This window comes from Rhipicephalus microplus, chromosome X (genome assembly GCF_043290135.1).
Source record: "Rhipicephalus microplus isolate Deutch F79 chromosome X, USDA_Rmic, whole genome shotgun sequence".
NCBI lineage: Eukaryota > Metazoa > Arthropoda > Arachnida > Ixodida > Ixodidae > Rhipicephalus > Rhipicephalus microplus.
Genome location: NC_134710.1, coordinates 82,337,233 through 82,409,321, shown reverse-complemented (window position 1 = coordinate 82,409,321; position 72,089 = coordinate 82,337,233). Strand labels below are relative to the sequence as shown.

At 46.5% G+C, this 72,089-nt stretch overlaps 2 protein-coding genes across 2 annotated transcripts; one reads left to right on the top strand and one right to left on the bottom strand.

Annotated features, from left to right (window-relative positions):
* Positions 1-18,175: 18,175 nt before the first annotated feature.
* LOC142776895 (uncharacterized) lies at positions 18,176-21,649 on the top strand. The gene is made up of 3 exons (XM_075881225.1): positions 18,176-18,744; positions 20,391-20,527; positions 21,298-21,649. Exons 1-3 carry the CDS (start codon positions 18,736-18,738, stop codon positions 21,593-21,595), a joined length of 444 nt encoding a protein of 147 aa, XP_075737340.1. The 5' UTR covers positions 18,176-18,735; the 3' UTR covers positions 21,596-21,649.
* A 5,830-nt stretch (positions 21,650-27,479) lies between these two features.
* On the bottom strand, positions 27,480-36,927 carry LOC142775636 (ubiquitin-conjugating enzyme E2Q-like protein 1). Its single transcript, XM_075877224.1, has 5 exons — positions 36,684-36,927; positions 32,918-33,237; positions 32,391-32,618; positions 28,403-28,602; positions 27,480-27,781 (listed from the first exon to the last, which is right to left on the bottom strand). Exons 1-4 carry the CDS (start codon positions 36,829-36,831, stop codon positions 28,453-28,455), a joined length of 846 nt encoding a protein of 281 aa, XP_075733339.1. The 5' UTR covers positions 36,832-36,927; the 3' UTR covers positions 27,480-27,781; positions 28,403-28,452.
* Positions 36,928-72,089: the final 35,162 nt, after the last annotated feature.

The window sequence follows — 72,089 nt, the reverse complement described above, 5'->3', positions numbered from 1 at the left end:
AAATCATGCACTGCTTGACCAGTTCGGTTGTCAGGTAGTCCTCAGCGGATGTCTTCCTCGCAGGTGCATCCAAGCTGGATGAAGACTCCGAGGTGAATGAAGACTTTTATTCTTCCTTGTTCGACAAGGATGATGATGACGCCGAAGCATCCTGGTACCGTCGGGCAGTGACGTCTCCAAGAGCGGGAATCTCAGCAACGTTCGGAGGCAGTTGAGATTCGTCTACGTGCTTTGTGGCCAGTAGCCGATGGCCGGCGTCCGTCCCGGCATCGCGAGCGATGGCGCACTTACAGCTAACGTTTTCTGGTGCATCAATCTGAAATATGGCGGCGTTTTTGGAGACGTCGCTGCAGTGTTCTCTAGACGACGGGTAGACCACGGTGGATCCCGCTTGGCGAAATCCCTCCTTTGTGCCGAATCCCTGCAAAATGCGCATGGCATAGTGCTGAAACTGTGTGGTGTGGCGCTCGTACATCCAGCGCAGGTCAATGACGTCAGGCGCTATCTCCTTGTGGTATATGGCGGTGGGGTAGAAGGTCGCGGGGTTCATATTTACGTTTGAGTGAAGCTCGTAGCAGTGCTGCTGTTCGCCGTACGAATCATCGATTTGCTTGGGCTGGGTGGAGACGCTACCGCCAGGATCAGGAGAATGAAGGAGCATGAAGGGCGAGTAGTAGGGTGTCGCGTGTTGTTGCTCACCAGGCCAGCACTGCATGCACACGGGGCCGCGCAACCGGCAGTACGTGCGTTTGCCCTCTTCGTCTGGGACGAAAGACTGCCTTGGCAAGCTACAGTTCAGACCGCGATAAACCGGGCCCTTGTAATCGATGCGCATGACGAACTCGGGGCTTCCCTTGGCCATTGAACTCTCCACGGCGTGCTTTGCGGGTGAACCGTCGCACTGAAGCGCCGTAGATTACGTGAAAAGTGACGGGTTTTTCAGCATGTACCAAAAACTAATTGTTGTAGTTGGCGTTGAAGTCATGACGCCCGTTGAAAGCGAAGTCACCACCTGGGGTGACGAGGAGGCAAGAGGAGTCGTGAGGGTGGTTGACGGTGAAGTCGCGGCTCGCGGTGACATCGAGGCCAGAAGGATCGTGAGTGTTTCAGCACCAGAACAAAGTGTGAGAAACGAAGAAGGGGACCCGGACCCGATCGTCTGGCTACGTTGAAGGTCAGGGGATCAACTGAGTGAGTCAGCGCCCTGGCTCAAGCTTGTGCCCGCCGCCCCTTTTTCCTCCTTTATTTGCAACAACGGGTATGCATGACTAAATAATGAACACTGGAATCGAGTTGTGAACTCCATGTGTTGAAGACAGCCTAATTATTGCCGTTGTCGTGTGGAAAACGGATTGTCGGCGAGACGGGTAGACAGGAAGATCAACATTAGGCTGTAGAAGCGCATAAATTAAAGCATACATCACCATCATCATCAGCCTGACTACGTCCACTGCAGGACAAAGGCCTCTCCCATGTTCCACCAGTTAACCCGGTCCTGTGCTTGCTGCTGCCAATTTATACCCGCAAACTTCTTAATCTCATCTGCCCACCTAATCTGCTGTCTCCCCCTAAGCCGCTTCCCTTCTCTGGGAATCCAGTTAGTTACCCTTAATGACCAGCGGTTATCCTGTCTACGCGCTACATGCCCGGCCTATGTCCACTCCCTCTTCTTTATTTCAACTATGATATCCTTAACCCCCGTTTGTCCCCTAATCCACTCTGCTCTCTTCTTGTCTCTAAAGGTTACACATACCATTTTTCTTTTCCTTGCTCGCTGCGTCGTCCTCAATTTAAGCTGAACCCTCTTTGTAAGTCTCCAGGTTTCTGCTCCGTAGCTAAGTACTGGCAAGATACAGCTGTAATATACGTTCCTCTTGAGGGAGAGTGGCAATCTACCTGTCATAATTTGAGAGTGCTTGCCGAATGTGCTCCACCCCATTCTTATTCTTCTAGTTACTTCCATCTCGTGGTTCGGCTCTGCGGTTATTACCTGCCCTAAGTAGACATAGTCTTTTACAATTTCAAGTGCACTATTACCTATCTCGAAGCGCTGCTCCTTTCCGAGGTTGTTGTACATTACTTTCGTTTTCTGCAGATTAATTTTAAGACCCACCTTTCTGCTCTCCTTGTCTAACTCCGTATTCATGAGTTGCAATTCGTCCCCTGAGTTACTCAGCAATGCAATGTCATCGGCGAAGCGCAGGTTACTAAGGTATTCTCCATTAACTCTTATCCCTAACTGTTCCCATTCTATGCTTCTTAGAACCTCCTGTAAGCACGCGGTAAATAGCATTGGGCAGATTGTGTCTCCCTGCCTTACACCCTTCTTGATTGGTATTCTGTTGCTTGCTTTATGAAGCACTATGGTAGCAGTTGATCCCCTATAGATTTCTTCCATAACGTTTATATATACTTCATCTACGCCCTGATACCACAGTGTCTGCATGACGGATGATATTTTTACTGAATCAAACGCCTTTTCGTAATCTATGAAGGCTATGTATAGTGGTTGGTTATACTCTGAGAATTTCTCTATTACCTGATTGATAGTATGAATGTGGTCGATTGTTGAGTAGCCTGTTTGAAATCCTGCTTGTTCCTTTGGTTGATTGAATTCTGAGGTCTTCTTTACTCTGTTAGCAATTACCTTTGTAAATAGCTTGTATACTACAGATAGCAGGATGATCGGCCTGTAATTCTTCAAGTCCTTGTCATCTCCTTTCTTATGTATTAAGATGATGTTAGCGTTCTTCCAAGACTCTGGTACTCTTCCCGTCAGGAGACACCTCGTAAACTGGGTGGCTAGTTTTTCTAACACAATCTGTCCTCCATCTTTCAGCAGATCTGACGTTACCTGATCCTCACCAGCAGCTTTGCCTCTTTGCATGCTCTCCAAAGCTTTTCTGACTTCTTCTATCATTACTGGTGGGGTGTCATCTGGGTTACTGCTAGTTCTTATAGTATTAGGGTCGTGGTTGTCTCGACTACTGTACAGATCTCTGTAAAACTCCTCCGTTATTTTAACTATCCTATCCATATTGGTAGTTATTTTGCCTTCTATGTCCCTTAGTGCATACATCCGACTTTTGCCTATCCCAAGTTTCCTCTTCACTGCTTTGACGCTTCCTCCGTTTTTCAGAGCGAGTTCAATTCTATCCATGTTATACCTTCTTACATCGCATACCTTACGTCTATTATTCAACTTGGAAAGCTCTGCTGGTTCTATTTTGTCTGTTGTACTTGACACTTTTATGATTGGACGCTTCTTAATTAGGTTCTTCGTTTCCTGGGAAAGCTTGCCAGTGTCCTGTCTAACTACCCTGCCTCCAACTTCCACTGCACACTCCGCAATGATAGTCGTCAGATTATCATTCATTGTATCTACGCTAAGGTTGGTTTCCTCACTAAGAGTCGAGTACCTTTTCTGCAGCGACACTCTGAATTCCTGTACTTTCCCTCTCAGTGCTAGCTCATTGATTGGCTTTTTGCGTATGAGTTTCTGTCGTTTTTTCTTCAAGTCTAGGTAAATTCGAGACCATACCATTCTACGGCCACTGCATCGTACCTTGCGAACCACTTCCTCATCCTCCACAATTCCTGGGAGTGCACTCATTATAAAGTCTATTTCGTTCTTATTTGCGCCATTAGGGCTCCTCCATGTCCACTTGCGATTTTCTCGTTTTCGGTAGAAGGTATTCAAAATCCGTAAATTATTGTGTTCTGCAAATTCTACTAGTAGCTCTCCTCTGGCATTTCTAGTACCGATGCCATAATCTCCTACTGCCTGGTCTCCAGCCTGCTTCTTCCCTACCTTTGAATTAAAGTCGCCCATCACTATAGTATACGGTGTTTTTACCTTACTCATTGCCGATTCCACGTCTTCATAGAAGCTTTCAACTGAAGCGTCATCATGGCTGGATTTAGGCACGTAAGCCTGTACTACCTTCATCTTGTATCTTTTATTCAGTTTAATTACGATACCTACAACCCTTTCATTAATGCTATAGTATTCTTCTATGTTGCCATCTATGTTTCGGTGAATTAGGAGCCCCACTCTCAGTTCTCTTCTGTCTGCCAAGCCCCGATAGCAAAGGACGTGCCCATTTTGTAGCATCGTATAGGCCTCATCTGTCCTCCAAACCTCACTGAGCCATGTTATATCCTATTTAACACCATCTAGCTCCTCGAATAGTACAGCTAGACTTCCCTCACTAGATAAGGTTCTAGCGTTAAACGTTGCCAAGTTCAGGTTCCAATGGCAGCCTGTCCGGATCCAGAGATTCTTAGCACCCTCTGCTGCGTTGCAGATCGGACCGCCGCCGTGGTCAGTGGCTTCGCAGCTGCTGGGGACTGAGGGCCGTGAGTTATTTGACGTATGCATGTGGGAGGTAGTGGCCAGATACTGCACCAGGGTGGCCAATCCTTCTCTGGTGAGGGAGTGCATTCCCGGCGGTGGTTACCGGGGAGGCCGCACCCCAGGCCTCTTAATGCAGTTCCATCAACAGGCGGATTTTTTTTAATCCGGTTGGAAACATATATATATAAACTTGCAAATTTTGCAAATCCGGCCCTGCGCAGCTACTACTACAGGTTGTGAGGATCGCCGCTGAAGCCAATCAGAAAGGGGTGTTTGCAGTCCTGCACACAAGTTGCCGAAAGGATACGGGCCTGGTGACAGCCGTCCAAATATACGGTTATGGTCCTCCCAACCGGGAAGTGGAGGCGCATGCATTCGCGGCGCCACAAAGGGTACAACGAGATGGCCATAATTGTTTGGGTCGAGACAGCCTCCGTGAAGAGATGGCGGTAACAACATGGATTACCATCAGCCCCCCAAATCAGCGTGGAGAGTGCGGGTCCTTTGATGCTTCCGGTAGTGTGCCGGTAGTACGAGCATGGGACACATCACGCAGCAGCAATCTCACCCCAAGGAGGAGACAACTTGGCGACGGAGGGGGAGCTTGGTGGCCACGTCCCGGTCAAAGGCGTTGACCAGGACGGGAGTGGGGGGCACCATCGAAAGTGATGCGTGTCCGGTGATTGAACAGAGAAGTTTTAAAGTCATTCCCCAATATAAGGGTGAGGGGAAAAAGGAGTCTTGATAACCAGCCCCAGTGGGTTTTTACAGGAGCGTTCGACGAGATCATCACGATGTAGGACGACATCTCCGCCTAGATCTTCATAATGTGGCGATAAATGCTTGCCTGTAAATAATGCACAATAACTTCTCTACAGTTTTCCTCATCAGCCTCCTCATGCTTGGCGTCTTGCTCCCGAGTCTCCAGTGCTGGTAACTGCAAAGTTACAACGCCTCAACAACGGATAGCAGCGGTGGAATCCTGGTCAACCACCGGTTCATCAGGGTGTACAGCAATATATGTTTTAGATTGTCGAGTGTTACATAGACATGGTACTTCAACCGCATCGCAAAAAGGAATATTAAAAAAATGGGGGACCCTTAAGGTAAAGCTTCGCTTTTAAGAGTTGAACGTGATTGCGATATTCTGTTCCTAGTGCGTACTTCAAACACTTAGTGTATGAAATTTTTTCAAACTTGCAATGCGCCCACTACGTGGTCTTAAGGTTGCAGTAGCACGTTTGCCTGTTTAAGTGGGTGAATGGCTCTAAAATATGAAGTCGTTATAATAATCTCATGCTCTGACGCCCGATGGCAATGTACGCGTGTACCACGCATTATTAGGACAATATTTGGTGTTGTATTGTGAAGGACGTATACAGGACACGTGTGTTTGTAGAGCATGAGTGTTACTTTCACTGCATTTTCAAGCAGAGAAAGTTATTTTCACTATTGACAAGCAGAGGCGTGGCTGTGTCATTGGGCTTCTGGCCACCGACGCGTGCGGATACAGGATGGCTGGCACCTAAAGAGCTGCGACAGCGCTCGCTTACGCCTAAGGTACCCCCTCTGTTACTGTACCGAAGCACTACAGGATTGTTCCGCCCACTGTCTCGATAGGTGATCCTATGAAGCATGCTGTTGTACTGCACTGCGATATTTTAGGAAGACCGTATCACATCGAAAATTTTTGTGAGCTCTTGCAAGACGCCGGTATCATCAAGGATGTGTCGGTTATTGGTGTATACCAGATGCCACACGTCTGGCTCGTCAACCTGCGGACGAATGAGACCAAAAAGAAGCTTGGGGAAGCTGGACGCTTGGTTGTCAAGGGCCAGCTGTGCATCGTTATTGACGCTAACAGATAGAAGATGCGTCTGAAGTTAACTGGGTGGCTTCGGATGTTACTAACGATAGCATTCACAGAACATTTAGTGAATATAGTAAAGCTAAATAAGCGGCTGATGTCAGGTGGAGAGTGGAAGGCTTGGAGGGTGCTGATTCCCTAACATAGTTTGTGAAGCTGTTCCTGAAAGAAAGTGTTTCGCGGGACGACATACCACATCAGAGACGTCTTGGCAGCAGCACAGCGCTTATTCTCGCGCCAGGTCGAGCACCACTGTGCCTACGCGGAAACACATGGGCCATATACGACGCAATGGTATGGTTTCAAGATGCACTGAATGTCATGCCTTTGGCCACACTCAGAAGGCATGCACTCAGAGCTACGCCAGTTTAGTGGGACGACCTGCAGTTTTAAACTGAACTCGTCCTAGATGAGGAAGAGGCCGAACAGGTGGCGGGCTCCACGACATCCTTTAATAACGAAAACGTTGACCACCATCAAGCAGCAATGGTGGTCAACCCGGGTGACGGTGTACGCCAAGAGCCGGTGACAGCAAACGCGGATGGTGTTGGCTCAGACCACCTGGGAGAGGAATCCACCAGAGAGCAGCGGGACGCTCGTAGCGTCATTCAGGTTCCAGAGGCAGTGGGCACCAAACTAGCGGTCGCTGAGGCTGCTGCAGAAAAGATGAACGCCGAGACAGCACCGCCAATGCATCGCTCTGAGGATGTACATGGTTGCTGTGCCACATGGGCAGCGTCTGAGGTAAATCGAACAACGTGGGGGCGTTGGTGCGAAGAAGAAAGCGCGTATCGGTGCTTGCATGCGTGCATAATTCCTAACAAGGAGTGATGAAAATGCTAACTTTTAGTCATCACAATGGCGTGTGAGAAAGGCGCCAATATGCATGACGAGGGCGTCTCGTCCTTGGTCTCGGCTGGTGGCAGAACTCATTGGGAAGGTTTTTGCGCGTCTGAACTGTTAATGTGCGTGGATTAATTGGCAACTAAAATGGCCAAAATCAGTGGTATCGTAATGTGACAGAAAATAAATTGTATATACGAGCAGTTCAGGAAACAAAAGTTGAACGCGTTGACAATACCGATGTCATGGCATGCTCTTTATCGGTGCAATGTAATATGGGTGTTAGTCACGCTGGGAAGTATTGCGCGAGATTTCACCGAAGTAAGACGCGTCTTACTGCACTCCCGATCTTACCCCGATCCTCGCTCTGCGCATTTTACGCGCAGCCCTTTAAGGGCTACAAATGGCACCTCTTAGAGGCAACCGGAAAAAAACGCCGCAGCAGGACGTTCTTATGGCTTCCCCGGCATCAACATCGGTGCCGACCCAGCAGCAGGAGGCACAATTCAAGCCTGCACGCTCCAAAAAGAAAACGCAGCCTCAAGAGGACAGCAGCCACCACACTGCCACCATCTCTCCGGCTTCTAGTGAAACGAAAGTGAAAACCGGCGCTTCCTCGTTTCGTGCCATGGCCGTGGCTTCCTGCAAGATTTATTCTCCCAGCAGCAACCCCTCCTCTCGCCTCTCCAACTCCACGGTTGCCGAGCAATCGGCACCCGCCCCCAGTGCGCCGTCCGTGCCTTCAAGCACATCACGGCGCACCGATTGTCCCCACTTTGTTGTCGACCTTTTTCTTTCTGACCGTGCTGTCACCACCATTTTTCGGCCGATCGCGAAGAAGGCCAACTTCCTGGCTGCATCGAGAGATCGATTTTCGCCTTTCTTTTGAAGTTCCCAGCCACCCACCAAGTGCGGGTGAATTGCCGGCGCAACCTTGTTGCGATCGACACCCACTTTACTGCCGATCTGACCGCCCTACTTCAGGTCGCAATCGGGACGATTTGCAACACCAAGGTTTGGGCCGAAGAACTCGACCTGAACACCTGGGTTTGCGTGGTTTTTAGAGTGGATCCAATGATCCCGTTCAGTGACCTTGCCGACAACATTGCGTCACCTGTGCCACTAGTGCCCGGTGACAGCAGAGGCAACTGCCTCACCCTCACCTTCGCGGGGAACACCGTCCCTTCGGATATATTGCTCTACAAACAAAGGCGCCCTGTTCGGCCCCGCCAGTCCCGGCCCCTGCAGTGCTTCCGTTGTGGCCACTTCGGGTACGCAGCCACCACCTGCTCGCGAGATGAACGGTGCCTGCGATACGGCTTCAAGCATGCCCCAGGATCATGTGCGGCACACCCTCACTGCATAAACTGTCGTGGGAAGCATCCCGCAACCGAGCAGCGCTGCCCGTCTTGGCAATTCCAGTGCAGAACCGCTGTCATAATGGCTTCAAATGATGGCACCGTGACTCACCGCCAAGCCCTGGAACACGCTAGGACGACCCCCGGCAGCTGCGCTACCATCATCAAGGTACGCTCCTTCCGAAATGCGCTCCCCGGTACCGGCGGCACAACCTTGGAGGCCACCCCTGTTCCCCCAAAGAGTGCGCCCGTCGTCCCCACTTCAATGACGGTGACCTCGCCCTCATCCACATCGCAGTCAGCCCCTGCGGCCGTCACAACGCGTTCGACGGCGACGCAGACACCGTGCGTCTTTGCGCGGTGTGTGCGTCGCCTTCTCTTGCTTTTTACCAATAGTCTTTCTTGGGGACCTTCGACGCAAAAATTTCTGTCTGTCTGTCTGTCTGTCTGTCTGTCTGTCTGTCTGTCTGTCTGTCTGTCTGTCTGTCTGTCTGTCTGTCTGTCTGTCTGTCTGTCCAATCTTAACGGCACCAAGTACTTGAAACGGCCAAACCCATCCGCAGCGCCCATAAATGTTGCTCAAGATATAGCGTTCATGCTTGTGCAATTGTCAATTTGTCAATTACAAAGCAATTATTGCGCATGTCTGGGGCACTATAACAACACGTATAAATTCTGCATGTGCGTCTTTCACTAGAAAAGGCATACATAGGTAATTTTAAGGACCGTAGCGCTTATCACGCTGCGCTGACCATGCAACACTTGCACGAAAAGGCGAGTGTTTCCAACGCTTTGCTAAGACGAGATGGTGGTGGCACCTATCCGTCACCTTGCGTTCTACACAAACGCGTGGCTCTGAGACGGGCGCGCACACCCGTTTCAGAGCCACGCGCTTCGTTTTCCAAAAAAACTGCCAGATGGTGCTCACGTGTCACGTGTGACGTGACTTCATGCGCTCATTCGCCACCGCTGCACGCTCGAGGCACTCTAACGCAGCGCCTCCAGAATACCATTCACCGATTTTTTACCAATTTTCTTGCGCAGAACATCAAATAAATGTTTTTTTCACTCTCTCCACACGCAAGATTATCGTCGTTCGATGAAATTTGCAGATTAACATGCAGATACAGGACCAATTTTTTATTCGTTTTCTTACCTTTGTCTTTTATTCCCACTGCCCCATCCCCTGGGCTTACCTGTTGAGGCGTCATCGTAATGATAGACAGTTACGGGCGGCACTTTTCCCTTCCTTTTGATTTGCATAGTCACATAATGCTGTTGGTTTGCCCGAAGTGTGTCTGCTTATAATTAGTAACTGTATGGGAATTATTGCACAGTCGGTTATAGGCTGTGATTCGGGCCACGTCGCGATCTTTCGACTCACTGGAAGTTAAAGGCGAGTAGTCTGTCTGTATTCCCCAACAGATGGGGTGCAACGCCTACATTTTTTCTGCCAAGTGTAGGTTATTACTGCATCACTGACCGCAGTGTTATCATCCTCCGAAATTTAGATTGCGTTTGTTCGGTTCGAGACAAAACAGATAATACGCCTTATTGAGAGACGCGTATGATTAAGTTCGCAGACATCATAAATGATTACGCTCTTGAAAATGTTGGGTAGTGTAATTCCAGTGGTCACGCTGTCCAATTCACGCTTTTTTCCAGGAATCCAGTAATGCTCGCTTAGATTGCGCCTATGTGTCACTTGATATTGTACCGCTGTGCACTGATTATTCTGTACATTGTCATTCACAGACCATTATTTGGTAATGTTTATAATAGGCAGCAGAAATGGAACAAAAAAAAAGTCTGATTGTGATTTACGAAATGTGAATAACAAGCGTTTCAAAAAATAGTATTGGAAGGTATGTCACTATAAAGATGGAGAAATGTTGAAAACGTTTAAAAAATTCAAATGAAAGGAATAGAGATGTGCTGAATTTATAAGCATGAAGGACGCAATAAAGCAGCTCTTGCGTTTGAACTTGAGGGCTCTTCTCAAAGAAGGGAGCGAAATCCCGGGCGAATTCAGGCAAGATATTCGTGTGTAGAAAAAAAAATTGGAGCTTTTGGATAATAAAAAGCTTCATGAGGCAATAATTAGGGCCCGAGCGGAAAAAATGGTAACTGCTGAGACGCCCACGAAACGCGCTCCGGGCATGAAAAAGAGTTACATGGAACATAATTCAATAACAAAAATTGTGTAGAACGGCGCGGTATATATAGCAAACGCTAAAAAGGACATCGAGAGCACTTCTCACAAGCACTAGAGCAAGCTATATTTTATAGGCGCTGTAGATCGGGATCACTTCACGAGTGAATTCTTGGCGTTGATGCTGCAGTTAGAAGATGAAACTAAAGAGAGATTGAAACTCGCAATCTCGATAAGAGAAGTAGAGAGAGAAATTGGCAAACTAAACTGCAGGAAATGCTCTGGTCCGGATGGCTCAAGTCCTTGTTTTTACAAGTAGTTTAAGCAGGAATGATCTCCCATTTCGGCGTATCTCTTTAATGAAACTTTGGAATTACAATCACTCCATCTATTATTTCCGTCCTCCCGAACTATTCTGATACCTAAAACAGATGATTAAAAAACTTCTACAGGTCTCGGCTTATCGGCTGATCAGTCTGACCAACGTAAACTACAAGATTCAGATGAAGATGACGGCTAGTAGGTGTCAGAGCGTAAAGAAAGAAATAGTAGGCCCGCATCAACCACGTGGAATACTAGGCAAGGAGCATCTTTACGAACATTCATACAGCGATATGCGTATTAGAATGTACTGATATCATGGGCTCTGCGGGCTCCATGCTTTAAGATTTACCAGAGTCTGGTCCACCAGACAAAACTTTAGTGAAAATTTGCAGTTACAAACAAACAAAAGTCTTCATTCCTTATCTATTATGCTCCACGTGATTTTTTCCCACTACACTCTCAGTCAGGTGCCGGATAACAAACGGCATATGGGCGGCGCGCTCCTGCGTACTGACTATAATCATGTCTATAGGGAGCCCAGCAATAAAAAAAAATTGGGCCCGTATCTGCATGTAATCTGGAAATGTCATCGAAAGACGATAGTCTTGCGTCTGGAGAGATTGAACAAAACGTTTATTTGATGTTCTGCGTAAGAAAATCGGTGAATGGTATTCTGGAGGCGCTGCGTTAGAGTGCCTCGAGCGTGCAGTGGAGGCGAACGAGCGCACCAAGTCATGTCACACGTGAGACATGAGTGCTCTCTGGCAGATATCTTAGAAAACAAAACGTGCGGCTTTGAGACGGGCGTGCGCGCCCGTCTCAGAAACGACAAGGTGTAAAACGCAAGGCGACGGGTAGGTGCCACCACCGTGTCGTCTTGGCAAAGCGTTGGAAACGCTTCCCTTTTCGTGCAAGCGTTACATGGTCAGTGCCGCGTGATAAACGCTACGTTCCTTAGAATAACTTATATGTGTCTTTTTTAGTAAAAGACGCACATACAGAATATATACGTGTTGTTATGGTGGCTCAGATATGCGCGATAATTGCTTTTTAATTGACAATCGCACAAGTATAAACGTTAAATCTTGAGCAACATTGGTGGGCGTTGCGTATAGGGTCGGCCGTTTGGGATAGCCACTAGTGCTATTTGAAGTGCCCGGTACCGTTAAGGGTGGACAAACAGACAAATGGACAGATAGACGGACCAAACTTTTTGCGTCAAAAGTTCCAAGAAAGACTATCGTCTTTAAAAATACCCGTGACAGCCGCGTGGCGCAGAAGTAACGCATACAGCTAATAAAAGCAGGCGCCCCCCTGCCGCCGCCACGCCAGCTGGACACCCGGTGCCGGCATTACGTTCACCGTCGCCTGCATGCCGTGGCATTTGTGCGTCACCGTTTCGTCCCGCTGTCTTGTGATGGTCGTTTTTCTACAAGATGGTCTGGGACGGAAACATTTTTCGTTGCCTTACGGCCCGCTTTATCAAGATATCATATATTTCTCTGCATTTGGGCAAACACTCGGATGTGTAGTCCCATTGCTACTCTTTATATTTCAATAAAGGGTAAAACCTTCCGTTTATCAGTTGTCAAGGTATGACATTCTGCCATGCCCTTAATAAAAAAGTACTAGTGCACGGGACAACTTACTGAAACACTGTCCTATGTATGCTGATGCTCATGATCTACGAAACAAGTTGAACTGATGATTTTAGGAAAGCATGGCAAAAATGAAACAAACCAAAGGCAGTGAGACAGAGAAAGATAATGAAGATCGATCAGTTGATGATTGATCAGCGGTTGCGTAATTTGATGATCAACATGAAGTACAGAAGTCAGAAGTCAGGTGCAGAAGTCAGCAGGAGAGCGTATGTCACCGACATTTGCCCACTCCTTTAATATTAAGTGCAGTTCTCATATTCCAGCCTGGATTTGTAACAGTGAGCCACGACCAAGACAACCAGTGTACTGCTGTGGAAATAATGTACCGGCTATAAAAATCCCCATTTTCTAAAAAGCAACTGCATGCAGTAACAATAAAGATCTCGAGGTCGGTTCTGTACCATTTTTTGAACACAACTGCACAGGGATGTTCGCAAAAGAGATGTGCAGATGCGTTATTTATTTGGAGGGAGACCGACCTGTCCGTCGCTAATTTGTGTACGTCATACTTGACCTTGGCGCGCGTTTCAGCATTCACTCGAAGAGCGGTGTGATGCTGAATAAAGGTAAGAGTGGCCACTCCCCCAAATAAGGTCAGTTAAAGACTGAAAATGAGTAAAAACTACTCTATATAGCGAAATAATGCGCATAAATTCTAATTGCAGCAATAAGTAATCGTCAAAATGCTAAAAAGGCGCTGCTGCCCCAGCGTACAACTCGCAGCAGTTCGCGCAAACGAAATGCAAATGTTAGAGTAGGCACGCTAAAATACCCATGCAACATTTACGTGCGAAAGCGCTTTGTCTTCAAACAGCTGAGAATAGGCTGCTGTCACTGACATGCGTGTACCTCCCGACACAAATTTCTCACAGCACACGCACGTGCGAGAAACATACGCAGGTTTCGACAGCCGAACACAGCCTCGTCTGCGAATTTCGGTGAGCGTAACACCCGCGGTTCACTGGGAAGCACTAAAACGACGCACAAACACGCGTTAATCGTTCTTGCGGAACGGCGCACCACAAACCGAAGTCGGAGCCGAAAGCGCTCACCGTGGTTGTCTCGAGTTCATGAAGCCCTACAAACTATTCGCTGATAAAATGCATGCATATGGCACAAAAACAAGTCAAGGTTCCGCCGACGGTTTGCGAAAAGCCTTTTGGTAGATATATACCACCGGAAAAAGACTCGTCTTCATGCAGTGGCGCTGTGGTGCAATGGATAAAACATCTGCTTCGCGTGCATGCGGTCGAAAGTTTGATTCTAGGGCTGTGTGTGATTTGCATGTAAATCTCGCAGGTATACGTGATCGTCATACTAATATCTGCCACATTATATGCGAGAACCCGCTCTTAAAAGCGTAAAATAATGCTTCTTTTTTCGGCAACCGCATCAGGGCCGGGCCGCCTATGGAAATTTCACGTCTAACCACAGTCCGTATCTTGACAGGAAAAAGTTTACCAGAAATCTCGGCTAATCTTTGTCCCGGCTATTCTGAAGACCACTTCGAATCGGGCCGGTCATCTGAAACACGGCTACGGAGCCGCATAGAAGCGGCGATAATTTGACTTGATTTCCTGCCTGCAGGAAAGGTGTAGTCTGCAGGTGTAGTCTAGCCAGGATTTGACTAAGAGTGTAGCAGCCATGACGGGTAGCGTGGAACAGTCTTTTTCTGCCTGTTAGCGTCACGTAATACGTGATCTTATTACGAGATGGCAGCTGACGTCAGGTAGCCCTGAGTGACAGAGTTATTCAACCATACGAGTTGCGAAACTCTCCATAGGCTCCATGTATCAAAATCCGAACACAACATTGGCTGAGATGGCGGAAGAGAGTTGGTTGTAGCGCCATCTTTTGACAACAGAACTAACTACAAAACGCAATATTTTGTGTTTTTGCGTTTAGCAAGATGGTGAGCGCCGCCGCATTCTGCCAAACATCATGGCAGCGCCTAGAATTTGTTCTTAGGTGAGCTGGTGCCTAAGGGTTCTGAACATGTTACTTTGTCGCAGTGGTGGAGACGTGATAAAGGACAGAGGAGCTGCTTGTTCTCTTGATGTTGTGTCCTTTTTCATGTTTTCCGCATTGCGCTAGAAGTAACGTGGCTATAAGCGGCATGTTTGTGTGGTAGGCAAACAGCTAGCACAGCGTAATGGATGGTGCAGCGAAGTCAGTATAGTTTATCAGATTCATGTAGCGAGCCCACCAATTTACATTTCGGCAAAATAGTGAGCGACAAGGCGTGATGCAAGTGGGATGCAGTGTTGATCCGGGTGGATCAAATCTGTGAGTCTATCGACGGCAGCGATGACGTTGCCCGAGCAGCAAACGCCGGTGCCGTTGGAAAGACTCCACGAACATAGCACCGGAAGAGAAAAGAACGCTTGCAGTGCTAGTTGCAATTAAATAGCAATGTTAAAGTTCCCACTTTCTTGTCATCGGGCTTTCATAATTATATGGTATCCCAGCTGGCGTCGCATTAATTTCGCGATTAGTGGAATTCAACCTCTGCGTGCAAGACAAAGCGGCCAATTCGCGGTAAGTACTGATCGGCGCTGATCAGTACTGTTGTGCTTTGGTTTGCACTCTACCGTATCTGTGTCTTGTTTGTGCGGCCATCATTCCCGTCGTGTTAGTGAGACACATCGTGAACCGCAGAGTGGAACAGTTAAAAGTATTCGTCAAACTTCCCGTGAGCAATCGATCTCAAGCGCACATTTTCAAACGAGCAAGCGTGGAGTAATAGAAATAATCAGGGCGCAGCGTTAAAACCATGGTAGCACGAAATTGCAAGCACCACCTTCGACGAAATAAACCTTGACGCTTTGGCCCGGCTTTGATTACGCCTTTGCAGAGCGAAAACAGCTGGCAGCGGCGGCGGGCGCCCCGCAGGCCATTTATTGAGGCGACAACGCCAGTGTTGCGTGTGGCGTTGAGCTGCCTAAAAAAAAAAAAAAGCGCACGCACAAGTGGCGATGCAGTGTTTTGTATTGTCGCTCCCAGATGGCGCGACGATCGGCTCACTCCCACTAGGTCGGCCAATGGCGTGTCCGGGTTTCGGAACGCAGTTTCGGAACTCATATGATTGAATAACACTACTGAGTGACGCTCCCTAGTTAAAATGCACATATATACCCTATAATGCGGACGGTGGGATGAGCGCCACCACAGCTAAGTGGTAGAACATCGGGCGCGTTATTCGGGGATCACAGGTTCGGATCCTGCCGGTGGCAAATGATCTTTTCGTGCACTTAACTTTCTTCACATTTACATTACAATTAATTATAATAACATGACCTATACTTTACTTATTGTCAGTTAGTTCGCAATATTGTGTCTAAGAAAAAAAACGAGCCCTTAAATTTACACTTCCTAAAAATTACTTGGGCATACAGTACTGGGGAACGTGTTGGTCTGCTGCTGATCTCGCGAAAAAAAAGATGGTGGTGGCGCGCTCTAGTGCGACGGACGTGCGTATAGTGAGAAAGAACGTCTCTGCAAATGGGAAGACCCACCTTGTATTGGTCGCCACTCTACGCCCGGGGAAAATTTCACGACAACACGCGCGCGTTCCTGCGGTGAGGGATGACCAGGTGTCCGTAGTGTGTGCGAAAAGTAGCGCTCAATTCAGTATGCGGAATGGGGTTCAGAATTCGGTGTGCTTGTCCTGGCAGAAAAGCTCCGTGGCGTAGCCAAGAGGGGGGGGGTTCAACCCCTCCCCCAAAATGTTTCCTTCAACCTTCGCCCCCCAGCCACGTACTGAACCTATTATTTTTTTGTCGCTTCGCGCTGACATGATTTAGAAATAAGCGCTGCTACTATCACAATATCATTGCTGGGCGCTTTTACAATAAATAATGTCTGCATACAGAAAAACTTGTCGCGGTGTTTCTCAAGGCTTAGCGTTCTGTGAGATTTTGGGCAGGAATGTCGGCCGCGAGTGTTTTAAGTTGGCTCGGCAACGGGACTATGAATGGTCAAGCGGTGGTAATACTTGTACCCGCGGGAACAGATCTCATCAGAGTCGATCACTACGAAAATTTTCAATAGGAAGATGTTCGTTTTAATGGAAATAGTCAGCCGCAGTACCATGATCTGATAGGCCACGTTCAAACATAGTACAATGTGACTCTTCGTACGTGTGATGAGATATACTCAAGCCAAAGAATAACATTTATATTTAACCTTCTCACGTTCTGCTAGCATCTAAGCACACTCACTCACTCACTCATTCACTCACTCATTCACTCACTCACTCACACACACACACACACAAACACACACACACACACAAACACACACACACACACGCACACAAGCACACATACACACACACGCACACAAGCACACACGCACAAACACCCACAAACACACACATGCACGCACACACGCACACACACACGCACACAAGCACACACACGCACAAACACCCACACACACAAACACATGCACGCGCACACGCACACACACCCACACACACGCACACACACTCGCACACGAAGTAAGCATTGCGTCAAGTCATGACTTTTGAACTATGCCATGACACAATAATGTCTCATTTGTATATACTGTGCTTTGTCATTTTTTGGTAAGTGTATTAACGGTGGTCACGTGGTTGGTTGGTCACGTTGTTAAAGTACGGCATGCTGCGAACCACTTTGTATAGAAGACAAATTAACTCAAGTCTAGCTCAGCTCGTTGAACACCGTTTCATAGTAAACAGTCGTACACACTTATGATAGGTCAAGACGTACGCTTTGCAGCGATGCTGTTAGCTGACCAGATGCGGAGCGCCAGTACATTACCAAAGACAAAATCATGATGTCATACAGTGTTACGCACAACTTCAAGTACATGCCACTTCTCCTTGTTATCTATGCATGAGGACTTAAGTGATAAGTTCACTCACGCGCGTTTGAGACTATGCAAAGAAGGCAAAGATGAATACCGACCACCACTGCCAAGAGCCTGAAAATTTTTATACTTTTTTTGCCTACGTGCCGTCGTTTTACTCGCCATAGAAAAAAACATATATAAAAGTTGTTCATAAACTCAAAAACTACTTTTAGTTCTCAAAACATTTTTTTCCTTGGGTCATGTTCTCTAGCATTAGGTAACACTAATATCTGGTCACACATAGGCCAATTTCTAGTTCACACAAGAAGAATTCCGTGTTAAATGTTATTCCCTATCAAATTTCTCTACTTCCCGATTCTTATCATTAGTTTATTGGCTTAGATGTTATTGAATATACATTACTTGTCATGGTGTTTAGTTACTTTATGTATTATGTGAATAGAGTCCAGGCATTCGTAAATTTTTGTTTATTCTTGTGGTGATCAATTTCTTTCTAAACCCTTATTTCTTTCAATATTAAAATGTTGCGTTATATTAACCACTGGTTTCATGGCCGATCCTTCGTGGTGGGTAGGAGACATAAATCAAGGAAGCAAGCAAGTTCGTAAAATATATTTTTGGCTTATTCCTCTTAGTGGGTATGAGTCATGTCAGAGGTCTCATCCTTTTCATTATCACCATCCCCACTACGTGTTCACGTGAGCGTGTCTGCAGAAGACGGCACACACTGTAGCAGTCGGACTCGCAGATTCTTATCTCTGCCCAGCCGTCTTCACTAAGGCACCTGTAGGGATCAAGCAACGAGGCCGCCCCTTCATGCGCAATACGCTGTGAAGCGTGCGGACGTCACCAGCCAAGGGCTGCGTCCATGATTTGGGCCCAGTGTTCCTTTGGCAGCAGTGCATCTACTGTCCAAGACAAGCCCAACTGTAACGTCTGCAACAATATAGCGATCACCGCTTCAAACTCTCCTTCGCACCTCAAAACCTGAGCAGGTTCAATGACACTGGTGACCTCACAGTTCCTCCGAAAGACGACGTCACAGTGACAACGTTCCCTCACGTCCAGGCATTGGGACCGTCGCGGTGGCAGCCGTTGCCGAGTGGTCGGCGGCTCTGCCGACAGCAGTGCTGCGCGGAGGCGCGAGCGGCTAGGGACGCGTGGAGGAGGTCGCTGAACACCCAGCGACAGCGGATCCGACGGCTGGACGATGCTTATCGCATTGCCGAAAGGGCGCGCAACGCGTAGCGCCAGCGACGGCTCAGGGCCAATCCTGAATACAGGGAACGTGAACGGTACAGGAGCCGCTTCGGGGGATGCGGAAGGTAACTCTTTTTGTCGCCTTTTACAGTTAATCATCAATTGGTAACCATGCGAAGTTAGCCATTTTTCCGACTGTGCTGCAGACGGAAGGGTGCGCTATGTCTGTATTACCCTCAGACATGCAGTATAATGTGGAAAACAGAGAAAATACCAGAGCCCGTTTTATCGAAAGTGGTGGAACGCTGATATTGTTTGCTAAGAAATATTGCAGTATATTTTGAAGTCGGGCACGTATTAGCAGAGCCGGCTGGTCAATCGCAAGGAAAAGTTACCTACGAAAGCGTGTCCAAATACTGCCTCTGCATATTGTAAAATGTGGTAGCTCAAAGGGCCGTCTGAGATAAATAAATGTCAAAATCAACCAATAAATTAGTAAATGAAAGAAATCAACAAGTTTATTAGCCTCTAATCAAAGTGTTATGGTGTCACTTTGGCTTTTGTATCAGAACCATTAACCTTGCACCGAGGAGTGTGTTTTCATATGTGTAAGACTCATTGTCTCCAAATAAACGGGGTTCATCACCTGACTTCCATAAATGTATCTCTTCATCAGCCTATAGGGGCTGACGTCTCGGTGAGCACCGGTCAGTGTCGGTGCCCGAAAGAGCCACGCTGACATTGAAGCCCCTGGAAAATGTTAGGACTAGACGAATGGGATACGTAAAAAATCACACCACTACTTCTCTTCGGAAGTATACGAGTGGCTGTGTCTTTAGTTCCGATTTTTGTAATATATTTGATCTGACAGAGAACATTGATTCGAGGACTCAAAGAAGTCGGACTACTTAGAGCATAGCCACTGATGCGGTAATTTGAAGGTTATCGAGGCACATCTCACTTTATAACGAAGTAGTTACAAAAGAGCGTGCCTGCATGTCCCCCTTTTTGTGCTTTTTAATATCCCGTTCTCGCCTTCGATTTAGTGCTCACGAGTACACCAGAGCAGCTCTCTACAGTTGTCCAGAAAAAGCAAAATAATTTCTGCACGCTATCCATTCCCTTTTTCGGATAGCTTCCACCACTTCGTAGAGCTAGTAAGCTAGACATTGAACTATACAAAAGACTATGTTACACTTTCCTCAAGACCGTTACTTCAACTATTATCGATTCCCATATGTCTTCTAATTGTATAGGCATCAGGCCGCCACGTATGTATCATCTTGAAAAAAATAATTTGGCAGACCATGCAGTCCTTTATTCATGATTTATTAAACCTACTGTTGCTGTTAACTGCGGATAACCAAGGCTATTTGACATTAGCCAGCAGTATATTATAGGCAGTACCACATTACATTACGCAGTTGCAGCCAAAGTTAGCGAGAGCTACTAGCATGCGAGTAAATGCAGCGCACTGCTAATGAAGGCCTTTTCTCGACACAAGTTTGAATTGTCAAAAATCACTGTCGACGTTGTGAACCAGCACAAGTTAAGAAATTGGTTGGAAAAGGCCCATGAAGAAGACAATGTGAATGCATGTCTTAATGCGAAGAAAACACCGCCCACTTATTTCTGCACTTAATTATGATCATCGCAAAGAGAAGGCGACGACAATGCCTACAGAGACTGTGCTATTGCTCCTGCGTACCGAAGTCAACTCGTGCAAGCCGTGCACGTCTACGGCATGTTATTTTTTCGGTACATCCTATAGAATGCCCTGGAACGTGACAGACTTCAGTTTGGTTCCATTGAGGAGCTCACCTGGCTGCGCGACTGCTTCGACAAAGAGGAATGGGCCCTCCTGGAGAGCCTGTGGCCCAAACCCATACGGAGCGTCGGACGGCCGCGGTAAGGTCCGATCGATTTATCAGAGTACGTGGCCTCAGGTTCTACTCCCTTTGCTGAAAATCTTACTTCGATGAAAATAGCATGTGGAGACGTTCTTGCATATAATTAATTACAAAAGCAGAGCTGTTATAAGGTGTGTTGCCGAGAGCTGGGAAGGGACGGCTTGTCCGTACCCGCGTCGGTTACTAAGGCCTCTGTTTAAACATGTACTACAAGCCCCGCCGCGGTGGTCTAGTGGCTAAGGTACTCGGCTGCTGACCCGCAGGGCGCGGGTTCGAATCCCGGCTGCGGCGGCTGCATTTCCGATGGAGGCGGAAATGTTGTAGGCCCGTGTGCTCAGATTTGGGTGCACGTTAAAGAACCCCAGGTGGTCTAAATTTCCGGAGCCCTCCACTACGGCGTCTCTCATAATCATATAGTGGTTTTGGGACGTTAAACCCCACATATCAATCAATCAATCAACATGTACTACAAATATAACATGTACTATAAACCCGTCAGAGTAAGCACCAAATTTAGGTCCCATCAGATGTCCGTCATGACTGTGGACGCTGCCAAGATTAGACGAATGGACAAGCAGGAAAAACACAGGTTGATAGCACGTGAATGGTCCTGAAGAATCATCTATTTCCCAAAGCAGCTTAACTACAGGTTAATATTGACGCTAATAAACTGATGATTCCATATCGTGACGAGCTTCATAAACAAATCGTGACCTTGGTACGTAAAAGGTTATATTTTCAATTTTCTAGTGTCATTTTCCTCCGCAGTATTGGCACGGGAGTCCAGGGAAATACTGCTACAAGCTGGGTTGAAGCCGTCGAGCCCGCCACTCGGTCACTTTCACTGGAGCCCAACGAACAGCGGTCCAGCAGCGGCTGGCTGAGGACACCACTGATCACCGGTCACCCACTGTCGGACGACGAGAAACGTTCTCTGCTCCTGCTGTCCGTACCGAACGCCGTTCCGAGAGCCCTTTCCACGGTCACCTTGGAAGGTCTCTTGAGCGGAGCACTGCCGTTACGCGTTCCGCCTGAAGGCGGCAGCCAAGTAGCCGGTGACGAGTGATGAAGGGCAGAATGGGTGAATAAATGTGACAGTCGCATCGAGAGCGATTGTCAGCGCACCGTTTGAATCGGTTAACGCATGCGTGCACACACACAGACAGACAGCCACGCGTACGCTGCATGCTCCTAACGCTATAGCGTTCAAGAGCTTGCTTCGAAGAAATGAGGGTGGTTGTGAGGGAAAAAAAGGTGCTGATCATACCCTAAAAATAAAAAAGATGAAAATCAGATAATCAAAACCTTCCGGTCGAGTGAAAGTGAAACCAAGACTTTTGGTGTGGTAGGCGGGTGTCCCATTTTAGAGGCAAGCTATTGCTTGAAAGTGCCACCAAAAATGCGCTCGATAGATGGCACGTAGCGGGACGTGTCTTGATAAGTATAGTGTTGCATGACAGACGCGTAGAATCGCACCAGATGTCAAAGCATGTGGATTCTGCAGAGAGTGGCTGTTTAAAAGGTTCACCCAACGCGAGAAATTGGGTGAAGCTTGCACTTACACCAGCGCAAGGCTTAGAACAGGAAAACTGGGCGATTCTGATAACTAGTCTGGTTGCATGGTATACTTTATGATACAGCCTGTTGCGCGGTAACAACCTAATGCGTGGTATTTGCATGCAAAACTCTATTGGCTCTTACACCTGGTTCACACTGAAGCATCCGATTTCTACAGCAACTGAAGTGCTCCTGCCGCCGAAACGCCGAGTCGTTCACACTGGACGCGCCCTTCGCCGCCGAATATGTTATCTACGATGGGGCGAACGCGGGAATAATGCGCTCTTACCCGGTGTTTGCTGCAGCTCGCAAATGCCACTAGGCTATACAGTGGTCTCGTCTTCGATTATTCTCGTAGTACGCAGGAAGCAAGAAGAAGCAGTACGGCTTACTTTGCTGGCAAGTCGCTGTCTTGTAATGCATGAAGAGCAGAAAAAAAACGGCAGCCTATCCACGGGGTAAATGATGGCGAGTGGGGCGAAGCAATTGTCCGTCCATTCGTTCTTGCTTGCATCCGTCCATGCGTCCGTCTGTATGACCGTCAATGCGTCCATCCGCCCGTCCATGCGTGCGTCTGTTCGTGCGTCCACACATCCATCCATGCATCCGCCCCTGCATTCGTCCATGCATCCGCCCCAGCGTCCGTGCATGCGTCCCTCTGTCCATGCAGCCATCCGTGCGTCCGTCCATGCATCTATCTGTGTGTCCTTTCGTCCACCTAGTCAACACTCCAAGTACCACCATCTCGCATCTTTTCATCATATAATCCGCCCATAGAAGCACCGCCATTCAGCGGACATTCCAAGGGCTAACCGAGAGGTGCAAAAAGCACACTTTTTTACGGCTTGCGCTTCTTGCCTACTTCCCGCCCTCAACCAAATCATGGTATATACTAGTTCACTGTATTCATGGCACTGCAGCCAAACGCTCTCTAAACCTTTCTAAAACCAAGGAGGCTACGCCCAGCAAGTATAACCTAGCAAACATTTCTTGTCCGAGAGTGCTCATTAGACATGCCAATGGCTGCTAATTGGGAATGAGGGACAGCAGAATTAGGCTTTTAGTTAACGCGCATGCTGCGAATTTTTTATTGTTAAAAAACGCACAGGAAAAATCTCCCACCGGCACCACCTTGTAGGTAAATGCGTAAGACTGATTACTCACTATATACGACTACGAGGAGGAACGAATGGGTGCCGCTTTAAGAAGCTTCACCCCTAAAATCCGCCGATGCCAGTGGCGATGGTGGGCTCATCTTGCTTTGCAAGATCACGGCAAGCTCGGTCACGTCTTACACGAAATGAGGGTCAAACTCCCGTTCCAAGAAACAATCCAAGAAACACCATCTCGCATATTTTCATAATATATGCGTCCGCCTGTGTGACCGTCCGTGCGCCCATCCACCCGTCCGTGCGTCCGCACGTCCATTCGTGCGTCCGTCCCTGCGTTGATCCATGCATCCGCCCCTGAGTCCGCCCATTCGTCCATTCGTCCGTGCAGCCATGCGTGCGTCCGTCCATGCATCGGTCTTTGTGTCTGTTCGTCCACGTAGTCAACACTTCAAGTACCATCATCTCGCATCTTTTCATCATATAATCCGCCTATAGAAGCACCGCCATTCAGCCTACATTCCAAGGACTAAGCGAGAGGTGCAACAGGCACACTTTCTTACGGCTTGCGCTTCTTGTCTACTTTCCGCCTTTAACCAGTTCATAGTACATACTAGCTCACTGTATTTATGGCACTGCAGCCCAACGCTCTCTAAACCTTTCTACAACCAAGGAGGCTACGCCCAGCGAGTATAACCTAGCAACCCTTTCTTGTCCGATAGTCCTCAATGGGCATGCCAATGGCTGCTAATTGGGAATGAGAGACAGCAGAATTCGGCTTTTACTTAACGCGCATGCTGCAAATTTTTTATTGTTAAACAACGCACAGGAGAAATCTCCCACCGGCACCACCTTGCAGGTCAAAGCGTAAGACTGATTACGCACTATATATGACTACGAGGAGGAATGAATGGGTGCCGCTTTAAGAAGCTTCACCCCTAAAATCCGCCGATGCCGATGGTGGGTTCGTCTTGCTTTGCAAGACCACGGCAAGCTTGGCCACGTCTTACACGAAATGAGGGTCAAACTCCCGTTCATTACAACATTCAGTTATGTGCACTTTGACATGACAGGTGAGTCTTGGCCGCCAATTTTCAAAATTCCTTGACTAGCACTCCTATTAGTCCGTGGCAACTGATTCGGTGGCAGACGCCGCAAAAGACGGTCCGAGAGCAAATGGCGTGAAGAAGGCCATTTTGGTGGATCCAGCCGCCACCGAATCAAATACGGTGCACTTTTGATGGCTGCAATACTTAGTGTGAACGCGCCTACTCATTATATTGTTGTTGTTGTTGTGTTTGTTGTTCATCTATTGATCGTGGCGCATACCCACTATGGGGGATATGCCAAGAATGAAGTGGTTTTAAAAATTATTGTTCATATTTAGAACAATGAAGATATAATAGAAAGATTACCGACACCCTAGGAAAGTGTGGTGCTTAAGGTATTGTACACAACTATTTTAATAAAGAAACGAATTGATTCTTAGAATAGAGCAATAATCTGCTTTTTATACAAATATAACTTTGTAGATATGTTAGGATATTGAAACAGGTTAGCCAGTCTATTAGTTTGATGAATACATTTCCAGACGGCCGCGTATACTGCCGCAATAGAGAACCATGAAATGGGAGCTCCAAAATACAAAATGACAGGCACAGATAAGTCCATACCAATACCACTTAAAGGTATTTCTAAAAGGGTTTTTCGTAATTTGTTAAACCAGCTTCAGGTAAAAAAAAAATGGTCTATCGTTTCCAGTTCATCACAGAATGCGCATAGTGGCGAAGGTGCCTGATCAGACCTGTGTTTATAGAAATTTATATTTAGACTGAAATTTATATTTCGGGTCGGGGTAAAATCTTATCATATTCCTTGATAACATTCAGATTTGAGCTATTAGTTGGAATAATTTCTGAAATGTTCGCCTATAGAGTTCCCACTTTTTTGTACAAAAATATTTGTGGAGTGTTGAACTTGGCCCTATGAGCGAGAATGATAGAATCTGGTTCACTTATAAAGGCATATTCTGATCTTTGTACCAGTAAGCTATATAATTTTATAAATGTTCGCACAGTTTGTATGCGAAAACTACATAGCAACATTGGAAGGCTAGCTTCCTGGTAAATGATATTATTAGCTATAATCTTTGGGCGCCCCAGATACGAGCGCAGTGGTTCTCGCTCCAAGAGAACCAGTGGCGTAGTTTTATTAGCAGCACCACCCGAAAATAACATACTTCCGAATTCTAATATTGGGAGCATGTATATCTCATATAAAATTACCATGGTGTACCTACGTGCACCATATTTTAGAGTAATACTTCTGCGCATAAGCCTAACGCCCGTTGTACCTAAGCTGCTATGTACTCCATATATATAGTGGCTCCAGTTAAGCTTTCCATTATAGATGATGCCCAAATATTTTGAGAGAGTCTGCTTGCGGAATGGGCTTCTGCTTTTATGCATTAGGGGCGGAAATTGAGCCTGCAAGTTGAAATGGATGGAGTGCATCTTCCTAACGTTCAGTGACATCGAAATCGACTATAGCCATCTTTTCAATGCATTCATATCTATTTGTGGTTTTTGTTGTAGTCCCAAATGTGAATGTCCGCCGCAAACAACAAAATTATTATCTGCATAAATATAGACAAAAAATCCTGATAAGTAGAAATGGAGCTGATTATTAAATTAAATCGTAGGGAAACAAGAACTGCTCCTTGAGGAACTACACGATACGGGTTGAAATTTGAAAAAGAGCAGCGATCTTTAACACCATAAAATTCTCTTGAGTATAGGAATTTGATATCCAGGCAGTCATATATTGAGGCAAGTTTAAACTATGCAGCCTGCTCAGTAAACTATAATCCTGAACGCTGTCATTGCTTTAGCAATGTCAAGTGTCACAATCGCAGCGTATTGCCTTTTTTCCCCCTCGAAAGCTGTACGCGGCTCTCTAGGTCTACATGTGCACACCATATGACGCAATAAGCGCGAAAGTCTATTTGATTTGGTTTTAATATTGAAATGTCTTCCGTACGGCTGGCTATTCTGCTATACAGAATCTTATGAGTTTTAATAAGTTTGAACTCAGAGATATAGGTCTATGCTACCTATGTTATATCCTGAAATCGGAACTATCTTTGTAGTCTTCCAGTCATATATATATATATATATATATATATATATATATATATATATAGATATAGATATATATATATATATTATATATATATCTAACAGACAATAATAGGAAGTATAGGGGAGGTTATTACACCGTACTGTAAGGTAAATGTCAAGAAAGAAAAGTGGAAGAAAAAATAATTGGCCGTGGGCAGAAACCGAACCTGCGACCTTAGAATAACGCGTTCGGTGCTTTACCACTGAGCTACAACGGCGGCTATCCTCCCAGCCATTTTATTGGGCATATATGTGAATTTAAACGTGGGAGTGTCAGTCAGCGCCATCTGTGGCCATGGCGGGGAGTGTGGCACACACTTTTATGAGCCTGTGTGGCGTCACGTAGCATGTGAACTAATTACGAGCTGGCAGCTGACCAATAGTCCCTCGTATACAACTTAAAGCACCAAGTTTACCACAACGAGATCCTCGTTAATAAATAAGGGAAAGAAGTGTATACTTAAAGGAATGTTTTTTCGTGTTTTGACACAATTTGAATGAAATCTAACAGACAAGAATGCCAAGGAAAGTATAGGGGAGGTTATTAGACTGAATTGTAAGGTAAATGTGAAGAAAGAAAGGTGGGTTAAAAGATCACTTTTCTGGCTATGAGGATAGCCGCCGTGGTACCTCAGTGGTAGAACATCGAATGCGTTATTCGAAGGTCGCAGTTTCGGTTCCTGCCCATGATTGATTCCCTCACTTGGATTGCCTGTCGGTACGTTCTAAATGATACATTTTCACAGTCTCAGTAAACCAAAAAATGTGCTTAGAGCTACAATGACAAAGGACAAGGCCTGATAGTCAAGGAAAAAAAAAGAAACCCGCGTTTCTATGTGTTACACCTGAAAAAGGAAAGCGAGAGTTAGAGCGATCGCTCACGGTGTTAAAACGCCTTCACTGATGTAGTATAAATGTTGAGCTAAAGATAGTAGCGACAGCTGCGATGGTCCTACAGTCTTCACCACTCTGGCTCACCCCATTGAATGGCCACCGCGCAACCACAGCTGTCCAGAATATACAAACGGGTGGTGACAGGCTATGCGTCGAACACGCCAGTGATAAACTCGTGCTACTCAAGCAAAAGACGGGCATAGAAGAAAACAACATTCTGCGCTGTTTCGCACAAAAGTAGGACAAGCAAACACACTCTTTTTAACAATGCAAAGTGAAGACGCGGCATCCCTGACGAGTGGCCAGGGATTGCTGAATGGAAAAAAAAAAGAAAATGGCAAACAACTTCTTGTTGGCGATGTCTGAGGGGCCGGAGATCGCTGGATGAAAAAAAAAAGGGCAAAGAACTTCTTGTTGGCAATTTCTGAGTGGCCAGAGATCACTGGATGAAAAAAAAGGAAGGACAAACAACTTCTCGTTGGCGATGTCTTAGCAGCACCCATCGTCATCCACCTGTAAGAAGCGAAAAGAGCGAAACGTCCCGTGAGTTCGGTACGCTTCAATTGGCTAAAAATGAGCGCCACACCATAATCTTTCATCCACGGCGTTCAAGACACATCAAACATCATTGGAGTGGAAATGCTGGAATAATCTGGTAACATGGCAACATATACGGAATATTTCGCAACATTATACACGCAGTGCAGATTCATAAGTCAGTAAAGACATTACGACATTACGAAGGCAGGATTGAAACTTAGGACTTCGCATACCACAACTCGAATATATAGCCCCTGAAAAAAAAAGGCGGGAGCCTCAAAAGGCAGAATTGCACACCCGTAATATACTATAGCAATATGTATGAAAGGGAGGCATGATGGTAAAAGGTCGAACCAGCACCAGCTAGGTGCCACCCTCACTGCTGTGACCCCTGCAGCCTTACGCGATTTAGTGCAAGTAGCGCTTTTTCTCTCTTCAAAATGCCGCCTGTATCTCGCGAAAACAGCATCGTGGTGCGATTGCTAACGTTATGTTAGACTGCATAGGTGGCTAGCCATGGTGTAAGCATTAAGGCATACGGTATAAAATATAAAAAAGGCCAAGCTAAAGGTAGGCTTTAGCAATAGTGCCCACCTGCAAACCCGTGCTTGGGTGAGCTCCGGGCCGAGGAGCCCTTTTCCAGCTCAGCCGTCGGCCAACGAGGGCGTCACCCAGCCGTACTTGTCGTGAGTCTTGACAAGGCTGCGGAAAGACGACTCGGCCAGCTTCCTGTTGAACTGTTTGCCTGGCTTGGTGGCGATACGGGCCTCGCCCTTGGACAGCAACGCAGTCACCTGCAACATATTGATCGGCACACGTTACAGTATCTCTGTAAAGAGTGTTTCGTTATTTACTAACGCGGATGCTGGGCGGCTTCCAGTTAGTTGAGACGGCGTAGCTGTAGTAGCATTGGCGGGGAACAAAAGAGTAGTGCGCATATTTTCAACACTTCTCCCTCTATGACTGGCCACATATTTATTAATAAATATTAGTCTAAGCTACACAGAACATCATGTGAGTTAGTCCTTAACTTTAGGCCCGTACCTTTTACCTAGAAACAGAAAAAAAGAGTTTACATACAGTGGCACAACCTAAAAGGCAACCTTTCTGCTTCTGTGTTAGAGAAGAGTTACAGAAGTTATCAGACGTTTCTTGGGTGCTGCTGTTATCGCAATCATGAAACCAACAGAAAAAGCGAATACAGAACTTCCATCCAGATAAGAGCTAGCGACTCATTTATACAAGACACCGCAGAAACACCTATGCTCGACATTTTGAGTGTTTTTGTAAATTTTTAATTCGTTTATGTAGTTGTCTTTTTAACTACCGAATATATCAAGTATAGTGTCGCGGGGAAAAAGAGCAATTTACGAGCAAGAGCAACTTCGGGAACATATGAGAAGCTTTTTTTTCGAAATGGACCAAATAAAGAGGAAAACTAGCTCAAAGGAGGTTGTATTGGTAGATACATACTATAAACTTTCCTGTACAGGATTCATGCTGGTTTACATGACAAAAATTTAAGAGTTTTCAAGAATATTTAAGGCTATGTGTGTGAATTTTTAAAGACCAGATTGCTTGTTAGAAACCAATTGCCTTCAGGAGAGGATGGAGGCTTGAAATAAGTAGAATTCATCTAAATAGAGTAACATCGCTCGAGTAAACATCGAAAACATGGCTCCGATAACATTTGCTTGCTAGACAACTTTCAATGATAGTTTATTAGAGTCCGACGCCACTTCGCGGATATGTGGGGGATTTTTGGAAAGTTTTTCACAAAGATCGATAAGTTAGTGGGGTTTAACGTCCCAAAACCACAATATGATTATGAGAGACGCCGAAGTGGAGGGCTCCGAAAATTTCGACCATGCACCTGGGGTTCTTTAACGTGCAGCCAAATCTGAGCACACTGGCCTGCAGCATTTCACCTCCATCGGAGATGCAGCCGCCCCCGCAAGAATTCGATCCCGCGACCTGCGGGTCAGCAGCCAAGTACCTTAGCCCCTAGACCATCGCGGCGGGGCCGAAGATTGAGCGCGTTGTTTTCTCCCGGCGTTTCTCGTTTTTGCGGTATAATTCGTGACGCCAGCAGTTTGTTCACGCGATGTCAGGATGAAATAAGCTCTCGATTGGTCGATATAGATATCTGCTGTGAATTGTATATACCCTGCTTTCCATGCAGTCTGAAGCCCATTTCGTCTTGTCTCGCGTGTCTATCACGCGCGATAAGTCGATTTCACCTCATGTGCTGTGTTTGCGACTGCGCAAGCAGAGAGTTAACAGCGTGTTGTTCAAAAGCGCAAAATAAATCCTGACTATCTCCAGGCTTGGGGCCGACATTTCACGCGTTTTTGAGAGGAAAAAGGTGGTGAGGAGGAGATAGCCCCTGCAGGAAGGGTAGTGAAGGCAGAAATAATACCACTTTCTCGCCTTTGAACTCAGTGTGGTTTAGATGCCCTTCAACGCGACCCTGTTACTTCTACTTAGTTTTCTAATTTCATCGCCTGAAGTGAGAAACCAAACAAAAACCGCACGTGTCAAGGCATTCTGCTGGCATCATTGCAATATACGGCAGCACATAGACGCATCTCTCTCTCTCTCCCTCTCTCTCTCTCACACACCCACACACACACACACCCACACACACACACACACACACACACACACACACACACACACACACACACACACACGCACGCACACACACACATGCACACAAATAAGAGGAAGAGACAAGCTTACGATCTAGCTGGCAGATGAGCAGCGTAGGCAACGCAAAAAGCCCGCACGCGCGTTCTCTGCGGCGGACGCCACCCAAAAGTGCTTCCCGCATGAAGCGCCCTGAAATAAAGCACTAAGTATCCATCAAGTGCCGTTGATTCATGCGACATCCCCCCCGATTTGGCGTATCTGTCTGTAGGCTATCTCGAGCGCTTTTCGCCTCCTAATAAGTCATTGTCTGTTGTCATTCAGTTTTGACATTTAGGTTGACATACTATGAACATGCAGATGGAAGGATTATGTCTGTGTCACACGGTCACCACTAAACTCCGCTAATTTAGGTAGCACTGACAGTTGTGAAAGCTGGTAAGTGTTCATTATTAGGAATCAGTGCAGTGAAATGACATGTACGCAACGCTGTCTTTGTGTCTTCTTCATCGTCAGTGTTGAGCGTCCTTTCGTGGCGCAGTTTGTAATCATGATTCATTTAACTCCATACTCCATGCTAGGGAGTTCAACAGAGATCGAGTCGAGACCAAGTCACAGGGCAAGCTTGCGAGTGTCGGGCGGAAGCCGCAAGCGGTCCATTAGTCGCTTCTTTGCGTATATGCTGCAACATTCTCAGACGTTCAAATGACTATGGAAACAAATTCACCGAAAACTAAATAAAAAGAAAGTGTAGCATGCAATTGTTTTTAATTTTTTATTTATTTAATTTGACTATTGCACGAGACAGACGTGAATACGTATCACAGTAGTCTCTTTGTTTAATGCTATACTCAATTTAGCGCACTAAACGTCGCTTTCGATCCCACCGTTATACGGATGAGGAACGCGAGCACCAGAGTACGTCCACCTTGAGCGACGCTCTTGCGCAAGAGAAGTTTTTCAAATTCGAGTTTTAATCGCCAGTTAATATTTATTCTTTTGAAATTCACAAAATTTTGCCCTCCACGCTACAGATGTATGTGAGACAGATTTATTAAAGTAAAAGTTCGCTGCATCTCCACAAGTGAATGATGATGAGTGGGCGAAGCAGTGGGATCTATCAGTGTTACGGCAAATCAGCCATGACAACGACCACTGACGCATGTAAATGAGTGACAAAGTTCTGTAGAGTTATAGAAAATGTTTGGGACAGGCAAGGGAAACATTAAAGCGACTGCGAGTGGGAGCCGAAGGAGTTTCCCGGGCGCTAGGCAAGCTCTACAGCTATATACCAATTTTATTGGTGAAAAGTGGCGTGTCGTGTTGAGTTGAACATTTCGTTTTGCATTGATTATTACTGATTTGTGGTCTGTGAAATGTAGAGTCAATGGGTTCTTCTATTGAATATAGCTAGAAGTTGACAAAGACGAGGTCTGTGCACGTTCGCCGGTGATTGTTGGTTGTTTCCAGTCACACGAAATGCGTCGTAGGGTGTATCGAGACATATTATATACTGCACAAGCCAATCGGCGTTGTCCTTGAGTCACTGCATCTTGCGCCCTTAAGTACAAGTTCACTTGGCTTTATTGTCGTTTTGCCACTGCTTTGTGTGCCTTACGTTCGTTTTCATGCATGGCAAAAGAGAATGTTGCATGGAGTTCATTACCATCGTCTACTTTGCATGTGCTAACGAAGTAATTCTTCAACGTCATCAGCGCCATCGTGTATCGTGGGCACCTTGTACAGGCTGTGCATGTGCAGACGCGCGCATTCTGTATCGTCAACAGCGTCTTGGCATATAATGGGTTCAACGGTCAAGCCTAGACCCAAAGTGCTTTGGCTCTAAAAAAAACATGACAACTACTAGCTACTTGCCTTCCCGATCGACCGAAGCAAACAAGCGAGCAATCTATTCCACAATGACAGTTCTAACCTGCATGAGGATGGCTTCCACCGTGTACGCAGACGTCCATCCCCGTGGAGTGAGCAGCTCCATGCAGATGGCCCCGCCCTCCATGACGAAGCCGCGCTCGATGTGCGGTGCCAGCACACGCACGAACGGGGGAGCGAATGGGAAGTTATCCGGGAAGGAGACGCTCAGCTGGACGCAAGACACGCCGGACTCCTGCATGTCGTGCCACAGCGGGCTCTCTGGATCCACCTGTGCACAAAGCGATTGTGTCTGAAACCGATCCAGCCCGTCTACGCGTTACACTGATGCCAAGATAGACGTTCCCGGAAACGTCAACTCTTTGTGAATTTCTATTTGAAGGATATATTTCCCCAATTTGTAGATGTCACTCGCGTAAAGAACAGGGCGATACTGCATGATCATTGAAAAAAGAAATTAACCTTAAATACGGTGTCCCTGTAGGAGTAAGTATATGCGATCGTGACGCTTTTAAGCATAACTTGACAAGATGATCAGTTTTGCCGTTCCTGAGGGTGTGCGTGGCTAACCTGGTAAAGGCACACATGCCACTCGTAGAGGTTGTCCTCGACCAGGTCTACGGTGAAGGAAGGCGTCTGGCCACGGGTCTGCTGTCGTCGGATCTCCTGCAGTTCGCGCATGAGCCGGCGTGCGCACACAGCCGCCTGCTGCGAGCAGGGCGCCACCCGGTTGCGAGGGCTGCGCGTCGTGCGGGACGAGGGCACGGCCACCTCAGCCACGTCCGCTGTCGAGTCAACGCCTCCACAGCCGAGGGCGGCAGGACTTCCCGGTGCAAGAAGTGATGCGCCTTCAGCCGCTGACTTCCGGGCGGCCTTGTCCTGTTCGCGCTCTGAACAGAAGCCGGAATCTGCTTTTAATGGGTGGCATATAGTTAGTGTACGTTAGGCTATACTCGCACATGTGCAGTGGTGTCAGTTTGCCTTGCTTGACAACACAGCGCCAGCAGCGCGAAGCCTTTTCTTCCTCAAAACCAATCCACAGCATCTTTCTACGGCGTCAGCGATCACAAAGTCCGCCATATAATATATATGCATACACACGCACACACCATAGCATTAGAACGCCGTCAGTTAGAACGACGCTGGAAAGTTGAATGAAGAAAGAAAATTAAGATGCGGTGGCTTTCTGTGCTAAGAAATTATAAGGAACGCATATCCATGTACGTGTCGGTGTGTACTTGCAAAGTGACTGCACCTAAGCATATTAATGTCGAGACCTCAGAATTTAGAAGCAAGAAAGGCGTTTCCGGAATGACATACAAGATTGAGAAAACTCGAAACAGCTATACACGGATTTGAAGCGGACCTGATAAATGTACTGTGCAAACACAATACGCAAGAAAAAAAAGTATCTAAAGTTAATGGTTCAAGTTCACGCGGTGTCTTTTTCAGGTTATATTACACGCAGCAATAAAAAAAAATAGTTTGCCATTCTTGGATACCGTAATTGAGCCGTAATCGCACTACTTAAATAACCAGCATTCTTTTTCGTATTGCTTCATTTCTCAAAAGAAAAAAAATAGATATGCTTGTACAGCAATGAAAAAATATCTTATTCGTCAGGATCGAGGCTGCATGAAAATATAAACTTCCGGCTTTTTTTTAGTGTAAAGCGATTGCCGGGAATCCTTCCAAGTTTGTTCTTTCTATATTTGAAGCCCTTTAATATCAAATTTTGCAAGCAATGCTCAACGCTTTCATTCGGCTCTCAATTCACATCGCGACTTGAGTTCTTTACCGGAAATCGAAAGCCAAGAGTGCATGGTGTGGTAGAGCTTCATCGTGGTTAGCTCAGGGATGTGAATGGTACTTTGCAATGCTTACAGGGCAGCACGACTGAATTGTGTACTGCTGCACCTGCCATCACTCTCCGACAAGTCTAATAGCAAAGCTTTCTCGGGAGCCCCTTCCCTCTCACATAATGTAAATCTGATAGCGTTGCAACGGCCCGCTCTCCTGTCACAGTTTGCCACGGTCTGCTCGGGACTGAGACCACCCCAAAAGGCTCTTCTCTCCCGTCCGCCTGAGATCCTGCTTGATCGATACACTGCGGGTTCTAACTTGGGTCGTCTGGCCGTCAGTGATGCCTCCATTACCGCATTCAATTACCAGCGAAGAGAAAAAGTACAAGGGCTGAAGTTTTACTTTATATTATTTGTTGGAGTTTTACGTCTCAAGACCACAATAGGATTATGAGAGACGTCGTACTGGAAGGATCCGAAACGTTCGGCCACCTGGGATTGTTTCACGTGCGCCTAAATCACAGCACACGGGTCTCAAGCATTTTCTCCTCCATCAAAACTGTAGCCGCCCTGCCGGGACTTGATCCCGTGACCTGAGGGTCAGCAGTTGAAGATAACAACCACTAAGTTACCCACAGATGATAATATTTACATTTATAAACCTCAAAACGATTCTAACAACTCATGTTTAAAGTAGCATCGAGTACCTATAAAGTCCATTTTGCGAACCATTTAAGGAAACGTGTAAGAATCAATGCAATGTCATCGGCGAAGCGCAGGTGACATTGCATTGCTGAGTAACTCAGGGGACGAATTGCAACTCATGATTACGGAGTTACACAAGGAGAGCAGAAAAGTGGGTCTTAAAATCAATCTGCAGAAAACGAAAGTAATGTACAACAACCTCGGAAAGGAGCAGCGCTTCGAGATAGGTAATAGTGCACTTGAAGTTGTAAAAGACTATGTCCACTTAGGGCAGGTAATAACCGCGGAGCCTAACCACGAAATTGAAGTAACTAGAAGAATAAGAATGGGGTGGGGCACATTCGGCAAGCACTCTCAAATTATGACAGGTAGATTGCCATTATCCCTTAAGAGCAAGGTATATAACTGCTGTATCTTGCCGGTACTTGGCTACGGAGCAGAAACCTGGAGACTCACAAGGAAGGTTCAGCTTAAATTGAGGACGACGCAGCGAGCAATGGAAAGAAAAATGGTAGGTGCCACCTTAAGAGACAAGAAGAGAGCTGAGTCGATTAGGCGACAAACGGGGGTTAAGGATATCATAGTTGAAATAAAGAAGAGGAAATGGACATGGGCCGGGCATGTAGCGCGTAGACAGGATAACCGCTGGTCATTAAGGGTAACTAACTGGATTCCCAGAGAAGGAAAGCGGGTTAGGGGGAGACTGAAGGTTAGGTGGGCAGATGAAATCAAGAAGTTTGCGGGTATAAATTGGCAGAAGCAAGCACAGGACCGGGTTAACTGGCGGAACTTGGGAGAGGCCATTGTCCTGCAGTGGGCGTAGTCAGGTTGATGATGATGATGATGATGATGATGATGATGATGTAAGAATCAAGTTCGCCATGCCATCTAGATGAAAGTGCACTACTGTGGTGCGATTTGCGGCTTAGAGAGATGTACGACCATGTGATGTGGGTTTCTTCAGTGGTCCCCTTCTAGCCGCCGCATGTATACCTGAAGCTTGAAGCGTATAAACCTTCGTCGATCCAAAACTCTGTGAAGAAGTGTCACAATGCCCACTGTATGTTTGGCTGGGAGATTTTTTAGTGAAAATGCTATTTTGCAATGTCACCGATAATCCGAACCACCACATAGGAACAAGTTTACCACTTGCAATGGGATACTTCCGTACTAAATAAATAGGAAAATAAAATAAAGCTTATTACTGAGCATTGTAAGTATACAAATCGCGTTCAGCGAAGACAAAACTTGAGAATTTCTTACTCGAGCTTAATATGAAGGGATAATCTGCAGAGGAGCTGGGACTCATCGCAATGTCTGACTGAAAGCTGTCAAGTTTTTTTCTTCACACAAATTTTAACGTATATGTAGCGTAGAGCGCTATGCCAGCTGATGATGTCGAATTGCTTGCTTCCTAATCCTGATTAATTTTAATTTCGTAATGATACATTATGTGCCTTCAAGGAATAATTAACAAAATAAACGCAGTTTAGAAGCAAGTAGATTGACTACTTGAACACTGAGACCAATTTCGCATGTAAGTTCATGTCTTCATCTGGCCGAAAGGCTCTCACATAGTTGATTAAAAAATCTGCTTGGTTTATCGTCCCCTTATACCACTTCAAGCAGTTTTCACAAGAGACACAACATGGATTGAGGATAAAAAATGGCATAACAGGGTAACTACAATATGCTCGTTAGAGCTCCACGCGCTTCAGCACCAGTATCCATGACGAAGCGCAGGCCCACACTTACACATAAGTGTAAAGCCGCGTTGACAATAGGCGCACTGCATCGGTGCTATTCCACGGAATTGATCGACAGCATACCGAAGGAAGCATTTCCTGCGCAGAGCCTGAGCAGGCGGCTGCCTCGCTCGGCGCTCTCTTTCTTCTTCTTAGGTTCATTTTGGATGGCACCCGTGCTTAGCCGGTGGCGCTCTCCGCGGAACAGCTTGCGAAGCGCAGCTGCTGCCATGGATGTTGGCTTGATTGCACTGGCGTCCCGGCTTTTCAGCTTCAGGCGCCTACTGAAGCGCCAGCGCAGCGAACGATGCACCGTCACCGCAGCATCGCCCTGCAACGAGAGAGAAGAGCCGCGTGTGAACGCCGAGAACAACAGCAGAAAGTCGTTCCTGCGTAATTGCTGGCGCTCAACACGATCGGTGCGCACATCGCGAACAGCTAAACGCGGAGTCTTCAGCTGCGGAATCCAGCTGGTTGAGGACTCTCGAGTGCCGAGTACCGGCTCCCAGCACAACGCTTTTCTTTGGTAAGCGCTATTGGCCGGCCACCTTTGCTAAGGATGTGCCCAACATGGGAACTGGCTGATTTCATGACTATTATTATATTTTGTCTTACGAACAATTCAGTCGTTCGTCGTGTCTACGATTACTGGCCCGAACCACCAACTTTAATTCGAATATATATATAGCGTATACGAATGCTCGAGGTTACGAAGTGTGCTATAGCATGCAGATTCTTCACGCCTTTTTCTCACAATCATAAAAACGCGTTGCGGGGTTTTCGGCTTACACGTGGATTTTCTGAGAAACAGTTGGTTATATTGGGATGCCCGTGCATATGTTTTGGGAACGAGATGATGGCCAAAACCAGGCGGACTTTTGCTAGCTCTAGGCACTCTACCCTTGCTGAAATGAACTGCACCGCTAACAACAGCGAGAGAGGGAGGGAGTGCATGGTGTAGATGGACTAAGACGGGAGACATTCGAACAATGAATGCCCCTCAAGAATGATTCGAAGAAAGATCTTCAGCTCTCAAACCCAGTTGTAATAATTACGTGCAACAAAGTTATGGTGTCATCTAGAAACCTCCACGTCATCGAATTGTTTACAACAAACCCTTTTATAACGCGCAAAGCGCCTCGTGCGATATGACCATATATGGGCGCCACAGATGTAGATAATATGTGGCGAGCCATGTGTACTTTAACTGAAACGGAGAAATAAGCACTTTTTTTGCTACTGACAGTAAGGTCGGTCTTGCTCCAAAATTTTTTTTTTGCCAGTTGTTCCGGAACTCTTCATAACTTAAAGCTATATATCGGCAAAAATCTATATAGTCCACTGTCATGCATGGGTATTCAAAGGTAAAGTTTGTATTTGCTCTTGTGAATTGAAACATTTCATTTGGGCTTGAACTCGTAAAAGAAGTTTAAAACAATTCGAAAGTATTGTACAACAGTGTTTTTATATAATTAAAATATTTTTTGATTTTGCGGCACCGTCCTTCGTTGCTTGGGTGTAATGACGATGATTATACGTGAAGAGTGAGTCGACCGTCCTGGCAAAAGCCGCACTATTCTGGAGTGTCGAATGCGTTTTGTGTTTTTGGTATTTACCGAAGACGCTGAATAGCGCTGCAGCTCTTCGCCATGCAGATGAAAACCATCATGACCTCAATTTGGTTATAACCATACTGTAACCATAACAGCATTGAACATGTGCACACAGATGCGCACTAGCAAGATGCGTGACACACCAGGGTTTTGTCGTATACATGCGATATTGTCGGTATTTTCTCGATATAAAGTGTGCGTATTTGCATCGGTATAGGATAAAACATTGAACGAAGTGATCGATTAAGCCGTTTGGCCTAAAGTGGATGAGTCGAACAAGCATTATTTTTTATAAAGGTAAGAATCAGACTTATGGCTCACCTTTGTGCACGTCAGCAAATACAACATTGCTATACAGGGTGTCCCATGTAACTTTAGCGAGAGTTAAAAATATGCCGGCAGACGTCATTACGACGCGACCAATTGCTTGTTGCTTATCGTTGCCTGGAGTTGAATTGTTTTAATGCGAGAGCGAATATAAGGACACTCTCGGCTGAATTTTGCCGCCGGCATCGGTGTCATGCACTCTCTCTCTCTCTCTCTCTCTCTCTCTATATATATATATATATATATATATATATATATATATATATATATATATATATACGTATCTGTATATATAAAAACACAAGAAAGAAAAAAATACAGAAGAATACACTCATGCGCGCGGAATCGAACCTGGGACCTCTGCGTCGTGGAAGCCAAACCTTAACCACTGAGCTACCTCGGAGCGTTTTTTTTTTATTGCCTGAGCTACCTCGGGGCACATCTTTCACAAATCAAACGGCAATCTACTCGTATCTACCACTTACCGCTGCTTACGAGCGTGTCAAGGGGGGGATTGTGTTTTCAGCATTACCATCAAGATGCCGCAATCAGCGCGCGTGGCCGAATCGCGCGGCAGCGCCCGCTCTAATCTCTTTCGCGTGCTTCGCCCGGCTTAGAGAAGGGGAGCGACACTACCTCACGGGCACATATCTCGCGCCGTCGAGGAGGGGAAGGTCGTACGCATTGGCCGGCCTCGGGATTTACCTGGAACGATTCTGCTGTAGTTACCAGGTGCACAAAGGTCACTGCAATCATTGCAGTCTCCGTTTGCGAAAAGTGCGCAGTATAGCATATTTTCTGAGCGCATCAACAAGTTCACTGAAGAACTGCCCCAACGGCATATCAAGTCTGACCTGTATAAGTATAGCCCACGACGGCACCGCATGATATGGGGCAACGTAAGAAGTCCCGTCATAAAACTGAGAAGGAAAAAGGAAAATACTGCGCTGCCAGCGACCTATGCATGCAAAGATGCAATCAGGGTGCGCTTGGATGTGAAATGCATACAGACGCCAGTAGTTTCGCAAAAGTGAGGACTGCATAGCGGGTTCCCTGTTCTGCTATAACGTCACAGAGCAGATTACATGGCAAGAGCACACGTGACATTCATGTCTAGCTGTCTGCACAAAAAAGAGCAACTGCCGTATTTCTTTCCGATAGTCGGTTCAGGTACCGAATCAGTCAGACGCCTACCGCGGTTGACAAAACACCAGCACGGCATTTTGTGAACAGCTTCTGCTGTTATTACTGCAAGTATGTCACATAACTCGTAATAATTATGTCTCTATTCGTATTCCGGTATCAACCACTGAAGCAGTTATTTTAACAGCCTTCATAACACATTCTGCGTGATTTATGGTATGGCCTTAAAGTCCATTTAAATGCCGCAATTTCGCCTGTGTAGCAGTCTCTTGCTGTGGAAGTCTGCGTCTGCTGCGTGTGGGCACTGCATAAGTGTAAGGACGCCGACGCCGTAAGTGAAGTTATGCAGCGTGAGCACCGAGAAGTGGAGAAACAGTGGGCATATCATTTTACTATAGAGATATATAGCGCGGCCAGATTAGCTTGGTTATCAACGTGTGGCGGCGACATGAAAAAGAGGCGAGAGGGCCAATTGATTCTTACAGCACCGTGTTTCCACACGCTTTATGTTTCGAGTCACGTTGAGTTTCTGACAGAGACACAGCATGAATAGTTCACCCTCAAACCACCAGTGCTGCTAATTCATTATGCTTGTGATGGCGAGTGTTCGCGGTCATCAAGTGATATCTTGCCACTTTGTCCTGCCCAGGCGTGGCATCCTGGTGGTTTATATATTTATCTGGCCAATATTGCCTGCGATTTATTAAACCGATAAACTGCGATCCTCACGCCGTGGAGTTGGCAGCATTGGTATGGCGGTGGGGATGAAATAACACCTGCGTACTTTGATTTAGGTGCATGTCAAATGAAAGTGTGGTGCGTCTTTTAACCATATACTAGACGTGGTGCCATGGTACAGCTCTGAATTTATTATCTGTCACAAAAGAGCGGAAAGTTGAGTGAATTAGATCAGTAACATGTCACTGAACTTTTTTTTTTAGCGCGAAGGGGCGAAGACAAGGAAAACGACAGCACGAGTGCTCGACCTGTCTTTTTGTCTGAAATCACGCCTAGTATAGTTACCTTGATATAATTGATAGTAATCTACCCATCTACCTAAATAGCTACATTTCAATGTACCAACATTCTCGCTCCAGTTCCACAGTTTGGCGCCGTATGTAAGCACATCGCAGTAAGCACGTGACCAGGTATATGATACATTACGTTGCTCCTTGACTGGCCCTCGTTTACTTCGATTTGATTTGATTTGTAGGGTTTAACGTCCCAAAACCACCATATGGTTATGAGCAACGCCATAGTGGAGGGCTCCAAAAATTTCGATCACCTGGGGTTCTTTAACGTGCACCCAAATCTGAGCACACGGGCCTACGACATTTCCGCCTCCATCGGAAATGCCTCGTTTACTTCGAGACTCGTTTGGATTGACTTGCACCGACATCCTGGCCAGTATGATGCCTTCTTGTCGATTATCCGGGCACTTTATGCTCATGTAGCAAGCTGTGAGAGTATTTCTCCTATTTCTGCGTGATTCAATATAATATAGTCTGGCCACATAAAGTTGACACTATTGGCTTCAGCACTTTAAACGCTGTGATTACGTTTGCGTAGGAAAATTAGCACTCCAGAGTGATGCATCCTCACCTTATTTTGATAACGTCCATCAGACAAACTCAAATGCACGTTATAGAGCCGTAAAGAGCATGTAACCTACAAATAGGGTATGTCTGAATGCCTCTCCCTCTTGTTCAAACAGATAACTTAGCCATGAATATGCCGATCACCATTTGCGCACGTAACGCTATAGCATTAACCGATTTCTTGAACAGCTCACTCCGCCCTCTTCTCAGAACGAATAAATTTAAGACGTGAATGAAGGGTCCCACTGGCTGCCTTGCGGCCTCAATAAAAGCCAAGAAGGACAAGTCTTAATGGTACTTCGGCAGTGGAAGCAGAACGTCGGCAATGTGGAAGCTGGTACGTCATTGTAGTGCTTTACAATAAGCCCTAAATTTCCTGCAATTTAAATTGGAATGCAAGCACACTCAAAGAAAAGCCAGCTGGATTCATAAGGCTTAGGCCACGTGCTATACTTGCCTGACCATGATCGTCTCTGTACACGGCTGGGCCCTCAGCCTGAGCACCCGACTCCAGCTGTTCGATGTGCAGCGTTTTGTCTGGACCGCCATGGTCAGACTCCGGCAGGTCGGCGCGCTGCGTTTCTTCTAAAACAACTTCGTCAGACTCCGATTCACCTGGACTGCCGTCGTCAGACTCCGATTCACCTGGACCTCCATCGTCAGATTCTGACCGTTCAGTGCGCAGCGTTTCGTCTGGACCAGCATGGTCACGCTCCAGTGATCCGGCACGCATCGTTTTGTTTGTACCTCTGTTTCCAGGTTCCAGTTGTTCTGTGAGCAGCGGTTCATCTGGACTGCGCGGCCCCGACTCCGGCTGTTTGGTGCACGGCAGTCTGAGCGGTGATTCGTGGGGACTGCCGTGGTCCGAGTCCTCCATAATTTTCAGGTCTTCCCGTGCGTTTCTGTCGCCGGCGCCGCTTCTTTGAGCAATTTCTAGATCTGGAGCTTCGAAACGACGCATGTCTGCTTCGGTGGTGCTCACCTCCTTCCAATCGTGAGCCATCCGTGACACGAACGTTGGTTGTCACAGGCACACCTCTGACTGAGAGCTGGAGACCACGTCGGCGTTCCCTCTGGCGCGTGAGCACGCGCCTACGTGCTTTCCGTACACACGAAGCTCGGTAATTGGTTGCGTGCACCCCCTACCGACTTGTTTGTTTGTTTGCAGCCAAGAATCTATGGCTCATACCCACTTTGGGGGTTCACCAAGAGAATATATAGTCTCATATGGACGATAACTGCACCTTTGCTTACAACAACAACAAGAAAGGGAAAACGCTGTAGAAAAAAACAGCATATTAAAAAACAAAAAAAAAACAGGGCTTGCAACAAACTTGTCCTTTTCTCCTCTCAAAGATATTGCACATATACAGTTATCCACTGTTGTGAAACGCTGAGTCAAACCACGGAGCCATGAGCAAGCTGTCAGTGCGCATGAGTCAAGTTTATTCTATTTGCACTGGTGTGTGCACTCAACGCTCTTGGTTTTCTTAATCTATGCTGGATCGGTTACGTCTCTATGCTTTTATGACTGTAGATATGCTGGTAGCGATGATGATGATGATGACGTCGTATTGATGGCATTCACCCACAAAGGAGATGACCTATAAACCTGGTGGCAGGATGCTTAAAAGAAAGGTCCGTGAAAAAAAATCAAGCTGGGAATATAGTTTAAAAAATAAATAATCGAATGAATGAAAATGCTTAGTGAACAAGCGATCAGGCTATCTGAGCTTCCCGAAAGAACAGATAGGACCACGAATATGCTACACCCTTATAAACATAAACTCGTTCTCTTTTGCTAAGTAGCGATAGTTGAACACACATCACTGGTTGACATAGTTTCGAACCTAAATATAATCCCGATTTTGCATGCTCGTCAGTGAGTATAAAGAATAACCATTCGATTTAGCAGGTATGGGCGCACTGTGAGAAGAAGATCACAATAACTCAATTACAGCCTTCACTTTCTTTTACAGCAAAAGCTCTTATGAGATGCGAACACAGGTCAGGTGTGGCGTCGTAGCTGTACACCACCGCCGCCTATGTGCTTAACTAATATAGCAAGAAATATGAAAAAAAAACTCAGTAATTGAAGAAGAATTCGCCAGATCTCCATACCTGAGAATCGTCGTTATGCGTAGCATGCGGAGGGAAGGTGACCGTGTTGCAATTTTTCGATTGAGCGACACGTCATGAAATGACGCTTAATACATGTACAAATGTCACGCACAGACATATGTTGAAGGGTGGCAGATGTTTATTCGTTATAACCAGTTGTTTGCACTTGCGCAACGATGCCAAATGGAACATGCGTATTAGCAACAGGAGAACCTTATATGAAGCGCTGATGCTCGCGATGATGCAGGCCCTGGACACTGCTACATAAATGAACTTCAGCGCATGGCAATTAACCATAATTGACGTTGATTGGTTGATTGGTTTGTGAAGTTTTACGTCCCGAAACCACCATATAATTATAACAGACGCCGTAGTGGAGGGCTCCGGAAATTTCGACCACCTGGGGTTCTTTAACGTGCACCCAAATCTGAGCACACGGGCCTACAACATTTTCGCCTCCATCGGAAATGCAGCTGCCGCTGCAGGGATTCGATCCCGCAACCTGCGGGCGAGCAGCCGAGTACCTTAGCCTTTAGACCACCACGGTGGAGCCACAATTGACGTTAACCTGACGTCACGGCTATATCAAAGGAGTACACGTAATAAAATTGCGTAGGAAGCACTGCAACCACTATTGATGTTTCATGAAGATTAGCGTCTATTTAAAAGTATAGCTCCGAGACCTGGCGTAGCTTTGTGGTGAAATTCTTCATTGCCATGCAGAATGCTCTGGTTCAATTCCAGCTGGGACCTTGAAATTTATTAATAACAATAATAATTTACTATTTCTCATCAATGGTTTGATGAAGGACAGCTGCAGGTAAAAGCTGCTCTCCGAAAGAGGCATTCAACGGGTCGATGCTACCGATGTCAGGTATTTTTAACGCTCGCGGATTAATATTGTGTTCTCATTGTGCGTTCTAGATGTGTGTTCTTGTTGTTCCTTGGTAGATGCTAAGCGCCAATCATCTGTGGCACATACCTACTGTTGCGGCCGGGGTTTGCGGCACAGTAGATCCGAGAATAAGATGTCGAGGCTGGAGGACGCTATAACAACGTGTCTATTTGAAGATGGACGTGTTTGTCGAAGCATTGTACCCAGCATGAGATATGGGGCAGTAGGAGTATACTAACAAAATTTGTTGGCAATAAACCTCAGCCATTGCCACTTTCCTATTACATATGCTTTACTGACCACGCCAAGCTACCTAAATTTTCGCACTGCGCTTGCCGTTGTTCGACAGCTGTTCTATCCTCAGGTACGGACAAATAAAACAAAAAGCATATAAGAAGCTCATTTTTTCTGATCTTCGAGGGCTTACTCAATTTGCGCGACTTCGAATTTTAATTGTAGGGCTCCTGTTCCGTATTTGGGCTACATTGACTATATGAAGCAACCTGCGTGTTCTAAAGTGAACAATGCCTCTACGTGCAACTGTGTCTTGAATCGCCCTGTAGAAGTGTTGGCGTACAATGGGAGAATAGCCTTTAGGTAAGCTCCATATTGATTGTATAATGCTGGCCTTTTGCTAAATCGGTAACTTCAGAACGGTAACAGACTTCGTGGTTTTCATCACACAGCTGTCCTTCACCGCTCTTCACAGTGTCAGTGAAAATTATCTCGGCTGTAGATAATCCTGAAACACTGTAAACAAAACTCAGAGGATCCATTCTGCATTCACCTTACACATCTAAGACGAAAACCACGCTTTTTTCCTCCTCTGTCAATGTATAAACGAGCAGGGACCTCAAGCCGTCAACTGACGTGCCACTGCTAAGCGCCGACTCAATTTTCTTCTCTTCAGATTGCGCGCTCCCCAGTATTGCTAACCGCCCGAATAAGGTCGCTACAACGTCATCATGGGTTGGTACGTAACATGACGATATCTGGTGAGGCCTTTACGTGATTTGTTTTTTTTTATCACTCGCCCGCGACGCCACTGGATAGTCACCGCTGGTGGTAAAATTTCGCTTTTGAGGAGGTATGTAAGACTTTGGCTATAACAGTCGTTAACAACGATTTATTTGCCTGTGTGGACATCTTGCGGACAGCACGTGAAGCGCCTGATAAAGTTCTAGTTGAATGTAGCGCAGTTAAAATGAAGGACCGTAGGTATAGCTGCATATCGGCACCAAAAAAAAATGGCATTAACGTTTTATTGGTCCAACCCCATTAATGTCGCTTGGAGGCGCGAACAAGGGAAAATAAAAGTGCTCATTATAACAAAAACGCAAAAGATGCGCTGCTGCACGGCGTTCCTTCGTCTGCTGTAATTGCACTGCGTATACACCCAGCACCAATAAGCCCTGAACACTTATCTGCGCAAAGTGGCCAACTGTTTGAAGAATCATTATGATATGCGCCGAAGTCAGTTTTTGATTGGCGCTTTGGCTGAGGGTACTGGTCGATGTCGTCATACGCGCCGGACTACGGAAGCTTATCGATGCCGAAGAGCACCAGCCACCTTCTTCAAAGCCGCGCGATTGTTCACTTGTCAATTGAGAGAATGTGGCTCTTGTGTTCCCGTTATCACTCGATTGTGTATTCTTTAACAGTGGATCGCACTTGCACGTTGATGCCACTATGAACCATGGCGCATCCGGTCGAAAAAAAAAAGTAGCATCTGTATTTCTATAGGTGCCTTCTTTTCCTCCTGTCTTTTACGTGCGCTACAAGTCTCATGAAGCTTCAAAAACGTTCGCGCAGCCCTAACAGTCGTCTTTCGTATGATGGTTTTCGTTCTTCTGGCGTCGGCGTACTTACCGACCAACTGTTATAACCAGACGACACGTTTATTCGCAGCCCGACTACCGCATCGCTGACCCGCTGTGCATTTTTTTTTGTTTTCAGTGCTGGTGCTCCTATCGACGATCATGATTCTACGCGAAGCCCTGACCAAGCTGAGGGAAGGCAAGCCGAGCAGTATCAAATTCCGCCCAGGGTGCACATGGTGCACAACCATCGCATCTGGGCCCTTTCCATGGACAAAATCACACTCTTCGCGCAAATTGTCATCCGTGAGTATATATAGCACACGTGAGTTCCTCGGGCAACCTGCGTGGCGCGATTCACTACAGAGATGTTTGCAACCTGAAAATGTGAACGAGCTCCACTGTCTCCTCCTCTGTCTCTTCCTATTTACATGTACACACACACGCACCCACGCAGACGCGCGCGCATAGCAAGCTTTTTGTGCATCTCACCTACATCACCTGCATGCTCTCATCATCATCATACATTTGGGTATGAATTCTAATCTTTGCCATGTGACACCATCATTGTGGGTGAAGTGTGCCTGTTCTGTGCATTGCACTCAGGCTAGATAAGCATTTTTTCCAGCTAAAACATGTGCCCACACCATAGGTCAGCATAACTTGTGGAACTCACTAAGGCTCATTCATGAAATATATCAGTCTGTTCAATTTGCCTGCACCACGTGAACCAGTTCACGATGTCCTGCGCCTTGCCATTCGTTTTAGCCGTGCAGCATTGACGACCTCTGAACCCTGCCATTCATTTCTAAAGGTGCAGAAGAGGTACAGCGCTGGTTCATGATTTTCCCGCCCCTCCCACACTGACAGTGCCGGCTTGGTGCAGCCGCGCGTGCAGCTGAGCAGACTACGCAACACTTTGGTGTAGGCACCGTACCTGCCTCCACTAACACGATGCGTTTTTTGCAAAGAAGTTTGTGTCTTATAAACTGTATGCATAATCATTTCGCCATCGGTCAGTGTTAGCTTAACGGTGTTAACTAAGCGAACAGAAATAAGGCCTGCATCAGCACATCGTCATTAGTTTTGGGTGTTGCACTGTGCCCGCACCACTGAACTTGCGCTTCACAATTTCTGAACTTTGCATGAACAGCCGTGAACCGGTTTCAATTGGTGCAGGTAAATCAAATGGACCTTGTATTTTGAACTTTGGACTCATTTTACTCAGACTCAAAAAATTTTTCTGAGCTGAACTCACTCAAACTCTCGTTCACACATACTTATTTATTTAACAATACTGTAAGCCTTTGTACAGGCCCATACAGGTTCTTAAGCCGGACTCACTCAGACTCAAACTCACCGAAACATTACTCAACCGCACACACTCAGCCGCACGTCTGGACCTGAGTCTGAGTGAGTACTACTGAGTCAACTCATGAGTTCATCAGCCTAAAATTAGCTTCTTTGATTGTGGTGTTAATGCTCTTTAACAGCAATATCTGACGTAATCGGTGCTCTTCTTGGTGCCGCTTCACACAGCATCTTCGAAAACGAGTTCCAAGTGCTTCCAAACCAGTAAAGTCATTTTTTGGGAGGAGATGATAAGGTATAATAGTCAAGAAATTCGCTGGAAGACTTAGTTAGGGACTGTCAAGACGCCCCCTTGTATAGTTCACACATCTAATTAATAAATATTGAAACGGTGTATGAACAACACTGCTTTGGAATACCTGTGAATAGATGTGAGTATAAATGTGAATCTAGGTAAGGCTGAGTAATGCTGAAAATGTCTAGGTGGAACCTCAAGTTGGCAAAAGAAAGTGGAACTCACTCAAGAAATATATTTTGCGCTTTAAACTCACTCGGACTCAGACTCTCCAAAATTTTGCTTAGCCAAACCCGCTCGGACTCACATTCACTAAAACTTTCTTCAAACAAACTCTCTCGGACTTCGACTCACAAAAATATTGCTTATCCAGACTCAGACTCATAATGTGAGGTTGAGTGAGTCCGTGCGAGTTGGCCAATGAGTGAGTTCGGTGACCTATTGCCCACACTCTCTCCTCTATTTAAAATACTGGTAACAGATGCAAATTTACACTTGTCTTTAACCTTGAAACTTACCATAAATGTAACTGCTCCCTATAATTTATTAAAAAGCAAATAGCGAACTCAAATTCAATAGAAAATTATTAGCCAAGGCTATTTATATTTTTAGATTTACCCACGAAAAATGTTCTCACAACATCCACGACTTTTCTATGCCTTTATAACTATGGACAGCTTTCAACTTTATTGCATTGTCTGCCAGGCCCCACAGGTACTCATGAGGGACAATTCAAGTGCTGAGAAGGCCACCCTGCAGCAGACATGGCCGTCAGCAAGGCAGCTTTTGTGCCTTTTTTATGTGGCACAAGCGGAGTGGCGCTGGCTGACGACATCTCACAACTCTGTCGACAAAGACCAGAGGAGACGATTCATGCCTGTTTTCCAGCTGGCGAGTTTTTTTTGCAATCTAGTAGTAACTCTAGCTCTAAGATACGAGGTGCATTTGTTGCATCTGCACTTAGTGAACAAATTCACAATGGTCTGTTATTCTGGCATTCGTTTCGTGTTTCCAACATGATGGCGCTGGCGTTGCAGCATAGGTGTATAAAAGCACAGCTGTCATGCAAGGCTAGTTCATGAATTACCTTCACTTCCTCGTGATATCATTTGGAGTGTATGGCGCACAAGATGCCCTAATCTGCAGATGACAACGCTGACAGCATTTCTGTTCATTTTAATCACATTTAAATAGTACACCTGTAAACGTCTGGTGGGTTCAAATGATTTCAAATGCCATAAAATTAGGCTTGTACAAATATTCAAATGCTTCGAATATTCAAACGAATAATGCAGTAATCAAATTTGCTTTGAATCGAAGTTGAATTGTTGAAAATTTTAAATTATTCGAAACGAACAACTAGGTTCATATTAGTCCACATGTAACACTTTGTAAAGGTGGTTTTACGGCAGTGGAGGGATGCTAAACCATGAAAGCACTTACCCAAGCATATTAGACCACATGTAAAAGTGGTTTCACTGCAGTGAATTGGTGCTAAACAGTCAAAACACGTAATCAAGAGAAATTCGCACTGCAGCAAAGCCCCACTTCAAGGTTTCAATAAAGAATTACCCTGACATCGATTCTGCTTTTTTTGTTTTCCGTTGAAAAGCTCGTTAGACAGACTTATATGCTCTAAGTAAAAAAAATTGAAACGCAGCATATTTTCCTGGCTATTACTTGGAATGTACCAAAAGTCGAATGCTGTACAATTCAAAGTTGTTGCCACTTTCTTTGATGAAAAAAAAAAAAGGCCTTTGCATAGGCTCTTGCTTCAATTTTTAAAGATCTGTGCAAGTTTGTTTGGCCATGACAAATATGCCCCTTTTTGTTTATAATATGCAATATGTATACTATTACAATTCAATTAGAAATTATTCGACTAAAATCTTTATTAGCTTCGAATTCACTTAGAGCCAAAAATTTCCTATTCGCACAAGCGTAAAGAAAATGTCAGCAGCATCAACTTTTATGGACCACCGCTTGGCAATTCATAGAGCAGAACGCGGCAATCAATTTCCAGATTACAGCGCTGCGCACCGTGCACAGCCTCCATTTCGAAAAACAATTCCCCCGCTCCTATCCTACACCTGACCAATCCTCCTTTCATGCGCAGTGACACAAATTCGCCGATCGGCGACTTGACGAAGCACGCAGCTCATCGATTGGGTTAAACCTGTCACGACGGCAGGCTAAGCTTTTTACTCCTTTTGAAAGAGAAGGGTGGCGAGACCGCGCGAAAATTTGAAACTAGCTGAAACCAATGTTCTAACCGTTGTGAATTCCTTAATAAAGCATTCGCGAAATCCTTAAGGCAGCATGTTCACGGAGCAAAGGTCACATATTTTTTATTTTTGGTCTTTGGGGGTTGTTTACTGGCCCTTTGAACTCGGCCAAGCATGTGCAGATCACAAAGTGACTTCAATGCAGACCATGAAGCAGGCTAATGAATCTGCATTATGGTGCAGTTTAAAAAAAAGGAAAACATGCAAATACGAGCACCTCATTAAAAAATTTCCTGCTATCTACAGGTCATGTATGCAGACACAGCAGAAAAACTTGAAGCTGCCACTGCCGAACTGAAGGCCCTACAACACGAGGCCTTCGTGTCTAGAGTTCTGACACTCTTGCGCCGACAAGAAGAGGGGGTGCAGCTCTACCGTTTGGACGTGTTGACAAGGGGTCACAACAGCAACAATTTTGCCGAGGCGACCATACGCGTGCTCAAAGACATTATACTGAACAGAGTCGAAGCATTTAACGCAGTCGCACTCGTAGGCTCGGTGGCTCTGGTGTGGGAGAAATACTTTGAAAGCCATATCCTCCGCCATGCCTACAGCCGTGTTCCAGCCCATCAACTGCTGTGCAAGCGGCTGCTGTCGAGAATGCCAAAAGACGCAGCCGAGGCCATCCAAGTGGTAGGCCAGGGACAGTACATTGTGCCTAGTGCCACCCACCCCAGCTCCAGTTATGAAGTCTCTGCCGACATAGGATTATGCACGTGTCTTTTTGGTAAGCAAGGTGCATTTTTTAAGCACCAGGCTTTGGTGCAGAAAAAGTATGGAGGACTGTTTCCAAATGCTCCGGCACTGAGTACTGACGACCGCTACCAACTGGGACAGCTGGCCCTGGGCGAAAAGTGTCCCCCCAGGATATTTTTCGAACCCTTGCAGGAGGAGGAGCCCAGCAGTAGTGCCAGAACCATGGAAGGTACCTGTAGGACCGCGGTAAGAATTCGTAGCGCGGCAATTTTTGTGTGCTTTTATTTGCTTTGCGGCGTAAGCTTGGGACGGCATGTCAGCCGCGGGCAGCCAGCGTTGCTCGAGTGACAAGCGGTCGAAGCGCGACTAACCGGTTTTGCCGCGAGCGCAGACACATGGCGCCAGCATACTACACTGCTTTGTTCAACGCCAGAGATGGTCGAACGTTTCCAGTTACTACTAACTCAAGGAAAAGGGAACCAACTGGGGCAACGAAAGGGGTGAGATTATAAACGTCGATGTGACGGCCCCCTAATTGCCTCTCGGAACGGGCAGTCGGCGCATCAACGGGCCTCTTCCGAGACCCCGCGCACCGCGGTGACTCCTCGCATCGGTTCGGCATATGGCCCGGCCACGTACTGTTTGCGCGCATGCAGAATCGGCGGCGCGCGTTGCGAAAACTCTGAAGTCACCGACGACCTTTTCTGCCGGACCGGCTTTGGTCCAGTAACTCTCAGAAGCGGGCTCGCGACACGGGAAATGGTGACGGCCGCCCGTGCGACGCCTGGGTTGCCTATTGTTGAATCGGGCATGTCTTCGACTGCGTTCCCGTTTATCTGGGCAAAGGAACTCGTAAGCAGAAATATGCGCGGTCAGCGAGCGGTTCCTCGTACGGCGCACAGAGGCAAGAGGGTTATAGCCCCGTCGTCGAGAAATTGACGTGGTAGAGGGAAATCGCCCTACGGCCGCAATACCGAGTACGGCCAGCTCTGTCAAGATAATTGTGCGCCGCGAAGCTGGCCCTGGCCTCTATGCTTTTTCTAGTTTTGTTTTATTTACGTTGTGGTTGTTGTGTTGTTTGGGGAGAGTGCATGAGTCGCACGTGCACGAAGGCGGGATCCTCGTGGCGTTTTTTTTAATCTACCCAATGTACTGTCCAATCAAAGGACAAGCAAGTGATTATGTGCCGAGAGTGTGGTAAGGGCGGAGCGCCAGGAAGGGATAAGAAGAGGCCCCGTGGCTCCGCCGAGTGTTCTGAACCGAGCTTGCGGTGTGGAGGCACCATCGGCTCCGCCGGACCCCGTAGGGTCGCCCTACAGAAGTCGGTTCATTTCCAAGTTGTTTTTCTTTTCTTTTTTTTGTAACATTGGTGTCCATTGTTTTGTAAAATCTGTAAATACAAGTTTTTCTCAGCCATCTAAAACTTCTTCAGCGTTGCTTCTGCTTCATCGTCAAGCGACCAGCAGGCCAATAGCCGCTATTGGGATTGCGGCGTACATTTCTTCTCCCACTTTGCTACACCACCGCGGGTGGTGCGCCTCGGGCACCGAGTGGGGAGAAGTGGCTTCTTCTACATCGAGAAGAGAACCTGATTTTACTGTACCAGTGCCCAGCAGGAGGAGCCAGACGAACTCCAACCAATGCAAGGCACCAGCACGCAAGAGGTCACACACGTCGCACCTGTACCGTCAATGCCTCATGCGGCCCAACTTGCCCAGGTAGGACAAGCCCCTTGAAAGGGCCCTGAAATACTTTTGAATTAAACATAGGGAATGCTACTGAACAGTAGTCAAGGCTTCTTTTATTCCTGTAAGCTTATTATTGTGCTCCACCGCACTAACGAATTTACAATTTCATATTGATGGATGTCATCATTCCGAGGGCGATTTCATGATTTCAACACTAGCGGTGTCGTATTGTTCCATGTTTGGGACTACAGGTCACCAATTGTTGGTATTAGCAGCACTTCCACTAGCAGAATAGTCAAAACAGGAGACAGGAAAACCTTAACTTAAACTGACTCCTCAGCTTGAATTTTATTCCCGAGCAGTTGTCTGCAGTTAGAGAGGAGCAAAATAATTGTGCAGTTTTGTTGGTGTGCTGTACACGTGAAGTATATTTCTTTCACCACTTTTCGTGCAGGCCCAAGAACATGCATATGAGTTCCTGGAGGTCCAGTTGCGGCGTGTGCATTCTATCAATGCACACAATCCAGCTTACCTTGATATCGTGTAGGGCCTTGGAGAGGAGTTTGCTCGTGTTCAGTACAGCAGCGATGGGACAGGACTGATGCTGGCACTCTAGGCTACCACTGCAGCAAGACGTCACCGGGCCCGTCACATAAGGGTGCAAACGACCAGCACTGCTAGGCATAGGCCAGGGCTCACAAGGGGGTCCAAGAGGGTCCCTACAGGGCGCCTAGCAGTTGAGCCAGCTGCCAAGAAAGCAAAGAAGAGGCCCCATTCTTTGAGCCACAACATAGAGAAAAATGTGCCTGGTGCAAGGCTGCACTGAATGGCAGCTGCCTCCCACCAACTGGGCGCACGACAGTTCTAGGCACAGAACCAACTTAGTTTCAAACATAATTTCTAGCAATTTATGTGGCGAAACGATGATATGATTGTGAAGCACACCGCAGTGGGCGACTGACGATATGTGGGGTTTGACGTCCCAAAACCCCCATATGATTATGAGAGACGCCGTAGTGGAGGGCTCCGGAAATGTCGACCACCTGGGGTTCTTTAACGGGCTCCCAAATCTGGGCACACTGGCCTACACCATTTCCGCCTCCATCGAAAATGTAATCACCGCAGCCGGGATTCAATCCCACGGCCTGCGGGTCAGCAGCCAAATATTTTAGCCACTAGACCACCGCGACGGGGCCCACAGTGGGTACTTCGGATAAAATTAGGCCATGCGGGATTCTTTAAAGTGCACCTAAATCTAAGTGAAGGAGTAGCTCACCGCCACCGCCTGCACTTGATGCTTCATCTTTCATTGAACCAAAGCGAGAACAACTTCTCGCATTAGCTGTAGTATCACAACCTTACAATTGGTCCCTTTAGCCACAGGCATATGCATTTGGCTCTGCACTACTACCTCAGTATCATGCATACAGCCTTGTCAAAGCTGATGTTAAAGAATGGTGCCCACTAATTCCACTAGTCCCTTGGATCCACCAGGTGTGGCCCTTACAAGTCACAATCAGATACTCATCAATGTTGTGCAGTAACATTGTGCTATTCCACCATGAGTGACTTTTGTTTCGCCTTACCGTCAGGAGTTACGAGGTCTTCAATTGTGTTTTTTTGAGGGACGAGGGGTTAATGTCCTAAAACCACGACACTGACAGTATTGTTACGTACCGCTTACCTAGAAAACGAAGAAGTGAGAAGACTAGGTGTTGCCTGTCCTGGCCATCGTGGTTGTTTTTACCCGCAATACTGTTACTGTGAATATTGTAAATACACTCGTTTTCTGTCATCTCTCCGTAACATCTTTGGTGGAGGTGCTGGGCACATCAGGAGCACACATGGGAACTTCGCAGCGGGCGTATTCTTGGACAGTCCATCATGCCGGCAGACAATTCTGCTGATCCAGCCCTCGCTATGCCGAATGCACCCAGTCACGTCGTGACCCACCTCCGAGACCCAATCTCTTCTGCGGGACTGATAACGGTCACGTGGAGAAGTGGCTGGCCAACTAAAAGTGCAGCAGCGAGACCAATCGCTGGGATTCGACTTTGATGCTTGCAAACGTCAGGGGTAGGGCCAGTATGTGGTTCGACACACACGAAAAGAATGTAAACGTACGTAACAAAAAAAGACGTATGTAAACAAAAAAATGAAACACCTTTTCGGAAAGCCCGTTGCACGCCAACATAAAGAACTCTCATGCCGTGCCCGAGCCTCAACGGAGTCGTACATTGTTTACGCACAAGATGTCTTAGTCTTGTGCAACATATACGTCGTAACACGAGGCAGCTGGCTGTTCGCCTTTATTTTATTTGGCTGAAATCCAATGTTGCCTATGGACACCAATGATGCCTCCTTCAACATGCCCACCCACTGAACATGCTCAATAAGCTAAAGTCCATGCCGACAATACACGTCAACTTGTGTGCGTTCGGCTAACCGACTCGCAAACGGGCCAACAATTTCGTTACGAGAGCAGTCATACAAACACCCACTTTTCTCCAGGATTCCTGTGCTGCGGTCTCCAGCACGCTGCATTGGGCTTTTTACAAAGCTACTGTTCCCGCCCTCCAAACCGTACCCTGTGCACCGCCAAGTGACCGACGTGAGATAAGAAATTGAATTGTCTTTGTCCTTCTCGACTCAACCCCGTACCAACATCGTTTACGTTGTACGTCTGAAGCCATGTCATACACCGGGCTGCCGCAACGCACATGTATAATAACCACCACTATACAGTCTTTCTCTGACTGCACCGAGGCAGTGCCTTCACCGCCGGAGGGTAACGTTATGTGCCGCTCACATAGAGGGGACGAAAAAGTGAAGGACTGGGTGGTGCCTGCTCTCGCTATCTTAGTTGTTTTTACCCGCATTACTGTGACTGTAAATATTGTAAATATACCTGTTTTCTGTCATCTACCAGTAACAATATCTTTTATGAAACACCCGTTGGGGCACATACCTATTTTTGGAGAAGGTTTTTGGGCTATTATTTTATTTCGGGCCTTACAAGGTTTTACAGCGAATCACTGAAGTACCCTATGAGGTTCTCCCAGAAGGCACCTCAAGAAACTGCTATCAGCTTCCAGAAAGTGTAGTCGCGCGCGTTTCTAGACTTTAACCGTACTTTTCTTCTTCCGACTCGTCTAATTAGCAACATTACAGTGTATTGACAACTTAGCATGGTTTCTTTTATTTCACCCTCTTCATTTTGTTTCCTGTTTATTCTTATTTGATACCTTGCTTGATAGCGGTCGATTGAGCTATTTTGTGTTATGACACGCCGTCCCATTGTATAGCGCACTCATCCTTTTTCTTTCATTCCAATGTGCTGCATCGAGACTGCCACCACAGCCGGGATTTCAATGACGCAACCTGCAGGTCGCCACTAGATGTGGTGGGTTGGTCCTCAGTGCTGTCGGTCCACATCACTCAATGTATAAAACGGTACCAGAAGACCACTTGTCACCACCAAGTTCTCTGCAATGCACACTTATGCGTTAACCCGGCAAACTACCTGTACTGTCAGCAATGGTATGCCCTTCTGTGAACAACACATCATCCAGCGCACCATTATATGATGGCCAACTACCGAGCCCACATTTTTAGTACCGATGTGCCACTTGCATTTTCAATTTTAGCTCAAAACAACAGCGCCCTACTCTAGTCTCAAGATGGCTGGGCCTAAGTTTTGTATAGTGCTTTCTGGTCAACAGAAAGTCAAATTGATATTGCCTGTGTATGCATCATGCTTCATCTGTGTACTTTACACATATTGGCATGACAGCATCGTGTCGACAGTGTCCATTTAATATGCGTGCCTGCCATGCCGCTTCCACTAAAATACTAACAAAGACTTCGTGCTTTTTGAATCAATACTTCTTTGCAGACTAGTTGGTTTCATACTTCAAAACTCTGCTTGCAGTGCAAGCTGAAGGAAAAACGAGAAGGGGGACAGGAAAGAGTACGCTCTTTTCTGTCTCCCTTCTCATTTTTCCTTCAGCTTGCACTGCAAGCAGAGTTCATTTTGCTTTTCAAAGTTATTACAATGTCTGTTCATACATGAACTCACCAATGTATACATTCACGTACGTCTATGCTTGACGCATAAATTGTTATCTTTGTTGTGCCATACTCCTGTAAATACCTTCAGTGTTCTCTCATGGGACAGTTTTCATGTTAATAAATTGTTATCTTATGTATTGCATATTTATTTTTGCATGGGTATAGTGGTTACAACAGCTAGTAGCTGTGATTTTAGTAAGCTTCGCCCTAATACATTCTTTTATTGAAGAAGCCTCTCAAAAGAGACATCATGCAGAGTAGAGCCACATGGAGTGCACTCGACAGTTTCATAGAGAAGGGCGGCAGATTATTTTCAGATCACATAATACACAGGGGGCAAAAAAAAAAAAGTGAAACCACAAACGGGCGAGGATAGTGCGAGTCTAACTTGCCTTCACCTGAACACGGGGCCGTATTGCAGTGAAGCCATAAAAAGAAAAACATCCGCGATGAGCTTTTTAATAAGTTTAATTCTCTTGTCTTAAATTAGTTCGACTAAAGACAATGTCTTGAGGCTGCATGCTTTCCTTTCAGCCTTTCAGCTTCGACAGTGTGGTAGTGACGCACGACAAAGTTTGCGCGCAGGCTTTCAAGGATTTTACGATCGCACGCATGTATCACCACTACAATTCTGTCCTTGTTGCCCGGGCACAGTTCGTAGCCTTATTTAAAACGACAGTATCAGAAATGCACTTTCAATAACCGCATGCTGAGAATCAACAAAAACTCACCAAGTGGAGTGCAGTAATCTCTGGTGTGGCGTTTTTCGCAGCAGGCCTAGGTGTATCAGGCGTAGTCAGTCGACTCGGCTTCAATGCATCTTGAACGTTGCGGCTTTGCGACTCGGCAGTGAAAGTTGGGGCACACACTTTATTCATGAGTATCCAACTCGGCGTAGGGCGTTCGTTCAGTGCGAGGTGGGCGCACACGCTTCTTTCGCGAGTATCCTACTCGGCGCAGGGCTTCCTTCCGAGCACTTGGCAACAGGCGTAGTGGCGACTCGGCTTCATTGCGTCCTGAATGGCGCGGCTTTTCGGCAGTGAGAGGTGGGGGCACACGCTTTATTCACGAGTATCTAACTTAGCGCAGCGCGTTCAGCCAGACGAGCCGCACACGATTACTTCGCGAGCATCCGATTGCAGGGCCATATGCCTTGGGAGGGCTTCCTTCCCGCGAGCGCGACCCCGCGCTAGCTGCAGCAGCAGCCTCCGGCAACACTATGCGAAAGTGCTGGGAGCGACAGCGCGATGACACAGTTAGGCCGGCGGAAATGCATAGCCTCCAAGAGCGCTGAGCCGCGGTGCATTGTGGGGGGCTTTATCCGCTCGCCTTTGTACACTCGCGTCCCGTGGTGGGAGCGGTCCGCCATGTCCTACGGCACAGATCTGAGGACTTTCTATAATAAAGTTTTCGAGAACCTAATTGACTAAATAGCTGTTAATTAGCAGAGGCAAGAGGTTCTAGACATTTATTCATTTGTTTATTTATTTATTTATTAATATTGTATTTATTTGTTTACTTATTTATTTACATATTTATTTATTTATTTATTTATTTAAAGTACCTTGGAGGTCTCTTCTGAGGCATTGTATAAGGGGCCAGTACAAAAATTGAACATCAGCAGCACTTTCAGAACAAAATATGGCGCAATATATTTTTTATTATATGAAACGAACGCCTTGTTCTTTAACCTCATTGCAACGTTATTTGCACGACACCTTCGATCATCGACCCAGGCGTGCCAGTTGGCCTACCGCGTCATGGAGCCAAACGTTCTTCTGCAGAGATGCTTATACGTACGCTCGTCTCCTTGGCATGTGCGGTGTGGTCGCTTCTGCGCACACTGCATATCCGCCTAGTCTACAGCGTGCATATAGTTACCCGCACCTTTCTATCCGTGTCTTTATGTCTTACCCTTAGAACGGTGGGGAGTACCAGATTAGAGACACGCAGCTCTACTCCCGAATCTGCTCTTTATTATTCTATTCAAGGCGCTCTTCCTCTTAAACGCGCCTTTTATATTGCATCAGTCCCGACCTAAAGATGTGTGCGATTCGGCACAGATTCGCACAAAACACAGCTAACACCTTCCCTGTGTAAGGGCGAAAGGCGTGCACACGCTCCTGGTTAACACTTCATTTACGTGTTCTGGCGATAAAGTCATGTATTTGGAAGGCTGATGCTCCCATATAAAAATACTTCATTGTGAAGAGGCGACAGCAATAACTACACCTAACATGTCTCGCCATCGAAGTACACAGACTATCAACGATTTTCCTACGTGAAATCACATCTGAAGTGAGCAGTTGCTCGGGTCATAAATGGATTTTGGTGGAAATAAATAGCAAATATGTTGCGTCCCCAATCTCAAGGGCTCTCTACGCAATCGGCACTCCATTCACGAAGTGTCTCTGAATGCACATGCATAGGCAATAACTCAGTGTTTTGGGGGAGAATAAATGGTTCCTCTTCCGGACACAACACGTGCTTTAAAAGCCGTAGTCTTAGCCCAAATTGCATATATCTAGGTCTGCGATCACCCACAGCCAATGTTTCGCCTTCAAATGTGGATACACACACCCGCAAATTATTGCAACGCTCGAGTATAAATTTCGTACTAGCCCTTTTGGTAATTCGCCCACTTTATTAAATTTCATTTCTTTTACTTGTATACAGACACTTTTCTCATCACATACTAATATCAGTTGAACCTACCATCATGTGTTGAATACCTGTGCATACATTTTTTTCGCGTGGTTTGGAGACGTATATATCAAGAGGGCACTAAAAGTGTTTTTAATTTTACGTCACCACATTTCGTCGGAGTCACCGCTGCTGAAACCAAACCCGAGTTCCCGGTCTATAGTAGGCCGCGAGTTGGTGTTATCCACTTTATGTGCTTGACGCAGTGACCAAGCTGTAGGGTACAGTTTCCCGGGTGGAGCGGTCTAGCTTCATAAGATGGGACGGAGTTGATTAGGTCGATCCCTGATTTCAAAACGTGAAGAATACAGGGGGGCAATACCAGTAAATGTGGAGTGAAGTGAGGTATTTCCCACGCTTGCTCGCCACATTCTTTGTCAGTGAAGCGTTGCACACAGTCAGTGATTGAGTGCAGCGTCATCTCTTGTGTTTGTTTTTGAAGAATATTGTAGATAGATTGTGTTATTTTTGTCTTCCTTGGGACGATAACAATGTTGTTGGAGATAGTCGACCATTATACTTCCAATAGTCACCTCATAGGACTTTCTTGGTTTTATGAGATGCCGATCTAAGTCATGACTTTATTCATAGCCCTTTATCTTCTGGGGACTTGGTATATACACCAATACAGCTCGCGTAAAAAAAGGACGTTTGTTATAGTATTTGGTCTTTTTTTTTTCAAGTAAGCTGCAATGCCGCAGTGAGAGTCATTGTGGTATATTCATCGCTAAGCCTAGGGGAACATCAATAGCGCGATGGTTGTGCTAGTTCGCTTGTTTGTCAGTCGTGTGATCATATTTTAAGCTTGGCAAAATGGAAATGTTTCAGGGCATATTCCGGGAGTTAATCAGTTTTTTTACATTGGCACGCAATGCCCTTTGATTTTCGGTATGAATGAAACTATAAAGTCAGTCTCGTGCATGGGCAACTTTTCAGATGGCTTGCATCCCCGCATCTATTGGCGATAAGGCTGATTTGTAACTTCAATTGTCATGCTTTCCTGGTTTCACGACTGCGGCATTACTACTATTCGAACTATGAGCAGCGTCAGAGTTTTGTTTGTGTTATATTTAGACGTGGCCGAGTAATCACCGAGAACTTGTCCTTGCAATAGGTGAATGTTCATGTCGGTATTCTTGAGATGGGCGAGGCGTTGATGTTCGGAGTCCCATATTTTCCCATAGTGGTGAGGCTGGCTTGATATCAAACATCTGTTCAACCTCATACCCCAAGCATCGCAGGAAGGTGCAAGTGTAGGTAGACGACACATGTGCTAAAATCACGAGTCCTAATAAACATTCACTGCACGAAGATACCCAAGAGAAACAACAAAAAGGAGAATCGGTTACGTTTAGTGTCATCTGCCAAGCAACAGTGTAGTGGAAAACATTGCGCGACGTACTATCAACAGCAAATGTTTGCGGTACGTTGTATCCACCACAAATGCACATTTCTATAATATCAATGCTTTTGCTTGTGATCAAGCTGGTGCCGTAATGCTCAGATTTCGGTCACGTTAAAAATCCCCAGGTGGTATAAATTTCCAGAGCCCTCCTCTACGGTGTTTCTCATATATATGGTGCTTTTGGGACGTTGATCCCATATATCAGTCAATCAATCGAAATCAACCTTGTGACTGTATAGGTCGGAATGCCAAGTGCAGTATGGAACATTTATATTGAAATTACATTCACAGGCAAAGCAAGAATTCAACTTTATCGAACATATCACGTTCCGCAAACTTTTACGGATGATAGTGCAAACAGTTGGCGAGCATCTTGGTTTGAAAACGGCGCGATCAATTTGGTTACATAACTACGTAAGAGTGATATAATGGGGCCATGAATCTCAGCTTGTCCGGACAAAATTATTTCATACACTGTCAGTGCCATTTTAGCTTTGCTTACGAAGACACTGAAAGTACGAAAATCGAAACCCTCAAGGCAATTAAAAGCAAGCTTGGACTGGTATATGCACCCGGCGGTTATAAAAAGAAAGACGCGTTCAGAAATTTGAGCCGTACACCGTGTGTTCAAGAAAATTTTGAGCAGCACCAGCAGGAGGAATTTCTGGTTGCACTTTTGTTGGTGTCGCAATCATGCGATCTGCACGTGCAGTAACAATGTGACCTTATCAACTTGTTACGCGTCATCTATATATTGCCTGCCGTTCATTTACTGAGCATTGTAACATCATTTATTGAGCGCTTCGTGAAATGAATTCTTTTAAATCAACTCCCTCTCACTCAAGTTACACATTAATAAAGTGCAGTGAGTTAGTTCTAGTTGTTATCAAAACTCCCTCACTGTTCTAAAAATGGTAGTTGAGACTCTTGATTTTTTCAGTGGTTGTCACTATATTTGTGGCCTGGAATGACACTGCGCTCTCTGCCGACCCTGTTATATGGGGCACTTATCATAGCGAGGACCTCATCGGTGGCTGGCTTTGAAAAACGCGGCACGCAGTACAAAGCTCACTCGTGTGACCTGAATCAAAATTACAGTCAAGTATTCTACAACGAAGCCATGCCAGTGATTGACACAGCTATTGAATTTTTATTCATATCTGGGGTTCAACGTCCCAAAACCACCTTATAATTATGACAGACGCCGTAGTGGAGGGCTCCGCAAGTTTCTACTGACTGGGGTTCTTTAACGTGAACCCAAATCTCAGCACACGGTCCTACAGCATTTTTGGCTCCATCGAAAATGTAGCCTCCGCAGCGGGGATTCGATCCCTCAACCAGCGGGTTAGTAGCCGAGTACCTTAGCCACTTTAGACTTCCACGACGGGGCATTGAGACCGCCATGAAAAAAACACTATATACGCCTGTCATGTCGAGAAAGCAGTTGCGTTAACACATGCTGTCTGTGGTGCGTCGCTAAGGCGTACAATAACAGCAGGCGTCATGCCGAGTGGATCGTGTAAAAAAAGTGGGCGGTCAAGAGCTGCAAACCCACTTGAAAGTTCTGAACTATAGTTTATGATCGTTATAAGCCACAACGTGGACAAAGACGGTGTACTTGCAAACGTGGCGTGAGGAACAAAAACTGACGCGGCCTCTGAATATCCTATGATAGTAATTAGGATTAGGATGATGATGTCTTGCGTCTTCGGGTATTGATAGGCGTAAGAGACGCTGTAACTTTTTCTTCGTACGATAGTGGAAGCAGACAGCGAGGATGGAGAGATCTCTTCCTCTGACGTCACTGCACGCATTATTTTTGTAAAAGAATGTATATTCGTAAATGCGGAAAAGAGAAATTAAGGAAGTAGGATGATACTTAAGGACAGGAGGGCATGCCGTGTGGAAAGTCCTCTTTCCAGTTCGTCCTACTGGCAGGTTCAAGAACAACAAAAACAAAAGCAAATGTGCAGATAGACAGAAGGCGGAAGAATAGCAACGATTTTCAAGGCTATCGCGACAAAGAAGAACGGGCAGGCATGCAACATAAAGTGCTTGTGGCTAGCTATAGCCAAATATTTTCCTATTTTTTACGCGGCACCTCGGCCCTGAAACGCGAAACCAGTCAAACAGGCTGTGCAAACATTCTACGAGCGAAAACAGACTTTAAAAGACCTCCAGCCGGCATACGCAGAGCGTTTTCGGCCTGCGGAGAGTGCGATCGATTTCTTGAACTAAGGCTCGTGATCTCGACTCTCTAATCATTTGTTTAATATCGTCTGTCGCGGGATTCTTTTTTGGTTTGTTTGTCTTCTAAACCCCTAAGTTGTTTGTAAGTGTGTGTGTGTGTGTGTGTGTGTGAAGGTGGTAAGGATCAAAATTAAGCAAGCCATGCGACTTGCGGTAATTTCTGCATCTAAACTTCCAGTACAGTTGCTAACTTAGTCCACCGCCATGCAGTGTGTAACTTAGTGCGCTGTCACCGAATCTGCTGTTGGAAGCTGCGAGCACAAAGTGCTATAAAAAAATCCAAAAAACAGCACCACAACCACAAGGTGGATATGTTTCTCTCTCTTTTTTTTGCAACTTTTTAGATGGTGTAATTATTCCTTCTAAACAACACTAATAGACCAATCATGCAGTTTCTCGTTAATTTTTTTTGATGGACACTCCTATTAAATACACAGGAGCATTGGAGTGCATAATTTATGGTCCGAAAAGGCGTTGCGTTTTTTTGAGCACTTCTCAATGAAGAAGGTTCATTTATTCGGAAAATACTGTCAATCCCGTGATGGAATTATTACAGGAGGGGTGTCGCTTTGTGCATTGTGAAAACAAGCAATACACAGACTGAAAATACATGTTGCAAGCGCTTGAAATTTGAAGTGAATATCTCAAACATAGTGCAAAATTCGCCATAGTGCATGATAGGCAAAGAGTCTTTATGAATATAAACATCAAAAGAATTGCTGGGGCAAGCAAAAACAAATACAAAACGTAATTGTACAGACAGAGTTAAAACTTGCGACATCATCTATTCAGGAAATCACGGCTAAATAAAAGTCAGCACACTTTCACTCACTCGATTAACAAATTTATCAGCTGTCGGCTGTGTCAACACGGTGGGGTGCAGAGAATACCAAGCACGTATGGCTCGCGGAAAAAAAGAGTGGCCAAAAACATTGTTCTTGAAGGGATACTCATCAAGTGTGTGAAAATGTTTAATGTTTATTTCGTGTTTGGCGCTTACTGTTAACCTTAACATAATTACCCGGAATAAATAATGCAGTACTGTTTGTGAATCTGTAAAATGCAATGAATCATACACAAAGCCCTGAACACATCACGAGGCATAATGAACACATCAACGAGGCATTTTCAGCAGCTCCAGCGATGAACCGCGGTAGACCGCCCCTACTGCGTTCGATGACTAGTCCTCAGGGTGGGCAGATCCGCTCTTATCAAAAGAGCAGTAGGTGAGTCGATACGCCTATAACGGTTATAGACGAAACGGACTGCTTTACGTTGTATTCTTTCAAGCGCGAATACATGTTGTTTGTGAAGGGGAGATGTACTTAATTGCTGACAAACGACCACGATTTGTCAAGCGATATTCTTGAATAGATAAAGGGTAAGCGCATATGGACAAGAGAGCACGCAGAAGGAGGAAAAAATTGATTACCGGGGTTACGCCTCGCCATTTCGTTGCATTCGCGTAACGTATCTGCAAGCCCAGCCGTTGTGATCTTCTGGCTAAAGCATTCGGCTGCTGAACAGGAGGTCATGGGAACGAATCCCGGCTGCGGCGGCTGCATTTTCGGTGGAGGCGGATATGCTTGAGGCCCGTGTGCTCAGATTTGGGTGCACGTATAAGAAGCCTAGCTGGCCGAATTTCCAGAGCCCTCCACTACAGCGTCTGTCATAATCATATGGTGGTTTTGGGACGTTAAACCCCGCATATCATCATCAGTATTCGCCTTTTCGCTTGCTTTCAAGATTGCAATAGCACCAGCCCGTTTTGCTTCCCAGGAAACTACCAGTTACTTCAATTATCAATCCCAAACGCCGAAGCAGAAGGAAAAGCTTTGCTAGTAAGGAAAATCTTTTTTTTTTCGCTTTCAGATGAATGAAAGCGCTTAAAGTTGACTAACTTTATAATTGTTGTATGTAGCTTCGAATAAGACATATTTGAAAATTTCGGCCAGTCACAGGGAGAACAATGTTGAAAATCAGTGGGCTACTCACTATGGCCTTTCTTCTCCGTCAGTGCTATTAGGCTGCATCGGTGTACCTAAGCGGAAGCCGTCCAGGATCTCCGTTTGCCAACAGCAAAAGGATCTGTCGCGCCCCAGAATGCGACGCTCGTCAAGGAGGAAGAAGTTGTCATTGGGCCGCGTGGCGGGTGCAGCGCGATAATAGAAAAATCAGTTCAAAAACTGAACGCTGCCGGGGCTGGATCTTCCTCGTGTTAGCTCCGACAGATCTATATTCCATTAAGTTTGGTGGAAATATGCAATTGGGAATTTGAGAAAATGTCGTGTTTACCTTTGCAGGCTTCTGTAGAAAATTTGTTCGAATGTTATGCTCACGCCTAGCTGCGGTTTATAGTTCTTACCCGCCACAAGTGCTTTGTGGCTGCAGCGTTGTTTTGCTGAGGTTCAGGCTGCTGCGGTGGCACTATTTTCGTTCATGGTGCAGGTCTCCAGGTGGTCAAAATTATTCCGATTTTGCCACAAGATTGCTTTTGTGGAAATCTGCTTCAGCAAAGCAGGTGGCAACTTTTTGTCCTATCTATTCATGAAGATACAAGATGGACGGTACTGTATAAACGTACCCTGACAGAGCACCGGCGGCGCATCGTCATTTCGATGGGAGAAAAGGGAGAGGCAGAGATAGCTTGCACAGATTTTTCAACCATCGTCGTCGTCGTCGTCGTCGTCGGCCTATCTCACTAATACTCGTTTGCAGTCATTCATTCCTCGTACATCGAACCAATGGAACCACCTTCCCGGACCCATTGCTGGCATTGAAGATAATGAACGCTTCCGCACTGCATTATTAAATATGTAACAGATGTTAAGTGTATATGTTTAGTTGTTGTTGCTGCTGTACTTAATTTCTTTGTTATATTGCTCCCCCTACATGGACCCCCACTCCCCTCTGTAATGCCCTTGGCCTTGAGGGTAAAATAAAAAATAAATAAATAAATAAATTAAAGTACGAGGGCCTCTCTGTGATAGGACAGGACGAGGGCCTCTCTGTGATAGCAGAATTCTGGCGTGAATCGCTACTGGCTCATAATTGAGTAAACTGGTTTGCGCAAATTGAACGAAGACAAATAATACTCCTGTTCTTCTATGTTATTAGTGTTCGTTCAAATGGTTCCAAGATGTTTCCTCAGTTTTCTCCCTGTGATCTTCAATTTACTCTATCTTGCGTGAGCTGATTTCATTTTATACCTGGGAAGTTCTTTATTTCATCGCCCCTCTTCCCAATCATTGATTTCCCTGGTTTCGTTAAAGCAGACACATCTTTACGGCACATCAGCAACTATCAAAATTTCGTGCTCTTTTCGCTTTTGTAGATAGAAGCTCATAGAACCTTCCCCCCCCCTCCCGAGACCCAAGCTCGAGTCAAGCTGGGACTAAAGCGTTGTCGACTCTGAATTATTAGGTCGTCCCAAAACCACAAAACCACAATATGACTATAACAGACACCGTAGCAGAGGGCTCCGGAAATTTCAACCATGTGGTGTTCTTTTCAAGTGCATGATAATGTCAGTAGTTGGTCTCAAACATTTTACGGATAGAGTATTCATTTCGTGCTTAAATTTTTGTTGACCATTCTTTTCCGAGAAACAAACAAGCAAATATGAAACGGATGAGCACTCTCACTGCTAGTTGGCGCTTCCAAGAGAACTGTGACACGGCTGCATTCGTTTGTCGCCGCTTCACCGCGTAGGATGGTTAGGTACCTTTCGGATGTCAAGCAATTCCACCTCCATGAAAAATGCAGCATTGGGCAACCTACAGTTCAACAGCCGAGTACATTGGCCACTGACCACCGTGGTGGGGCTTGCTGGCTACCCACTACGCCATAAATAATCATAATTTTTGTGTAGTAGGCTGGCATCCACAATCCTATCCTTGATCAATATTCGGAGAAGCGTGATAATCGCTACACATTTGCTAGAAATATTGCGCAATATTTTATACAGCGGCTGACGACGATAAGTAATTATGCCTGAAGTGGGTATGCACCACAGTTATTTGATGAACAAAAACAAGCTTTCGTATGGGGTTGAGTCATTGGACGACCCACTCTTCACGCAATTTGCATTGTGTGACGCCTGGTTGTTCCTTTGAGGTTGTAAAACGATTTATTAATCATATTAGCGCAATTTCTTTTCTGAAATCAAGCCTCCTTAAGGCTAGTTTCGAAATTAATTTCCAACGGCAGCATGGCTGAGTGCTGAAATACTGGGCTGGCACAATGCGGAGACAGTTTTAATCCAGTTAGTGCTTTTTTTTTCAAATGCGAAGCATTTCTTAACGAAACTCGACGACTTTAAGCGTATCTGTCTATCTATTTATCTGGCCGCCTATATTTGGGTGCTCTCGTGGTCACCACCTTAACTTTGCGTGAACCAAAATTAGCATTGGATGGTAATATGGTTTGACAAATATTGACCCGTGTCTGCGTGTGAACGACAACGATGATGTGGGGATTTAGCAGACACCAAGTAGTGGGCCTCTGGCTTGACTCAACAACAAAGAAGATCTTGTGGCTCAGCTGTTGAGAACACGCTGCTTTCGCTGCCTCAAGGCGTACTTGTACTTTGTTCGCGTTGTACTGCGACACTGGTGGAGGTGCTGGCCCGCGACCCCGCCTGATGCTCCACACTCCCACGGGGAGCCGTTCATCCAGCCCAGAAGCTCTTGTCGACACTCCCGTGCATCGCTTCAGTCGTCGCTTGCGAGGCCTCCTTCCAGAGTTCACCCTCTCACAGGAACACTCTACGAGGCACCGCTCACATCTACCAATGGCCACCGCCAGCCCACAACAGTTACTACGAGACAGTAGTTTGCCGACCCCATCTCAGGTAACCCTTTTTTCACCGCTGGTGCCTGATCGCTTTGGTGGTGGAGCACATGAAGACGTAGAAGAATGGCTTGATCACTATGAACGTGTCGCCAACACCAACCAGTGGTCTCTTGAACAAAGGCTTTCCCGCGCCTATTTCTATCTCGACGACAGTGCTCGTACTTGGTACGAGAACAGAGAAGGCAGTTTGTCAACATGGAGTGACTTTAAAAGAGCGATGATTGACACATTTGCCGATGTCGACCGGCGCGAACGTGCGCAGCATTTACTCGAGCTACGGGTTCAGAAACCCAATGAAACGGTCGCAATGTTCACAGAGGACATGGTCCGTCTTTTCCGTAAAGCTGACCCGCACATGACCGACGACAAAAAGCTGCGCTACCTCATGCGCGGCGTTAAAGAGCAATTGTTCGCCGGACTTTTGCGGAACCCGCCAAGCACCGTGACAGACTTCATCAAAGAAGCAACAGCTATCGAACGGGCGCTTCACCTGCGATGCCGACAATTCGATCGCTTGTCCAGCAACGCCCACATGCAAGTCGCCGCTACGACATCTGACAATCAAAGCTCGTTGCGCGACTTAATACGAGAGATTGTTCGCGAAGAGCTGCTGAAGCTGCGGACTCTGGTCACGGAACCACCCACGGCGTCTGTCGCTGAAGTCGTCCGCGAAGAAATACGCCAAGCGTTTTCGGCAGCTGATTCTACTCACGATCAGCGACCTATGAGCTACGCAGCCGCGCTTCGCCGCCCGCCGCCCGTTCCGCCGTCGTACCGCCAGCCATCGACAGCCGTTCCTTGGTCGCCACCGCAAGAACAGACACCGTGGCGCCCTTCCGTCGTGCCACCGTATGAAATGCTGCCGTACGAAGAGCCGTCTCCCAACGAGACACGGCATTTACAACATTATGAGCCGTTGAGACGTCCACAGCTTCGTAAAACAGACGTATGGCGCACCGTGGATAGACGTCCGCTTTGTTTTACCTGCGGAGGTGTCGGCCACATTTCTCGTCATTGCTGGCACCGCGCCGACACGTTTCGACCTCTTCGGCAATGGTCTGACGATCGACGCCCCAACGACGACTACCCACCACGCCGGGACGCTGATTCTCAACGACCTTCCTTGTCTCGGTTCCATTTTGACAACCGCCGAGCCAACAATGACGACGGTGAGCCTAATTACCAGCCAGGTTTGGGACGTCGACCACGTTCTCCGTCTCCGGCATATTCGCCTTCGTCGCGCCACCGCACTACAGCCGACGCCAGCGGAAGGAGGTCACCAAGTCCACACCGGGGAAACTGAAGGCGGCGACCTCCGGGGGTGAGGTTGCAGGCCGCCAAGGCGACGAAAAAAGGCCCCCGTTACTCTTACCACAGGACGCCGTAAAGCCGACTAGTTGTAACGTTGACGAAACTGTGACCACAGATCTTACTGTTTTTGTAGACGGACAGCAAGTAACAGCCTTAGTTGACACCGGTGCCGACTTCTCTATCATAAGTGAAAACCTTGCCGTTCGCCTAAAAAAAGTGAAGACTACGTGGACGGGACCTCACCTGAGGACAGCAGGCGGCCAGCTGTTGATGCCTGTCGGAAGGTGTACAGCGAGACTGGGCATCGGCAGCTCTTCTTTCGTGGCGACGTTTGTCATCCTCACCTCATGTTGCAAGAACCTGATCATAGGGATGGACTTCTTAAGAGAATATGGTGCCGTCATCAACATCCCGGACCGTTCAATTACGTTCCGCAACAGCCCTGGTTTGGTTGACTGTTCAGACGCAATACGTAACACTTTACGTATAATTGATGATGATGTGGTCGTCCCGCCACGGTCATGCACTCTTGTTTCGGTGGAAGGGCACGAACCGTTTGATGGCGAAGGCGTTGCCGACCAAATTGGCTCGCTGCTATTTAGCCATGACATTTCGGTCGCACGAGGTATCGTCCGTCTCACTGGTGGGCGCACGAATTTACTTTTGACCAACTTCAGTACTGAGCGCCGGCACCTTCCGAAGGGCACAGCTATCGCTTCTTACGACAATATCGTAGACATGCGAAGCAGTTTATGTTTATCGGTATTAGATGAAGCGCCTAATCAAGAACCAGAACCCGTTCTCGATGTTAGCCCCACTCTGTCAGAGGATGACCGACAGAGACTTCTTCAACCAGTAGCCGAATTCCACGACTGCTTTTCATCGACCTCACGAGTTGGTCGAACACCTTTGACAAAGCATCGAATAATCACCGAGGACACGGCGAGACCTATTCACCAGAACCCTTATCGTGTAGCTTTAAAGGAACGCGAAGCCATACAACAACAAGTCGCGAAAATGCTTGAAGATGATGTAATTCAACCGTCACAGAGCCCCTGGGCATCGCCTGTGGTGTTAGTAAAGAAAAAGGACGGCACGCTGCGTTTTTGCGTGGACTACAGGAAGCTGAATCGGGTGACCAAAAAAGATGTGTACCCGCTCCCACGTATTGATGACTCCCTTGACAGACTTCGGCACGCTCGCTACTTTTCTTCCATGGACTTGAGGAGTGGATACTGGCAGATCGAGGTAGACCCAAGAGACCGAGAGAAAACCGCTTTTGTGACGCCAGATGGTTTATACGAGTTTAAAGTCTTGCCTTTCGGTTTGTGCTCCGCGCCCGCGACATTTCAAAGGCTTATGGACACGGTACTTTCGGGATTGAAGTGGAAGACGTGCCTAGTCTATCTGGACGACGTTGTAGTATTTTCAACGACTTTTGACGAGCATCTCCAAAGGCTGGAAGTGGTGTTACGTGCCATACGGTCTGGGGGCCTAACATTGAAACCGGAAAAGTGTCATTTCTGTTTCCACGAACTTCAGTTTCTCGGTCACGTCGTCAGTAACGTAGGCATCCGACCCGATCCTGGAAAAATTGCCGCTGTCGCACGGTTCCCAGTACCCTCCAATAAGAAGGCTGTCAGACGCTTCCTGGGCCTTTGTGCCTATCATCGCCGATTTATCGCAGACTTTGCCCGCATCGCGTCGCCACTAACTCGTCTCACAAGAGACGACGTTGCCTTTGAGTGGAACGAAGAACAGGAGGCTGCCTTTAATGACCTGCGTCAACGTCTTCAAACGCCCCCAGTGCTTGCCCACTTCGATGAAGAAGCCCCGACGATGCTTCACACAGACGCGAGCAATGTTGGTCTGGGAGCTGTGCTTGTGCAGCAGCAAGAGGGCACAGAGAGGGTAATCGCTTACGCAAGCAGAACATTAACACGTGCTGAGGCCAATTACTCTACAACTGAGAAGGAATGTCTCGCCGTGGTATGGGCGGTTTTAAAATTTCGCCCGTATTTATATGGCCGCCCCTTCAAAGTAATTAGCGACCACCACTCATTGTGCTGGTTAACAAGTCTAAAAGACCCTACCGGGCGATTAGCACGTTGGAGTCTCAGGCTGCAAGAATTCGATATTGTAGTCGTACACAAGTCAGGCAAGCGACATATGGACGCCGACTGTCTGTCCCGTTCACCCATTGAGTCGGCAACCCTACCTGAAGAGGAGGAAATGGCATTTCTCGGTGTCCTCGACATGACCGCCATTGCGCAGCAACAACGTGACGACGCTGAGTTGCTTGGCCTAATTAACTACTTGGATGGCAGATCTCAAAAGGCGCCAAGAGTTTTCGCTAGAGTGTTGTCATCATTTTGTTTACGGGACGGAGTACTCTACAAAAGAAACTTTTCGCCGACGGGATCTGCCTATCGTCTCGTCATCCCAGCAGCCCTTCGTACCGAAGTACTCCAAGCATGCCACAACGAGGTGAGCTCTGGCCATTTGGGTTACACGAGAACGTTGGCCAGAATACAGCAAAAGTATTACTGGCCGAGACTAACCACAGCCGTGAAGCACCACGTCCGTGCCTGTCTCGACTGCCAGCGACGCAAGTCACCACCGACTAAACCAGCTGGCCTCCTGCAACCCGTACAGGTCCCAACAGCTCCATTCTACCAGATCGGCATGGACATTTTGGGCCCACTGCCTACTTCTACAGCAGGGAACCGCTGGGTTATCGTCGCGACGGATTATCTGACCCGTTATGCCGAGACAAAGGCTATCCAGAGAGGTACAGCAGCAGAGGTGGCAACATTTTTCATCGAGAACATTGTACTGAGGCATGGTGCACCATCCGTCGTGATCACAGACAGAGGAGCCGCATTTATGGCAGCTCTTTTGGATCACGTCCTCATGCTGAGTGGAACGGCGCATCGTAAGACCACCGCCTACCACCCACAAACGAACGGGCTGACAGAGCGTCTAAACAAAACCATTGAAGACATGCTTTCGATGTACGTAGACGTTGAACACAAAAATTGGGATGAAATCTTGCCGTACATAACGTTTGCGTACAATACGGCAAAGCAAGAAACGACGCGCCTGAC

What these genes read in the sequence shown, in the direction of transcription:
- LOC142776895 (XM_075881225.1), top strand. An exon ending in CGGAGCGTCGGACGGCCGCG is followed by an intron (nt 20,528 to 21,297) that starts GTAAGGTCCGAT and finishes TTTCCTCCGCAG; the next exon opens with TATTGGCACGGGAGTCCAGG.
- LOC142775636 (XM_075877224.1), bottom strand. Translation starts at nt 36,831, where the DNA reads ATGGCAGCAGCTGCGCTTCGCAAGCTGTTCCGCGGAGAGCGCCACCGG. An exon ending in GGCATGTGTGCCTTTACCAG is followed by an intron (nt 32,619 to 32,917) that starts GTTAGCCACGCA and finishes CTTTGTGCACAG; the next exon opens with GTGGATCCAGAGAGCCCGCT. An exon ending in TGGAAGCCATCCTCATGCAG is followed by an intron (nt 28,603 to 32,390) that starts GTTAGAACTGTC and finishes AATATGTTGCAG; the next exon opens with GTGACTGCGTTGCTGTCCAA.